This window comes from Schistocerca gregaria, chromosome 3 (assembly GCF_023897955.1).
Source record: "Schistocerca gregaria isolate iqSchGreg1 chromosome 3, iqSchGreg1.2, whole genome shotgun sequence".
In the NCBI taxonomy this organism is placed as follows: Eukaryota; Metazoa; Arthropoda; class Insecta; order Orthoptera; family Acrididae; genus Schistocerca; species Schistocerca gregaria.
In genome coordinates this window covers 590055368-590127456 of record NC_064922.1, presented here as the reverse complement: position 1 = coordinate 590127456, position 72089 = coordinate 590055368, and the positions used below count along the sequence as shown (strand labels likewise).

Sequence of the window (72089 nt, the reverse complement as noted above, 5' to 3'; positions counted from 1 at the left end):
CTGCCCAATTAAGGGATCTGACATTCCACGCTCCGATCCGTAGAACGCCAGTTTTCTTTCTCCTGATAACCACATCCTCTTGAGTAGTCCCCGTCCCTGAGATCCGAATGGGGGACTATTTCACCTCCGGAATATTTTACCCAAGAGGACGCCATCATCATTTAATCATACAGTAAAGCTGCATGCCCTCGGGAAAAATTGCGGCTGTAGTTTCCCCTTGCTTTCAGCTGTTCACAGTACCAGCACAGCAAGGCCGTTTTGGTTAGTGTTACAAGGCCAGATCAGTCAATCATCCAGACTGTTGCCCCTGCAACTACTGAAAAGGCTGCTGCTCCTCTTCAGGAACCACACGTTAGCCTGGCCTCTCAACAGATACCCCTCCGTTGTGGTTGCACCTACGGTACGGCTCATCCTCAGAAAAAAAATTAATGACTGTAGTATCCTCAGGAAAAAAATTAATGACTGTAGTAACCCCTTACTTTCAGCCATTCGCAGAACCAGCACAGCAAGACTATGTTGGATAACTGTTGCACAGTAGATCCAATTCCCCGGTGCACACATAAATTTTGTAGGATTATTACTTGGCTTAGACGGCAGAGAACCAGATCTGGCTCATACTTGTGTGTCTCAATCAGTATCTGGAGCAGGCAAAGAGGGCCAGTGTTACAGAAGGTAGGGTGCCTCTTACAACACATTGCCACACCACGAGAAGCTATAAGGGAAAAGTGGAAAGAGCGCAAAATGACAGCACCCAATACGTCACTCTGCGAAGCGCGAAATACGATGTAATAACATGCAACATGCGAGCTGAGCCACTCCACAGCGTCCTTGCACTGATGGAAAGTAGGAATGCAAGGGGAACTGACGTCATTGAGACACCACAGTGAGGACAAGACTGCTGGCAGTTCCAGATAATAATAATAATACTGCGTCACAAGTTGCTATGACCTTACGTCCAGCTTAAAACCCTTCTTTCAGAAGCCTCACTCTCAGCGTCTGGTCATTCTGTACGCATGTCTGATTCAGATGCGATGACAGTCTGATTAGTTACAGGATGACTTGTGTGGCGAATCGTGATCTACTGCCTGCTGACCGGCCGCTGTAGATGAGCTGTTGTAGGCGCTTCAGTCCGGAACCGCGCTGCTGCTACGGTTGCAGGTTCGAATCCTGCCTCGGGCTTGGATGTGTGTGATGTCCTTGGGTTAGCTAGCTTCAGGTAGTTCTAAGTCTAGGTGACTGATTACCTCAGATGTTAAGTCCCATAGTGCTTAGAGCCATTTGAACCATTACTGCCTGCTGCCTCAATGAAGACTTCACCTCTGGGACTGCAGCCAGCCATCTGTAGTGACTTAGCTATTGCAAAAAAGCTGCCACTGCTGTTTGGTCAGATCCGAGACTGATAGAAGTGGACGAGCCTGGGTCTTCCTCTGGTGAAAAACCGTACTAATGTGTTTGGTGAGCGCTTGAGTACCACCTCTGTGGCTGTACGCTGTGTTGCTGATATGGGTTTTGGGCTTCTGCCTTCACGACAGCAGCTTCCCGTGATGTGCTGTCACTAGACGCACGACATCTGTGATGGGTTCTGACCTGCGCAACGCCCAGAGCGCTGCCCCCACATTCCTTGTTGTGCACAGGTGAGCAACTTAGCGAACCTTTCGACACGCCGTAAAGCAACCCTTGTTGTAAAACCACGAGTAATAAATATGTTCCCAGACAATGCTGTTAGAGTGACACTTCTGGGTGCTTGAGAGCCATCCTTACCAACTACCTTCTGCACCTGTAGCGCCACCATCTCACCTGTTCAACCTCCAAGCCAACTAAAAATCTTGACCCGAGCGGTGACTGCTGCGTAATGTTACAAGATTAGACCACCCAGTCATCCAGACTTTGGCCATGTGACTACTAGAAAGGTTGTTGTTCTTTTTCAGGCTAGTCTAGTGTCTCCATAGATACCCCTCTGTTATGGTTGCACCTAAGGTAACGCTCTCTGTATTGTTGAGCTACACAAGCCACCCCACCTCAGGAAAATCTATAGCTCATAGGGGAGACGAAGTTACATTTGAATATCACCGCCTATGTCTTACGTTCGCAATATTATACTGCATATGGGTCACAACATACAAAAATATATTAATTAAAATCATTATGTCTTACTTAGATATTATTCGGCGCCATCATTTTTGAAGTAGTCTCATTGGGAGCGATTACACCGATCCTGATGTTTCCGTCGGTTTTTAAATGAATCCTGGAAGTCCCTTTCTTGTGGTGTTTAGTACCCTCTGCGATTCTGATTACATTCCCTCAACTGTATCAGATCTTCGACCCTTCAACTCAATTTTCGTCTTATCGAAGATATAGAAGTTACACGTAGCTAAGTCTGGTGAGGATGGCGGATGGAGCTACCCCAGGAAAACCATCAAAGTGCTTCTGTGAAGTTCTCTTTCAGTGCCGAGTGCAGTGTTTGTTTTGTGTGTTCAGTGCTACACCAATGCCCTCGCTGGGAATAGTGAAAGTGAAATCAAAAGCAAAAGGAAAATAACCCTTCTTACACCAAAGCAATAATAAGCAAATAATCAATTGCCAATTCTATGTCCTTGTGTTTTCTAATACATTAGAAATTATTGTCCACATTTATCGTTGCCAGAAAACTCATAAATTAGAAACCGTCAAGTACATTATCATGACACAGAAAGACACAATTTCGACAAAATTTTAATACAAACAGAAAAGGTTTATAGAAATGAAATAAACGAACTCAACACAGCAATGCAATAAAAACAATAACTATGAAAATGGAAAACTGAAAACGAAAATAATTAATTCTAAAACTTAACTCTACTATGTATATTTGAATTGAATAAAGTTTTACGTATTGTTAAAAAAAATGACAGGTGTGGAACTGCTGTCATCTTGTTTTAGTGGAAAATTCCTGAGTAACGTAGGCTATATATGGTCGTGCATTCTCACGGTTGAGTGATTCGCATGCCTCATCGGTGTGGGCTATGTTCCCATGTCCTCAAGTCTAACATCTTCGAAAATAGCTATAGAACTCTTTATTGACTGTCATCACAGGAGGGACAAACACCTTATACACAATCCCGTCGATTAAAAAAAAAATTGAAATAGAATCAACAAGGACTTGTCGACCTTCTTTTGGTCAAGGTGAAGAACGACTCTTCCACTGCGGCGATTGATTCTTTGCCTCAGGGTTACGGCCATTTGATTTGATTAGTACAAGGACACAAGAACAACTATGGCCTGAGCCGACTGTTTCCTGCACCGGAAATGAGTTTCTGTGTGGTTTCGCACCCTTTGAGCCTAATGAAGCCAACCGGTACCTTAAAGAGTAATACTAGTTCCTTATTAGATACGATTTCTTCAGAACTTACTGACCCACATGCTCTGTGTCTTTTGCCCTCCAACACTTCACGTTGGAAGATTAGGTGTTCCTCCATCCCCGTCTTGTTAAAGTTTCCATGGCCAGTCGTCATAAGTCCTACCGAGTTTTATCTTTCTCCTCTTCAAGTCCACGATTACAGGACTTCTCTTGAAACGTGGCTTCAGCATTATTAGTCTGCTATATTTTGTTTTTGAATCGTAGTCCAATATTCTACGTGCTGCATAATTTTAATTTGTCAATCGCCTTAGTAATGGTTAGCACTGGTTTCTATCCAGTAAATGGGAAGTAGCGCCTTTCCTGGCCAGTTTATCAGCTTCTTCAATGCCACTAATTCCTGAGTGACCAGGGATCCACATCAGGCTTGCCCTGTTGCTTTTCACTATTCATACAGGAGCTTCATGGCATTTTGCAACGATCTTTGATCTCCTTGAATGGTCTGATAAGGATTTCGTAATATTTAGACGCTAAAGAATTGGTTCAAAGAGAGAAACAGCAATTGCAATTTGATAATGGCACGAGGAACATGACCTGCTCTCATACGTTAAGGCGCAGCGTGCCAGCTCGCGAAATAACAGATGGAATCCACACGCAAGGTAACACTGTTGCTCTGGTACCCTGGCCAGCCCCTGAGTGACTTCAGAGGCATACTTAAACGTGGCAATTTCTGCGCTGGTTGTGTTCATTTCAACATAGCACAAAATGCCAACAAATCAGGTGTGAAAGAGAAGAAAACAACTATACACGATTGACGGAGAGATACAGTCCACGACTTTTCCTTCCATCTTCGAGTTAAGAACGATAAGGTGGCAGAGTAATAAAATAAAGTTACATTGTCAAAATTAGTTTCAGATGTACGAGTGTCATCCTGAAAAGGACGGTTTTCATGTCACATGGGAAGCAGAGGACGCAACGGATTAGTGGTTACACTGACTGTTGTAGCGAGAAACCCACACTGCTTCGCGTTCGAATACAGTAGCCGTTCAAAATGACCCTTGCGATTGGGAATACCGCCAAAAGTGAAATGCCGATTTTTAAGACAAAAATCTCAAAGCTGTCGATATTCACAGCTGAATTCGTGTTGTACACGTTCCGAATGTAATGAGTGAAGATACTGTGCATGAATAGTGTCACTTGTTTTAAGAGTGTTCATGATAACTATCTGCCGTCTGGTGATAAAATGACAAAGCGCGACGTGATGTCCTGCCGCCTCGCCCAACGCTATTACGAAAAAGTACGCCAAATCGAGACAGAAAGGTTGGCTCCGTGGACTCCCCGACCGCGCCGTTTCTGACGCATCTGTAGGTGCCGCAGGAACCGAGGCTCTTCCAACAAACTAGTTTTGCACCGATGAATTTCCGACGAGAGCCTCCCCCGGTGTTGCGACTACATTTGACACGGCAACGGAGAGGTGTATACTTATTGATGTTCGTTTCACTCGCAACAATTTGAGCTCTGCTCCTAGATTCTTGCCTAGCCATGCCCTCGGAAATCGCGACATATTCGGAAATGAACAGCCAAATATTTGTGACAAGAATACGAATGTCATTGCTGCTTGTTTCATTCGTAGCAATTTAACCTTCCATTTTTTACTAAGACTAAAAATAAAAAATAAGGAAAAACGTTTAAACACGCCGATGTACTGTCTGTCTTGCTAGTCCTGAATCTGGACAAAATATGAAGGGGTGTTTTTATTACAAAACGGACGGAAATGCCACTAACACCAACCAGTTTTGCATTGTGGTATTTTCGACAACAGCTACTCCCCTCCTCCCCCACGTCCCATACCTTCCAACCGTTACGGCCACTTGTGGTGTCAGAAAAGCCACGGCTAAAATACTTGTGGTCGGAAACACCACACTGATGTTACAGGTCGCGAACTCCACGGTCGGAAAGTCCACTACACCGAAAAGTTAAGGCTACCGACTGTTGGAATTCCAAAGGAATGCTGTTATGCATTACCTGCATTAAACGTACATTATTTCCGAATCAGAAAGTTCAGCATAGTTTAAAACACACAGATGCTTCAGTGAGAGCCTCTAATAGTGATAGCATGGAACCATTGAGGTCGGAATATGATACTGGAAAATGACATTTCAAAAGTTTTTTGTGCGAGACGTAAGTCCGTGAAGCATCAACAACGATTAGTTTGATGCGACGAACAAGTTGACGACGTATGTTGATACCAGTAGGTGGTGGACGGGATGATTTCTTACATCAATCATACGTGAGCAAAGTGATAAAAAGCGAATCTTTTTTTATTCTCCTTATTTTGCTCATTTTGCTCGTTTCGTTCATTTTTTCGTTTCTCACGGCGCCGAACACATATAGTTTGCTTACGTGATTTAATATGAGCACAGTACTGAATATCAGCCCTTGGTATTCCGAATTAGTAAGAGAAGCTGGAAGCAATCGTCGTGATTAAATCGGAATGTTTTCCATTTATCACGCATGTACTCCGTTGGATGACTGACGGCACAGCCATGGCATCACCAGTGTCTCCTGCAATCGCAAATTTCTACATGGAGCACTTTGAAGAGCAGGCTCTGCAAACTGCGACTTACGGGCATCTTGCTTTCTACGATACGTTGGTGACAACTTCCTGATATGCTCTCATGGTGAAGATACACTACAGCAGTTCGTCGATTATATGAATGGTGTCCATCCCAAGATTAAATTTACTGTCGAGATGGAGAAGCACGGCAAGTTACCATTCTTGGATGTTTTGGTTGAGCGGAAGGCAGGAGGCCAGCTTGGTCATTCAGTGTACCGGAAACCAACACACACTGATCGGTACTTGAACGCCAATAGTTTCCACCACCCTGTACACAAGAAAGCTGCCCTGAACACGTTGGTTCATAGAGTCAAGATTATCTCTGACGACCACCACCTACAGTCTGAATTGCAGAACTTAAAACGCGTTTTCGGGGGAAATGGATACAGCAAAAGAGACATCGCAAAGGCTTTCAAGGGTCACCGACGAAAGACACCTGGTGAATCAGAAGAAGAGGCCAAAAGGACTGTATTCCTGCCATACTGTGGAGCAACTAGCAGTAAGTTAGGACGTCTGCTGCAGAAACATGGGTTAAAATTAGTGTTCCGGCCCGCCCCCAAGATACGAGATATGTTGCGCCCTGTTGAGGACGACATTGCTCTTCGCGTGTCCGGTGTGTATGGGGTACCCTGTGAATGTGGCAGCATGTACATTGGACAGACAATTCGCGCGGTTGCGGAGCGTTGTACTGAGCACAAGCGCCATATAAAACAAAGGGAGCGTGACAAGTCGGCCATAGCGGAACATTCCCTAGAAAACGGACATAAAATACAGATCGAAAATACAAAAGTGTTGGCTCATGCGTCTACATGTTGGGACTTCGTTATAAATGAAGCGGTCCAGATTCGCTTAAACAACAAGAATTGCAACAGAGACCAGGGATACACACTCGGCAGGGCATGGGGACGGGCGTTGGACACCGAAAGAAAGCAAAGACAGATGCGCGACGCGGGAGCGGCAGTTTCAAACGTGGCGCCTGCCCCTGGCGCCGCCTGACGTCACCGGTGCTGCAACGGGCAATAGCTCCGCTAGCTGCCCGGGTCGACTTAGCGCGCGCGCCACATTGGATCGATCTGATTGGCTGATGATGATGATGTCATCATGTCTATATAAGCGAGAGACCGTAACAGCCCCGGCAGTCAGTGAACTCCTGACGACAATGGCGGAGATGGCCATCGAAAGCTCGAGCATTTTATTCGAATTGACGCGTCTGGGAAACCGTGAACGTTTTATTTCCCATTAACTGGTGTTCGAGATTGTTCTTTGACCTGGTAAAGGAAGCAAAAGATTGTCGTGTCTTACAACAATCTAGATCGCAATAATATTTTTAATGACCGTCTTCGACTTTGTGCAGAAGTCATCTTCAGAAAATGAGTACCATAAGAATAAGAACTGCAGAGTTACAGAAAATTGGACGAGAATGGCGTCAAAGGAAAGTATAATGAAGTAGCGGAGCAACACTTGCCTGGTGACCACTCGGATGCTCACGCGGTTACAAGATCGTAAACTGCTTAGTGGTGGCTGTAGAGCCGCGGCTTAAAAAATGAGTGCAAATTTCGCGCCGAAAACGGATTACGTCAGCCCCAGCAATGGTAAACGCTTCACAGATATTCATGTCGTATGGGATTTACAAAATAAGCTGTCGTAATATATATATATATATATATATATATATATATATATATATATATACAAATCGTCAGACAAGTTGTCTTTTTTTATGTTAAAATAAGTGAGCTTACGGCTTGAGAGAAGATGAAGTGCCTCTGGTACGAGTTACAAAGACGTCGTTCTCATTAGTTCCAAACCGACAAGCAAAACAACACTACAAAAATTGTTATTTTTTATATACGTGCTAGAATAACGTGATATAGAACTAGCAGTTAATTGCATTAAGTAATGAAAATATAAAGAAATATAGCTATCTATCTGTAATTGCTGAGTAATGGCCTCTGGTGTGTACTCGAAGTGATGTCGTTGTCAAGATAACGCAGAGACGAAGATGGCAGCTAATACTTCAGAGAAGTACACACAGGGACGCCGACTGTAGTCATGTTAACAGTACAAGTCGATATCTTGATAGATCTTTGCGTGGAGGACCCATGTGGCTGGTTGATGGAAGACTGAAAAACATCGTTACCACATGACGAAGTGTAGTTGGTAAATAGTCGGTGTCAGCAGAATATCTTTTTGTATTGGCGTTACACTATGCGTAATACAATGTTTTTGTCGTAAGCTAGTTGAATCACCAGATCGATGTTACTCCTCTGGACCATGTTGTCCAAATTTATGTCATATGTTTACCTCACAATAATTTAGGCTTTGATTATTTTAACATAGTGAAATGGTTGTCTTGACTGATTAGTTTTAATATTTTACCGCTTCACCTTCCTATTTCAATACTTCCTTACTTCTTTTTTCTTTTCCTCTGGGCATCTGGAACAACTTATTCTTGGGGGCATTGCCCCGGACACACAGCCGAGTTAAATCCTGCTGTTATCGATGAATGGTTACCGCATTTGTGCGGTTATCATTTACCGCATTTACTCTTACAATAAACAACATTCCGCGATGTGATGCAGCTCCCAACAACACAGGGGTCTCTGCTGCGGCCCACAGCCGTTGCTTAGCAACAGTTTGAGACGCGGTGACCAGCGAGCAACGTGAATGTATCCGTCCCAGTGAGCAAAATTTTAAGGAAACTGTGAAGTGCAGTAAAAGCAGCCAGAATGTAAGCCGCCAACAGCCAATCTTTTGCACCTAAAACGCAGGCGTCAAATTAATTACATTTTTCTGCTGACGTATAACATAAATTCTGACAGACATATATCGATAATGAATATGGAGATCTTCGACACTGTAGTTATATTCAAGGTAATCTGATTTTCCAAACCAGTCATCCCAATCTGTTATCAAGAATTTTTGCAGGCGACTGTCAACGAGACCGATATACTTGGAGAAATGCACGATTTTCTGCTTGCTTAAGCCTGTATTATGGCGCTAAACATCGTTTTACGATGCTTTCAACTCAGCAGTAGCGTATACTTCTCTTGTTAAAAAGGGTGTATGCCATGTGCAGTTGTCACAATTGATATTTTTCCACTGAAAAGATGGTCCTTGATCGAAACCGGTAGTGAATAAATGTATCGCAAGACAGGACAGTATGTATATGTTTATCAAGAATTGTCTGAAGTGCTTGAGTTGGACGACCATGAATTTATACAGGGTGGTCAGAGACATTCTGAAATACTTGTAAGGGTGTTGCACACTAGACTGTGCTGAGAAATAATTGATAAGAAATAAATTCGATACGGTGCTCCGAGTTAACTAGCATGAAGTTAGCCAATCACACCACAACGAGAGCGAATTCAAGAGTCCCTTCAGAGACGGTGACGCCAAACATATTGTTCGACTGGTTTCCTAAAAGCTAGCAAGCGAGCGATACAAAAATCTGGACATGGGGCGGTGGTAAGGATAGAAACCGAGCCAAAGACTGAGCTTACTGAGCTCCCATCTACGCTATGAGAACAGGTAACTACACTGAGGCGACAAAAGTCATGGAATAAGGACATGTGCATATACAGATGTTGGTAGTATCGCATACACAGTATATAAAAAGGCAGTGCATTGGTGGAGCTGTCAATTCTACTCGAGTGATTCATGTGAAAACGGTTCCGACGTGATTATAGCCGCACGACTGGAATTAATAGACTTTGAACGCGGTATGGTAGTTGGAGCTAGACACATGGCACATACCACATCGGAAATCGTTAGAGAATCCAGTATTCCGAAATCTACAGAGTCAAGAGCGTGCCGAGAATACCAAACTTCAGACTTTTCCTCTCGCCACGGACAACACAGTGGTCGACGGCCTTCATTTAAAGACCGAGAGCAGCGGCGTTTGAGTAGCGCTGTCAGTGCTGACAGACAAGCAACACTGCGTGAAACAACCGCACAAATCAATAGGCACCTACGACGAACGTATTTGTTAGGACAGTGCGGTGAACACTGGCGCTAATGGACTATGGCAGCGGATGATCAATGCGAGTGCCTTTGCTAACAGCACAACACCACCCGCAGCGCCTCTCCTGGGCTCGTGATTATAGGCGACTGAAAAACTGTGGCCTGGTGAGATGAATCCCGATTTCAGTTGGTAAGAGCTAATGACAGGGTTCGAGTGTGGCGCAGCACCCCCGAAGCCTTGGATCGAACTTGTAACGAGGCACTGTGCAAGCTGGTGATGGCTGTATAATGGTGTGGGCTGCTTTTACATGGAATGGATTGCGTTGTCTGGTCCACAGCTGCTCGGAGATCATTTGCAGCCATTAATAGACTTCATTTTCTCAAACAACGATGGAATTTTTATAGATGACAATACGCCATGGCCGGCCCCTGTAGCCGAGCGGTTCTAGGCGCTTCAGTCCGGAACCGCAGTGCTGCGACGGTCAACGCGCCATGACACCTGGCCATAATTGTTCGCGTTTGGTTTGAAGAACATTCTGGACAATTCGAGCGAATGATTTGGCAACCCAGATCACGCGACATGAATCTCATCGAACATTTATGGCACATAATCGAGAGGTCAGTTCGTGCACAGAATCCTGCACCGGAACAATTTCGCAATTATTGACGATTACGGAAGCAGCATGACTCAATATTTCTGCAGGGAACTTCCAACGACTTGTTGAGTCCATGCCACGTCGAACTGTTGCCGGCAAAACGAGGTGCGCCACAATATTAGGCGGCATCCCAGGACTTTTGTCACATCAGTGTATATCTGGCGGGCCCTTGAATTTGAGCGCGCAAAAGGCCTGTTTGACTGACTTCAATGTTAATTAACTAGGAAACGGCGCAACGTATAGAACTTTTTTTCTTAGCAATTATTTCTCAGCAGAACCTACTATGCAACATCCTTAAAAGCGTTTCAGACTGTTTCTGACCACGTTGTATATCTTATAATTACAAGGAAATTCTATACATTTTCTTCTTCAACGAAGTTCCCGTGCCAAGTAATCTCTGTATTGGCCGATACAGACATTGTCGAGAACATCACCGAGTTGTGTCGAAATGTTGTGTCAGATATAGTAAGAAATAATACATTTTTGTGTCCGTAGCTCGTGCCCTAGCGGTTAGCATCGCTGCCTCTGGATAGCTCGTCCCGGATTAGATTGCCGGACGGATCGGAGATTTTCTTCGCTCGGGTGATTGTGTTGCAATGGTTATTAGATATAACCTTCATAGAAAGACTTGTAGCAGGCGGCCGAACAGCCCCAGACGAGGTCTCCCGGCCAATTATGCCACACGGTCATTGCACTTCATACATTTCCATTACTAACGATAATCGACATATTTCAAAGACTAAGACGTATTTTTGCCAGAAAACTAACTTACATTTTAAAACATAGTGGCTTATAAAGAAAATGAAATGCGATATGAAACTGTTACTGCTTGCGACTAATTAAATAAGTTCGGTCGGTTTTTGTGTTTGCGCCAGTGCAGTTCGCGTTCTCAGCCCCAGTACAGTGCGCCCACATTTTCCTGGCTTCTCGACTCCTTGACGTTGAGTCGGTAGATGTTGACTGAATTCGAACAGCTACTGTATGTTGAAGTTTCTAACTGTCAACTATAACTATCAAACGATAGTGAGCGCTTTCGGCTTGACGGTATATTCGTCATTATTTAATGCTGTGTTTCATCCCGGTGATACGTAGTTTATAGCAGTGAGTATCAGTCGTACGTGGCCTCTTACACCATCGTGTATTCCATGGTCTGGCACAACAAGTATTTCTGTCGATTATTTCATTAAGCGCCCCAGACCCGAGCAATGTATCGCTAGCACTGGTGCTAGCAGTTACCATTTTCAATCGGTTACACTAGCGGTTTATCAGGCAGTTTCAACCAATATTTCGAACGCCACTGTGTCAGGAGGTTCTACTATTGAAAATTATCTGCATGTTTGGCTAATACTAGTAGAAAAAAATAACAAGAACTGAAGTGTATTAAATTTGTTTTAGAGGATTTTTGGTTGAAAACTGTAACATATTCATTAAGAAAGTGTTCAGTCTTAAATTAGCTGCTGCTTATGGAAAAACCTAGTTCCACAATTTTAGGATTATCTTTGCCCACTTGATACTTAGCTTTAAAAATTTCATTTTTCTGCTTTCACTTTCGTGCGTCATTTTTCATTCGCTTCTTGGAGAACGGCGGTTGAAATTCCCATCCGAACACCCAGATTTAGGTTTTCCGTCATTTCTGTAAATCACTAAAGGTGAAAGCCAGTATAGTTCCTTTGAAAGAGCACGAAAACGCCTACATTTTGATTTTGCGATGATTTTGGTTAGAATGTTACAATAAAATTTGTAACGTGGTTTACTCTCCTTATGTTCCAAGTCCCTTGGTGCTTATGCTGAGTGATTTGCTGTGTCTATTTGCATTTAACCTACGTGCGTTAATTTTTTAGAACAGCTCTTTTCAGAGTGGATAGCCTCTGTGTTACAGAGTATATTATATTTTTCATTCATGTCGAGTGTGTTGTGTAGATCCTTCCAATGTGAATTACGTAAACACATCTCGGAGTCCTCAATCCCGCTGTTGACTTAGCGGTAGTATTTACTGATATCTAGTCCCCATCGTTCTATAGATCTACGAGTCCTGTTATTTTAGCAGAAGGATGTGCTTCATTTGACTGATCGATTTTACAAAATTTTCCATTTTTTCTTCTCATTTTATTATTCCTTTTTCCAGTTTTTTTTCGGGCGCCAGGGGCTCCTTATTTCCAGGGCCGCAGGGCAATGCCCCGGCTGTCACAGCCTATTTACGCCGTGGCATGCCCTCCTACTGGTCCTAATACGAAGTGTAGATCGCCGTTGAATCAATTTCCGCACTGAGACACCGTAGCTCAGCGTGGTAGCACAGCTCGTTAGGTCAATGGACTAGCCACCCTCTGTAATAAAAAAACGTGCAGAAGTTTTCGTCTATGGAATTTTAAAGATATTATACGAAAAAATCACTGGCGACAGAACAATGAAGAAACAGATCGAACAAAAATTGTTCGTCGTATCTGGCTGCCCTTTAGGCGACCCAGGTTCGATTCCTGGTACTGCCAGGGATTTTCCCTTGGTGGGAGGACTGGAACTCGACCTAATGAAGCGAACTGAGGAGCTATTGTGTGGGAAGTAGCGGCGCCAAGATCAAGAACGCCGACTACGGGTGGGAGAGCGGTGAGTTGTCCCCACACCCCTCCATACAGCATCCGATGACGCCGTTGGCAAAGAATGACTCGGCGATCGGTCTGTGCCGATTGGCTCATTAGGACTCGAACCTGGAACTTTGCCTGCTTCTTTACATTTTTCAACAGCATATCCTGTGAGTGACATGAGCGAGTTTGTTTTCAATCAAGACACAATGTGAATACTGTCGACGTTCGCATTACCGTGCACATATTTTCAGTGCAGTACAGACACAAAGATAAAAAGAAGGCGAGAAATGATACGAAATGTAATCAGAATGCAACAAGTCACTGGAGACCATGAGTCGCTATTACCAAAATATTCAGAAAATCATCATCAACATCGTCATCAACATCATCTTCTTCTTCGCATCCTTCCAGTGAGCCGGGTAGGGTATTTATGAACAATTTGCTTGCCTTGATATTATTTTCCACTTTACTCTTCTAAGTCTTCAGATCCTCTTAATCTGATCCAGCCATCTTTTTTCTGTGTGGTCTTATTCGTCTTTTTTTTCCTGCTCATTTCTATCCATGTACAATTAGGGCCCCAAAAATAACCAGAATCAATCTGTTGCACAAGCACGCTTTGTAGTTGGAAGTTCCGCGTTGTGCCGCTATGTGGTGTTAGTTTGGGGTCTCCCAGGTCACTCACAAGGAGAAGTCCTCATCGCACTTCTCTCAGACTTAGACGTACGATGACCCAGTGGATAGCCCGTCAAAAACTGAACACAGATCAAGCATGAAACCGGAAAGAAGGTATACTGAACTGTGAAAAAAGAAGAAAAATAGAAACAGTGAACGGTGCAAGTTCAATATGCGTAGAGTTGAGCGTAATTACGTAACCATCGCGTCGTGGTTGTGTGGTTGCGGTGTTGGACTGCGACAGGGGAGATCTGTGTTCAAATCTCGCTCGTGCTCCCAATTTTTCTTCAGAAAATGATGAACTGTCCATCCGGTTATTGACGTGTATATTTGCTGTAGTCAGACTTGTGTCTGTCTCGTGGTGTAACGTCCGTTTGCAACAGCGAGGTCTAATTCAGGGACCTCCAGACGTACTGTACCCGCAGACAAAGCGGACACTCGCCATTGTTACAAATGGGAACGACCATGAAGCCATTTCCCATTTACAGTACCTCCTATTTGTTGTACACAAGTACCACATACTATGACTCTTGCGTCCCGTTTGGAAAGTTGTGAATTTTGAATTCCTTTGTTGTAACATAGTTCACACCCCCTTATTTGTTATTTTCATTTCTCTCTCTATTCATCACATTTACTTGTGATGGTAATATTCTCTTACCACATGACATATGCAATAACCAACGAACAGTATGACAGTTGCTAAGACTACAGAAGAAGAAAAGACACATCAATCGGAAGCAGAATTCATAATTTTGTGAACAAAAAAAATTTGGTGCACGAGCGAGAATTGAATACGGAGCTCCACATTTGCAATCCAACACCGTGCCCACATAACCACGCGCCGTTGCTACAGAACTTTGCTCGATGCTGCACATCTGGAGCTTGGACCACTCATTGTTTCTATTTTGCTTCTTTTTTCACAGTTCAGTATACCTTCTTTCCGGTTTCATGCTTGATCCGTGTTCAGTTTTTGACGGGCTATTCACCGGGCCATCTTAGAACTAAATATTACGAGTGTGCAATGGAGAGTTTGCCCTGTCAGGAAGCTGACGTCAGTCGGAGTTAAGTGGTTTGTTTGTGGTTCTCTGTTGTTTACGTTCCTACTTCAACCCTTCGGCGACTAACGACATGGTCGACACGAATGGGCAAAGAGTCTGCGTGAAAGTTTGTTTTTTATTAGGGAAAACTGGAGTCGGGACTACTGTGATGTTTCGGCAATCCTTTATTGATGATTCTTTATAGAAACCACAGATCTACGAGTGGTTTTCTCTTTTCAAATGTGGCAACATGTCAACTGAAGGCGTGCCCCGCCCCGATCTTCCTTCAACAGGAAGGAGTGACAAAAACAATCGCCACAATCAAACAAGCAATCGATGAAGATCGTCGAAAGATTATTTAGCAAATTTTTGAGGAAACGAAAGTGCCATGGAGCGCGGTACAGTTCATTTTAACGGAAGATTTGCACATGAAACTGGTGTCTACAAAATTTGTTCCTTCCTTGCTCACAGATGGGCAAAGAAAAACCGCGCGAAAGTTTCCTGCGATTTGAAGGGTGAAGTGCAGAACGGACAAAATGTTCTCGAAATAATTGTGACTGGGGATGAGAGAGGGTGCTATGGGTACGATCCAGAGTCAAAGCAAGCCTCGTGTCAGTGAAAACTCAAACGTCACCACGACCCAAGAAAGCACCTCAAGAGTAATCCAATATGAAAACATGCTGACTGGTTTTTCTCTTCAAGTCAGTTGCATTATCCACAAGGAGTTCATTCCTCCGGGACGAACAGTGAATCAACATTTTTAGGTGGGCGTGTTACGAAGATTACGAGAGAGTGTGCAACAGAATCGCCCAGAACAATGGAAAAATGGAAAGTGGTTGCTCCACAACGACATTGCTCCATCCCACACAGCTCTCATGGCAAGACAGTTCATGGGAAAAAACAACATGACGGTTGTGGCTCATCCAACCTACCCACCCAATCTGGCTTCATCTCACTTTCTTTTATTTTCCACGGATGAAGCAAACTCTGAAAGGAAAGCGATTCAGCGATTCAGTGGCAGAAGCGATGGGACAACTGCATTAATGCACAGGGGCAATATTTTCCACGGACTAAAGTACTGTGAATGTAGAGGTCAACAGTAATGCAAAATAACGAAAACTCCGATTATTTTTGGTCCTCCCCCCCCCCTCAAACTTTTTCGGCAAGTGGTCATCCTTCCTCCTTTTTACATGTGCAACTCACTTGAACTGTACAGCACTCATTCTCTCAGCCATTGACAGATCCATTTGCATCTCTCCTCTGATGTCTTCATTCATAATTTTATCTCTTCTAGTTTTCTGCAAGGCTGGTTGCAGCAACTTCGTTTCGCATGCTTGTAATTTGTTCAAATCTTCCTTGTTACTCAGACAGTACTCCAAGGTGTATGTCATAATCGGCAGGAGATACGTTTAAAACACGGTATGTTCGGCTCTCTTGTCCCGCAGAGGTACTCCACTACATTAAAAAAAAATTTGATCCTGAATAAATAGCGAAATTTTGTAGGTGAAGTTCGACTTCGTCGTGCATAAACATTTCATCTTCCTAATATTTAAAATGGGATCTGGATAAACTGAAAGAACCAGAGGTTGTACAGAGTTCCAAGGAGATCATAAGGCAACAATTCTAAGAAATGGGGGAAAGAAATACAGTAGAAGAAGAATGGGTAGCTTTGAGGGATGAAGTAGTGAAGGCAGCAGAGGATCAAATAGGTGAAAAGACGAGGGCTAGTAGAAACCCTTGGGTAACACAAGAAATATTGAATTTAATTGATGAAAGGAGAAAATATGAAAATGCAGTAAATGAAGCAGGCAAAAAGGATTACAAACGTCTCAAAACTGATATCGACAGGAAGTGCAAAGTGGCTAAGCAGGGATGGCTAGAGGACAAATGTAAGGATGTAGAGGCTTATCTCACTAGGGGTAAGATAGATACTTCCTACAGGAAAATTAAAGAGACCTTTGGAGAACAGAGAACCACTTGTATGAAAATCAAGAGCTCAGATGGAAACCCAGTTCTAAGCAAAGAAGGGAAAGCAGAAAGGTGGAAGGAGTATATAGATGGTCTATACAAGGGCGATGTACTTGAGGACAATGTTATGGAAATGGAAGAGGATGAAATGGGAGATATGATACTGCGTGAAGAGTTTGACAGAGCACTGGAAGACCTGAGTCGAAACAAGGCCCCCGGAGTAGACAACATTCCATTAGAACTACTGACAGCCTTGGGAGAGCCACTCCTGACAAAACTGTACCGTCTGGTGAGCAAGATGTATGAGGCAGGCGAAATACCCTCAGACTTCAAGAAGAATATAATAATTCCAATCCCAAAGAAAGCAGGTGTTCACAGATGCGAAACTTAACGAACTATCAGTTTAATAACTCACAGCTGCAAAATACTAACGCGAATTCTTCAGAGACGAATGGAAAAACTGGTAGAAGCCGACCTCGGGGAAGATCAGTTTGGATGCCGTAGAAATGTTGGAACACGAGAGGTAATACTGACCCTACTACTTACTTAGAAGAAAGATTAAGGAAATGCAAATCTACGTTTCTAGCATTTGTAGACTTAGAGAAAGGATTTGACAATGTTGATTGGAATACTCTCTTTTAAATTCTGAAGGCGGCTGGGGTAAAATACAGGGAGCGAAAGGCTATTTATAATTTGTACAGAAACCAGATGGCAGTCATAAGAGTCGAGGGACATGAAAGGGAAGCAGTGGTTGGTAAAGGAGTGAGACAGGGTTGTAGCCTCTCCCCGATGTTATTCAATCTTTATATTGAGCAGGCAATAAAAGAAACAAAAGAAAAGTTCGGAGTAGGTATTAAAATCCATGGAGAAAAAATAAAAACTTCGAGGTTTGTGGATCGTAATTCTGTCAGAGACAGCAGGGGACTTGGAAGAGCAGTTAAACGAAATTAACAGTGTCTTGAAAGGAGGGTATAAGATGAACATCACCAAAAGCAAAACGAAGATAATGAAATGTAGTCGAATTAAGTCGGGTGATGCTGAAGGAATTAGATTAGAAAATGAGACACTTGAAGTAGTAAAGTAGTTTTGCTATTTGGGGAGCAAAATAACTGATGATGGTCGAAGTAGAGAGGATATAAATTGTAGACTGGCAATGGCAAGGTAAGCGTTTCTGAAGAAGAAAAATTTGTTAACATCGAGTATAGATTTAAATGTCAGGAAGTCGTTGCTTAAAGTATTTGTATGGAGTGTAGCCATGTATGGAAGTGAAACGTGGACGATAAATAGTTTGGACAAGAAGAGAATAGAAGCTTTCGAAATGTGGTGCTACAGAAGAATGCTAAAGATTAGATGGGAAGAACACATAACTAATGAGGAGGTATTGAATAGAATTGGGGAGAAAAGGAGTTTGTGGCACATCTTGACTAGAAGAAGGGATCGGTTGGTAGGCATGTTCTGAGACATCAAGGGATCACAAATTTAGTATTGGAGGGCATCGTGGAGGGTAAAAATCGTAGAGGGAGGCTAAGAGATTAATACACTAAGCAGATTTATAAGGATGTAGGCTGCAGTTGGCACTGGGAGATGAAGAAGCTTGCACAGGATAGAGTAGCATGGAGAGCTGCATCAAACCCGTCTCAGGACTGAAGACCACAACAACAACATTCTTTTACGTTTTTATAACTGCTCGGCTCCAGAGCGACAATGTGCCGCTGGCAGTCTACCCTCGTCCTCATAGGTGACAGAATGAAACAACTTTTTTTATTAAAAAAAAAAGGATGAAATAGACGTAAGGAATTTTAGAGTTGATAGAATAGTGATATACGAGGACACTGACACGAATATAGACGATGAAATTCGCGAGGGATAGGAGAAATGAACAAAGGCTTCAGTCTAACTGAAAGAGTGATGGTTATTAAAAGTCAAAATAACGTAGCACGCCGCGCGGGATTAGCCGTCGGTCTCAGGCGCTGCTGTCATAGACTGTGCGGCTGGTCCCGGCGGAGGTTCGAGTCCCTCGGGCATGGGTGTGTGTGTTTGTCCTTAGGATAATTTAGGTTAAGTAGTGTGTAAGCTTAGGGACTCATGACCTTAGCAGTTAAGTCCTGTAAGATTTCACACACATTTGAACATTTTTAATGTAGCACACTGTCCGTCACTTTAAAAATCTTTATTATTGCTACCGGTTTCGATATTTTATAATAAGCATCAGACAGGACAAATTCTTCAGTAAAAACTTCTGTGAGGATACATTTGTGTCGTTCAATTCATTCTACATAACGTCAAAACCACGAAGTGGGCGGCCGAACTCACTCGTTGATCTTAAATGTTGCTCAGACGACTCGTGGTTCAGACATGTAGCACTGACAGTATTCTAACAGTCGTACAAATTTCCCAAAGTTCTATACAATTAATATTATGTTAATGACATACTGAATCGTTGAACAAAGTTTAATACCCATGTTTAGAATTCGATCGTTCGGTTCTCATTTTTGACGTTATGTAGAGAAGGTATGTAACGTCATCGACAGATGCAGAAAAAAATGGTTCAAATAGCTCTGAGCACTATGGGACTCAACTGCTGCGGTCATCAGTCCCCTAGAACTTAGAACTACTTAAACCTAACTAACCTAAGGACATCACACACATCCATGCCCGAGGCAGGATTCGGACCTGCGATCGTAGCAGTCATGCGGCTCCGGACTGAGCGCCTAGAACCGCTCGGTCACAGCGTCCGGCGACAGGTGCAGAAGTAACTTCTGGTAGCCACAATGTAAGTGTGTTCAGCGCCTTCTGTTCATGTTTATCACTGACTTTGCAGACAATATTAACAGTAAGTACCAGACTTTTCGCAGGAGATGCGGTTGTCTATAATGAAGTACAGATTGAAAAAAGCTACACAAATATTCCGTTGGACTTCCGTAAGATCTGAAAGTGTTACAAACTTGATAACGTACTTCAAATGTTCACAAAACGAAAAATCCAGGTAAGTGCGAGTTGGACTCGCGCGCTGAGGATTCCGTACAAACTTAATTATTTTTACAGACTGTTTGCCCATCCTGGGAATTGAGGATCTCTACGATTTTTGCCTGTTGTCGAACTCGTTACTGGAAAGCTATTCGTCTACCGGTTCCCGAGGAGAAGGGGCCTTGACAGACGGACAGACAGTCGGATACAAATGACAAAAAAATATTTTTATCAGGTGATATACTCTCACTAGAGACTGAAAATTTTGGATTTTTTTCTTTGCCTTTACTGTGAAATCTTGCTTCTTCCCAAATTTTACGATTCTAGGGCAATGGGAAGTTCGAGACTATCAAAATATATGACATAAATGGCTGTGTCTTTTGATGTGCACTGACCTTAAAAGCTTAAATTTTTTGCACGCCAATAGAATGTAGACCTTAGCACGTAAAATAAATGTCAACTAAAAATGTCTGCCCTATCCTGAGAAAAAAAATGGGTTTTTGACAGTCGGTCAGACAGACAGACCTACAGGCAGACAACAAACCAATCCTACAGGGCTTCCATTTCTAACGATTGAGGTACGGAACCCTAAAAAGGTAGTATCTGTCACTATAATATCAGTGAATCACAATTGGAGTTGGTCAAGTCATACAAATACATTAGTGAACAATTTGTTATGATGTGGAATGGAATGATCTGATTGGCTCAGTCGTAAGTAAATCATTTATAAGACTTTCATTGAATGGTAGGAAATTAGAGAGATGCAATCAGCCTTCAAAGGAGGTTGCTTACGGAACATCCATCCTGGAACACTGCTCAAGTGTGTGGGACGAGTACCAAATAGGACTAATAGGGGACACTGAAGGTATACAAAGAGGGGGAGCACGAATGGTCAGATATTCTTTTCATCCGTGGGAGAGCGCGACGGGGCTGCTCAGCAAACTGGTCAGGCAGGTGCTTGAAGACGGACGCAAACTACCTCGTGAAAGCGTCCTTACAAAGTTTAAAAACCTCCATTACTGAAGGCGACGATAACATGAAACTACTGAGCGCACACATGCGTTTAAGCAGTGTTTCTTGCCACGCTCCATACTTAAATGGAACGGGAAGAATCCCTAATAACTTCTACAGTGGAAAGTACGCTCTGACATGCACTTTACAGTGGCTTGCACAGTGCGTAAATGTAGATGTAGAGGTGTAGCGTCGTATACATTTCCCCGCATATGCTACAATTGAAAAATATTTTGCGCCTGATGATTATTAGTAAAATTCAAAACTGGTAAAATATTTCTGGCAGCTTACAGAGTGTAACACGATTTTCCCCATATACACCATTCAGTCACATTAACATGACCACCTGTTGAAGTCCTGAACAACCATCTTTTGCAGCACGGACCGCTGTGTGACGTGCAGGCAATAGGTCAATGAGGTTGTAGATGATATTGACAGTGATGTGGAACAACACCGACTCGAGCTGGTGTAGGTTTCTTGGTTTAGGACCCGTGCCGCGAACAGCCCGATCGCGGTGGTCCCACAGATTCTCCATTCCCGACACGCTTTTTGTACCCTCCACTGCTGGTGCTGCCACCTACCCTCTGTGAGTGGTTACTGCACGTTGACCGCGAACAGAGGCGGTGGTCACACTAATGTGACTAGACTTTGTATCTGCAAACTGTGCGCCGCCAACTACTGAAGAATATTAAATTATAATTCCTGAAGAGGATGTAATGAGCCAGTGCAGGAACCTCACCGTGGATTCGCCCAACAGCTTGGTGCCTGCGCTCTTTGCGCGCCTACAGTGGTGCTGCCGCGGAGAAGGTGATGTCATTTAAAGAGCCGGCCGGGCTTGTTTGTGGCAGGGGCAGGGGCAGGCTTTAAAAGGCCCACGCGCCGCCAGCTGAGGCCGCGCAGGCCGTATTTGGCGCGCCCGGCGCCGACCCACGGCCCGCCAGGCGGACGGGTCCCGCCCGCCGCGGCGCCCACGTGTTCCGTGTTCCGCGGCTTTGTTGCTCCTATTAGCGCTCGCGAGGCTTTCGACGCGAGGTATTTTACGGCCCACACTCGTGCGACACGCCAACTTTCCACGCAGCCCTGTCGAGCTACGTGCCTCAGGGGCGGACCCCTTGTGTAGCTCTCTTGTTTCCGACGTTGCTTCAACGCCCTGAAAACATTCACTTAAAGTTCCTTCCCTTCTGTACTCGTAGTTCTGTATCAGTGGCTCTCACACTGTAGATAATTACCCGCTCAGGGTTAAAATTAAATTTTCTGAGAGGTACAAAAGAAAAGCGTACGACTTTGTTTCAGTCAAGAAATTAAACTACCTTTTTAAGATTAATACTTTTATCGCTTACGTTTCTAGCATTTGTAGACTTACAGAAAGCTTTTGACAATGTTGACTGGAATACTCTCTTTCAAATTCTAAAGTTGACAGGGGTAAAATACAGGAAGCGAAAGGCTATTTACAATTTGTACAGAAACCAGATGGCAGTTATAAGATTCGAGGAGCATGAAAGGGAAGCAGTGGTTGTGAAGGGAGTGAGACAGGGTTGTAGCCTCTACCCGATGTTATTCAATGTCTATATTGAGCAAGCAGTGAGGGAAACAAAAGAAAAATTTGGAGTAGGTTTTAAAATCTATGGAGAAGAAATAAAAACTTTGAGGTTCGCCGATGACATTGTAATTCAGTCAGAGACAGCAAAGGACTTGGAAGAGCAGTTGAACGGAATGGACAGTGTCTTGAAAGGAGGGTATAAGAAGAACATCAACAAAAGCAAAACGAGGATAATAGAATGTAGTCGATTTAAGTCAGGTGATGCTGAAAGAATTAGATTAGGAAATGAGACGCTTAAAGTAGTAAAGGAATTATGCTATTTGGGGAGCAAAATAAGTGATGATGGTCGAAGTAGAGAGGATATAAAATGTAGACTGGCAATGGCAATGAAAGCATTTCTGAAGAAGAGAAATTTGTTAACATCGAGTATAGATTTAAATGTCAGGAAGTCGTTTCTGAAAGTATGTGTATGGAGTGTAGCCATGTATGGAAGTGAAACGTGGACGATAAATAGTTTGGACAAGAAGAGAATAGAAGCCTTCGAAATGTGGTGTTACAGAAGAATGCTTAAGATTAGACGGGTAGATCACAAAACTAATGAGGAAGCACTGAATAGTGTTGGGCCCGCATCTCGGTGGTCGTGCGGTAGCGTTCTCGCTTCCCACGCCCGGGTTCCCGGGTTCGATTCCCGGCGGGGTCAGGGATTTTCTCTGCCTCGTGATGGCTGGGTGTTTTGTGATGTCCTTAGATTAGTTAGGTTTAAGTAGGTCTAAGTTCTAGGGGACTGATGGCCATATATGTTAAGTCCCATAGTGCTCAGAGCCATTTGAACCATTTGAATAGTGTTGGGGAGAAGAGAAGTTTTTGGCACAACTTGTGGATGACATCGTAATTCTGTCAGAGACAGCAGGGGGCTTGGAAGAGCAGTAAACAAAATTAACAGTGTCTTGAAAGGCGGGTATAAGATGAACATCACCAAAAGCAAAACGAGGATAATGAAATGTAGTCGAATTAAGTCGGGTGATGCTGAGGGAATTAGATTAGAAAATGAGACGCTTAAAGTAGTAAAGGAGTTTAGCTATTTGGGGAGCAAAATAAGTGATGATGGTCGAAGTAGAGAGGATATAAATTGTAGACTGGCAATGGCAAGGAAAGCGTTTCTGAAGAAGAAAAATTTGTTAACATCGAATATAGATTTAAATGTCAGGAAGTCGTTGCTTAAAGTATTTGTATGGAGTGTAGCCATGTATGGAAGTGAAACGTGGACGATAAATAGTTTGGACAAGAAGAGAATAGAAGCTTTCGAAATGTGGTGCTACAGAAGAATGCTGAAGATTAGATGGGAAGAACACATAACTAATGAGGAGGTATTGAATAGAATTGGGGAGAAAAGGAGTTTGTGGCACATCTTGACTAGAAGAAGGAATCGGTCGATAGGACATGTTCTGAGGCATCAAGGGATCACCAATTTTGTATTGGAGGGCATCGTGGAGGGTAAAAATCGTAGAGGGAGACCAAGAGACGAATACACTAAGCAGATTCATAAGGATGTAGGCTGCAGTAGGTACTGCGAGATGAAAAAGCTTGCACAGGATAGAGTAGCATGCAGGGCTGCATCAAACCAGTCTCAGGACTGAAGACCACAACAACAACAACAACTTTTATCCCCATATCATAAAAGTTACTGGTTATCACTTTTCCTTCAAATATTATCATTAACACGTGACACAACTTGAGCACCGAATGTGTGTACATCCCCCTCACATTGTCTGAATTGGGACTTGATGTTTGTAATAAATTCATTTTTGTCAAAGGAGAGCGGGACTCCCGCCTTTCCTGATTGTGCCTTCAGTTCAGTTGTTCTGGAGCTGTGTCTATCGAAATACACTCCTGGAAATTGAAATAAGAACACCGCGAATTCATTGTCCCAGGAAGGGGAAACTTTATTGACACATTCCTGGGGTCGGATACATCACATGATCACACTGACAGAACCACAGGCACATAGATACAGGCAACAGAGCATGCACAATGTCGGCACTAGTACAGTGTATATCCACCTTTCGCAGCAATGCAGGCTGCTATTCTCCCATGGAGACGATCGTAGAGATGCTGGATGTAGTCCTGTGGAACGGCTTGCCATGCCATTTCCACCTGGCGCCTCAGTTGGACCAGCTTTCGTGCTGGACGTGCAGACTGCGTGAGACAACGCTTCATCCAGTCCCAAACATGCTCAATGGGGGACAGATCCGGAGATCTTGCTGGCCAGCGTAGTTGACTTACACCTTAGAGAGAACGTTGGGTGGCACGGGATACATGCAGACATGCATTGTCCTGTTGGAACAGCAAGTTCCCTTGCCAGTCTAGGAATGGTAGAACGATGGGTTCGATGACGGTTTGGATGTACCGTGCACTTTTCAGTGTCCCCTCGACGATCACCAGAGGTGTACGGCCAGTGTAGGAGATCGCTCCCCACACCATGATGCCGGATGTTGGCCCTGTGTGCTTCGGTCGTATGCAGTCCTGATTGTGGCGCTCACCTGCACGGCGCCAAACACGTATACGACCATCATTGGCACCAAGGCAGAAGCGACTCTCATCGCTGAAGACGACACGTCTCCATTCGTCCCTCCATTCACGCCTGTCGCGACACCACTGGAGGCGGGCTGCACGATTTTGGGGCGTGAGCGGAAGACGGCCTAACGGTGTGCGGGACCGTAGCCCAGCTTCATGGAGACGGTTGCGAATGGTCCTCGTCGATACCCCAGGAGCAACAGTGTCCCTAATTTGATGGGAAGTGGCGGTGCGGTCCTCTGCGGCACTGCGTAGGATCCTACGGTCTTCGCGTACATCTGTGCGTCGCTGCGGTCCGGTCCCAGGTCGACGGGCACGTGCACCTTCCGCCGACCACTGGCGACAGCATCGATGTACTGTGGAGACCTGACGCCCCACGTGTTGAGCAATTCGGCGGTACGTCCACCCGGCCTCCCGCATGCCCACTATACGCCCTCGCTCAAAGTCCGTCAACTGCACATACGGTTCACGTCCACGCTGTCGCGGCATGCTACCACAGTGTTAAAGACTGCGATGGAGCTCCGTATGCCACGGCAAACTGGCTGACACTGACGGCGGCGGTGCACAAATGTTGCGCAGCTAGCGCCATTCGACGGTCAACACCGCGGTTCCTGGTGTGTCCGCTGTGCCGTGCGTGTGATCATTGCTTGTACAGCCCTCTCGCAGTGTCCGGAGCAAGTATGGTGGGTCTGACACACCGGTGTCAATGTGTTCTTTTTTCCATTTCCAGGAGTGTAGATAAAAAACCTGCGAATTCATCTGCAAAGGCCAGGCACTCAACAGCCAAATTTTTGATTCCATATCAAACCTGACTCCTTTCAACACCTTTGTCAATCATACCTTTTCGCCACTCACGAACACTTCCTTGAGTACACATTTGCCTGCCTGACTGCTGACCTGATTTCAAAAGCATCTGAAATCTCTCCCATAAACTTTGGAGGCGGTGTCAGTAAGAATTTGTCGAGTAATAGCTCTTGTTTCGTTATATTGTATAAGCCATATTCTTTCAAGGTTTCGTGAAGTTATTCGGCCATTTGAATTATAAGACTTTTGAAATCTAGGAAGTTCGTAACTAATTTATTACTTCTACATTTCATGTAAGAGAGATCATATTTAAGATTTATGATTTGTTTGGCACATGAACCTCCTTTCCTGAACCCTCCTTGCTATACACAGCTACGAGTCAAACAGTTTTTTCTAGCCTAATCTGAAGCACTTTCGAAAGACTCTTGTAGATTATTAAGGGCCGCGCAGGATTAGCCGAGCGGTCTTAGGCGCTGCAGTTATGGACTGTGGGGCTGGTCCCGGCGGAGGTTCGAGTCCTCCCTCGGGCATGGGTGTGTGTGTTTGTCCTCAGGATACTTTAGGTTAAGTAGTGTGTAAGCTTAGGGACTGATGACCTTAGCAGTCAAATCCCATAAGATTTCACACACGTATGAACACAGATTATTAAGGGAACAGAGATGCCACCAAAATTGTTTACGTCCGTTCTGTTATCTTTCTAATGAAGTGAGAGAATCAGTGCAGAGGACAAACGATATGGAAGTTCCTCAGTTTCACAGATGTTGGAGATAATCGCAGTTTATCAGTAGTCTTGTTTCCTGCTTTCTTCCGCATTTCGACAGTTATCGAGTGTTCACCTGGTACCTTGTTATCTTCAGTGAATGTATGATCCGTCTATTTTTTGCTCTTTTGTGGGAGTTGATAAGACACGACAGGACGGATGGACTGTTCTTGAACTTGAAAGTATGCTCTCTATTATTAACCTAATTTTATTTTCATCATCATTGCATCTGTGTGGCGTAACCATAGTTGCCATCAAAAAAGTTGTTCTTAAAATCTCTCTTTAATTATAGCAGTGAAAAACTGAGCAATGCTGTCAGTTGTACGAGTGAAGATAAAAGTGGCGTTGTCGTCTGAAACTAGAACTGGGCACTTAACTGCAACTGGAAAACAGACAATGTGAGTGAAGTTCCATGACATCAGAGAATTGAATTTCGAAGAATACCATCTTCACGACTAACAATTACAAGAATCTGAGATAAGTCTGAAGTCGATGGAACGGTGCATGATGTGAAGAAGGGACGCAACGATAGGGACAGACATTCAATAGACAGCATATACCACCTTCAGTAATAATTACTGTACATGACACCAAAAATTCTTCATTTCTGCCTGCTTTAATTAAGAAGATAATCAATTTCAAAGCCTTTATACATTATTTTGGAACACACTGCATGTAGGCGTCTTTGTTCGAGAGTGTGACAGTTAAGTATCCTTATCAAACTCTCCCACGGGTGTAATAAACCTGTGAACGTTCGCGCTGCCTTTTTTTTTTCTTTTCGGTATTTCTTATTAGGCAACCTGATGTGAGCCGGCCGACTGGACACGTTGGTCCGTTACCAAGCGCTTTCTTCCCTTTTGATACTATTTTCTAAATTAATCACACATTCGCCTTGTTTAAAATAAAGTCCTTTCCAGATTTTCGCCGGCCGGTGTGACCGAGCGGTTCTAGGCACTATAGTCTGGAGCCGCGCGACCGCTACGGTCGCAGGTTCGAATCCTGCCTCGGGCATGGATGTGTGTGACATCCTTAGGTTAGTTAGATGTAAGTAGTTCTAAGTTCTAGGGGACTGATGACCTCAGCAGTTAGGTCCCATAGTGCTCAGAGTCATTTGGACCAGATTTTCGGCAATTTGATTTCAGTATTTTTTGCCCGATTTCATGCATTTTATAAGGCTTGACATGGTCACACATGTGGAGAAGCGGTATCAGTTTGAAATGCAAACGTTATTTGTCTAGTTCACGAGTTTGTAAAATGACATGACTGGTTCACACATGGCGACCGCAGCAGCAGCGCAGTTCCGGGCTGAAGCACCTAGAACCGCTCGGTCACAGGGGCCGGTGACATGACCGGTTTCAAACGAAACACCATTTTATAAACTCGCGATCCAGACAAATGAAGCTTATGTTTCACACATTGTCAGTATCTTTCCTTTGTTTAGCATAGTCCACCTCAAATTTCCAAGCGTTGCGGTGCTACAGGTATATAATTTAACAAATTTCTTCCCTAATACCATGCTACTTCCAACATAAACGGACTCTTATATTACACGTGTAAAAGTTTTTTGTATTTTGTTAAATAAATTTTGTTTCGATCGACGTATCTTCTGCACTTCACTGTTAGCAATCCTCGGTGTACAGGACATGCGTAGAGGTGTGACCAGCCACCATGAACCGTTACGAACGGCCGGAAGGCTGGCATTAATAATACCGTTGCTTCTTCCGGCTGTTGTCCCCTTTCGGGTTGTGACCTAGTGTTACGTGTTACAAGGTGCTGATGAAATATAATCTCTGTTGCCCAACTTCTGGAAAAATCAACAAGGTAGCAAACAGGATTAGGGCATGAAGTCGCGTCGGTAATGACATCAGGCACGAAGCAAAAGCTCGCATTTGAGAAAAATCCTGCTGGTACGGCCGTATCCTTTTCAAAGGAACAATCGGGAATTTATCTTAAGTGATTTGGGGAAACCACGGAAAACTTGAACCATTATGACTACACGGAGGTTTGAATCCAAATCCTCACAGGTGCGAGTCGAGTACGCAAAGCATTTAACCTCGGTAGAAGTCAACAAAATACGCTTTTTCTTTACCTCCTATATCGAAACCCCGTGTTACTGCATAAAGCTCACTGAGCTCTGATTCACGGACGCAGTAGAAATTTTACGATTGTGGCGTACGGCGTCTGCTTTGCTGCCAAGGGCACCACGTATCCGGCTAGATCGTTACGCTTATTGTGATTTGGTTCGATGCGGTACCTGTACGTTATGTAAGTGTTCTACTTCCTCTTGAACGGACCATAATTTAGCGCAGATCCTCCATCTAAGGTCAGTATTCAGAATCTGGACGAGAACCTGTGTCATACCAATTTCCATATAAGATGGACATAAGAGTAGAATCTCCATGACGTCTGATGCAGATTAGTAACAGCATAAATGGTATTAGCGATAAATTTAACATAAAAATTGGGGACCAAGATGTACATGAAGCGACGGAATTCTCCTACTTCAGAAGCAATTGGAATCATTCCTGGATAGACGTCTGTTAGTATTAAAATTGGTCTTAATTTTGGGGAAGAAATTTCAGAGAATGTACGTCTGGAGCACAGCATTGTGTGGAAGTAAACCACGGACTGTGGGAAAACCGGAAAAGAAGTGAAATGGAGCGTTTGCGATGTGGTGTTAAAAGGGATGTTGAAAATTAGATGGACTGATAAGAAATCAGGTTCTCCGCAGAATTCGTGAGGAAAAGAACGTATGGTAAACATTGGCAGGAAGAAGGGTCAGGATGATAGGGCATGTATCAAGACATTAAGAAATAACTTCGATGGTACGCGAGGGAGTCATAGAGCGTAAAAACTGTAGGGAAAGACCTTTATAACTGATGACGTTGGGTGCACTAAATGCTCAGTGATGAAGAGATTCTCACAGAAGAGGAATCGTGGCGAACTGCAGAAGACAGATGTCAATTTATCCATTTTACTGGTTGTTGACCTCCGTGGCCGTGGATTATTTTACTTTAAGAAATAGAGCAACCAGCCAGGTTTTATGTATTTTTATTTATATCAACACGCGTTTCGGGTTACGTGCATCTTCAGTTGGCTATATATATTTAAATCTTCAATCAGCATCTCGTTAAAAACATCAACTGCAATTCGGATGCTGCAGCTGCGCTGTGCAAAATAACAATTTTTTGTCTACTACACTTTGCGAGCCGTGTATTTACATTATATTACTTGTTAGATGATTTACTTTCTGTTCTACTTGTTGTTGCTCCTGTTTTCCGTATCTGTAGGCATGGCACAAACACGTTTTGTTTGTGCGATGCACAAATACAGCGCAGCATCCACCAACGTTGCTAACTGATACTTTTGTTTGTATCGGAACATTAGCGAGTACAGACGAAGTTACACTTTGCTTATAGGTTCTGAAAGTAATGCTGAGGTCAGTTGGGTGTATCCATTAAATATTTTTAATTTATGCTTCTGTGTGACAAAAAATTAAAATTTCTTAGCATGTAATGTACTGTGAAGTGGTGACTGGTTAATTAAACCATGATGAATATTACAAAAATGATACAGTACACTTTTATAAAGTAATTACAGTTATATATTTTATTCTCAGTAAATGAGTTTGATATATTGGAGCGATATATTGAAAGAATAAAGGCGGAGGCTGATGCAGAGCTACTCAGTGGATTTGCTCACACTGGATATGGCCACAGGAACATATGGTCTTTTTTTACCATAAAAAATTCAATTTAGTGACTCTTAACTGCTTGTTGCATGTAGATATTGAACAACATAGGCTGTAACTTTGTCTCTGACTGTCCTTAATTATTGCCTTACTTTCATGTTCCTTTCTCTTGTAACTGCAGGATGGTTTCTGTACAAGTTCTAGGCAAATATTCGCTTCCTGTATTTTAACCATGTTTTATTTAGTATTTGAAAGACTATATTCCAGTCAACACAGTCAAAAGGTTTCTCTAAATCTTTTTACAATTTATCTCCTGCGATAAGTCGTAGGGCCAGTATTGCCTCTCCTGTTGCGGCATTTGTCTGGAACGCAAGTTAATTTTCGCTAAGATCAGCTTCTACCACGTTTTCCATTCCTTTGCAAATAATTCACGTTAGCGAACGTGACTTACTGAACTTACGATTCGGTAACGCACCTATCAGTACCTGCCTTCCTCCTAAAGTGTGAGAGTATTTCACGTGTTTCATATATCATGGATACCAGGTGGAGTAGTTTCCTGATGGACTGTTTTCCAAAGCTATTACTCTACAAGTACCGAGAAATGTAGAAATTCTTTGGAAGATGCATCCGCAAATGCAGTGACAAGCATTCTTAGTAAGATGTTGCAATAGAAAATACTGAGATGCAGCGCACGTGTGAAGACGCAGGGGATTCGTGTCCCCCCCCCGCAGAGGCCTTTCAGACGGGGCACTCTACGTCGCTGCTGCTTCTCGCCTCCCGGCCTCTTGCTGCCTCGGTGCCGCCAGCAGAGCCGCGTGCTGCTGCTGCTTTCTAACCAGTGGCCTCTTTCCAGTTCGCTGCTGCTGCACCAGAATCTCAGCTCAAGGAAGAACTTCTTACGCTCGCTCTTACACACATCTGCCATCTAATCTTTCAATGAAACGCATATGAGACTACTTCTCCAACGTTGCACTTGACAGCAACACCGATCCGTTTATACACGTACATAAAAACACAACTGGTAATACTGTGTAACAAATACTGTAATTCCGCTTTTCGTTTAGTGTTGCTGCTGCTTTTCTCTGGTTCATCGTGCTACATATTGTTTATTCTTGTTTTTTTCTGTTGCTGGGTGTTTGTTCCACCTGACCCACTGAGCGTTAAAACTCTGCGCCGAATGGGACCTCTAACTGGGGTCCTGTTTCTTTCGGGGACAGTGTTCTACCAAATCAGCAATCCGGACACGCTTTACAGCTTGCCTCAAAGCTTCTCTTTCTTCCTCTGTATGCTTCATGCAGCTCTTCTTCCACTCCTCTGAAAGAACTAACAGTGTGCTTAACTGCTAAGTCTATGGTGTGGATAAAAATCGGCGTACACTCCGCATAGAACTGACGTGTCATTTTTTTATGCTCTTCCTATCTAGCCAACTTCGTATTATCCGAAATTTCGTAGGGTAGGTGGTGGGTAAGGTGGTTGGGTAGGGGGTGAGTCGTAGACGTGTGTACCTTCTGTTTGCGAATGGTGCGATTTCTCCGATGTACTCGTATTTTTGTGTTGTACTTGTTTGCACTTGCTTCTTGAACACATTTGTGCAGTTCTGGCGGCCTCCTCCTTGCTACGACTTTCGCAGTGAAAGCCAACAGGACTGCACAATTGTGCATATCTGCAGTGTAAGAAGTAGGTACGATACAGTTGGACAATATTTTAGTCTTAAATTCGAATGGTGACATTAATAAGCTTTCATGTTTTAAAAATGACACGGTGTATTTTCTGAGCCATACGAAGGAATACAACTAATATACAATGTAACACTGAGCCTGCCATAATAGATAGGTTCCGTAATGATGAAAGTAGTCTGCTGTTTTTCTTACAATAGTACAAAGACCCAAAACTTATTCCACAGCGCAGGACATGAAAATTGCAGAACTAGGAACAGCAGCAAGAATACACGATAATATTTACAGGTGATTTGGGGGCATGACAGTGTGGTATTTAGTACACTGAACTGCCACCACTGATAGCAACTAAGATTCTAACTTGGCTGAGCAGCGCGTCGAGCTGAGGATGGATGAGAGATTAGCGGACGTCATTCCGTGCTGCTTCAGCTCCGTGTCAGAACTTATTACCCGTAGTGGTTCTCGAGTTACTGTTGCCAAGATGGTTTTTAACGGATGAGATATCTTCAGAATCTCCAGCCGAGCACAACACCCTCTGCATCGAGGTAAGTCGGGGCACCGTGGACAGAAAATATCTTCACAGACATTTCGAAGACAGAATACAGCCCAGCTACAGCACGTCAGTAATTTAAGGGCTGTTTTCCAAATCACTGAGCGTAGTGACCCAGGGGTGATAGTGTTGTGTGCCCAGTGGCACCCAATATCATCATGACAAACGCTGGACCCATCCAACGACGATACCTGCATGTCAACGTTTGTTCTTCTCTAAGCTTCCAAACATCACACATGGGTGTGCCCACCATGATGTAGTACACAGAAATGAGACTCGTGTGAGAAGACGACGAAGTGCCACTCCTGTGTTCACTTTTGTTGTTAGGAGCACTGCCGTTTGCGCACTGTCTCTGCTGCCACACGAGGGAAACTGCAACGATGCTCACCATGCTGACGCTCGGTCAAGCATAAGAGTGCACCAGACGTCGTTGTTCTGTCCACGTGGATACTTGTCGCGTTGTGAACAAGCTTTTTCCGGACTCAAGGAACATAACGTGGCTCTACGATCCTGTAGGGTCAGTGAAAAATACAGTCATGTGACAGCGATGAGGACACATACAGACGGCGGTGGTGTCGCGTACACAAGCTATAAAACGGCAGCGCATTGGCGGAGCTGTCACCTGCACTCAAGTGATTCATGTAAAAGGTTCCGATGCGATTTTGACCGCACTGCGGGAATTAACAGACTTTGAACGTGTAGATGGAGCTAGAAGCATGGAACATTGCTTTTTGGAAATGGTTAGGAAATGCAATATTCCAAGATCCAGTGTCAAGAGTGCGCTGGGAATACCAATTTTCAGACAATATCCCTCAACACGGAAGATGCAATGGCTGACGGTCTTCATTTAACGATCGAGAGCAGCGGCATTCGAGTAGAGTTGTCAGCGCTAACAGACAAGCAACACTGCCTGAAACAACCGCAGAAATCAGTGTGGGAAGTACGAGGAACATATCCGTTAGGACTGAACGGCGAAATCTGGCGTTAATGGGCTGTGGTAGCGCGATATCGGCCACAGCGGTTCTCCTGGGCTCGTAACTATATCGGCTGGACCCTAGACTAGTGGAAACCCGTGGCCAGGTCAGATGAGCACCGATTTCAGATGGTAAGAGCTGATGGTAGGGTTCGAGAGTGACGCAGACCCCACTAAGCCATGGATACAAGTTGATAACAAGGCACTGTGCAAACCAGTGGTGACTCCATGATAGTGTGGGCTGTTTTTGCATAGAATGGACTGGGTCATCTGGTCAAACTGAGGCGAGATCATTGACTGTAAACAGTTATGTTCGGCTACTTGGAGACCATTTGCAAGCCATTCATGGGCTTCATGTTCCCAGACAACGGTGGCTACAATGGTAACTGGGCTTCTGCAAGGGACTTCCAACAACTTGTTGTGGTCTCGCGGTTCTAGGCGCGCAGTCCGGAACCGTGTGACTGCTACGGTCGCAGGTTCGAATCCTGCCTCGGGCATGGATGTGTGTGATGTCCTTAGGTTAGTTAGGTTTAAGTAGTTCTAAGTTCTAGGGGACTAATGACCACAGCAGTTGAGTCCCATAGTGCTCAGAGCCATTTGAACCAGAGCCAACAACTTGTTGAGTCCATGCCATGACGAGTTGCTGAACTATGCAGGGCAGAAGAAGGTCTCACACAGTATTAGGAGATATCCAAAAACTTTGGTCACCTAACTGTATATTCGTCCTCTCTGGTACCAGTCACAAGAGACCATCGAGATCCTGCATGGTGTTGAGTATGGTATTCCCTTGTCACATGAGGCGAATACAATCTTCTTACAAACAAACAACATTCATGTGCGATTTCCGAGGGGAAAACCTGCGGTGTAGTCTTTCCTTAGACACAGAATGAAGTTGGCGCTGTGTGGTTGCACTGAAATTCTGATCACCTACATATCGATGAATACCAGGATTAATATGGGCGTTCTGGCACGAATTGACATTTGACCATCGTGTTTCTATATTTAGGGAAAGGGTTAAATTACTTTTAACATATGACCTTAACCTTGACATTCAAATATATCACGTGACGAAGAACGTCATGCTTTAGGTCATCGATGACATTGAACTAATGACGTCATCGGTCAATCAGTCAATAACTGGAAATGAAAAGCACTATCTCTCTTCCCCCTTCCCTTTTCTCCTCCCATCTTATCTCCAGCCAATCATAGCGCAGTATTGAAAATCCAAGACGGCGGAATCAGCCTAACGGTGCCAATGGAAAATCTAAAATCATCTTCTCCTCCCCTCTCTTCTTATCCCCAGCCAGTGGTAGTGCAGTATTAAAAATGCAAATGGACGGAAACACAACGATTGAGTGTTTTATACCCTACACACCTCCTCTTTCCAAGCAACTGGAGCATACTGTTAAAACTTTGTTCAAGTTTCGTTATTTACATACAGACTAATTGTGTGCTTTATAACCTGTCCCCTTCTGTTTCCAACCAATCAGAGTTTAATGTAATCCACCTCTTTTTTTTTCAACCAATCATATGGTGCAATATTAAAAATTTCAGATGATGCAAATATACCAATGAAGTGCTTTATACAGCACAGCCCTCCTCTCTATCTCAACCAGTCAGACTGCTCTGTAAAAACGATGTCAAGTTACACCATTAGCACGTTTATATCCAGCTCTTACACTATGCAGCCCTGCTGAATTATAAAGTAAAAACGTGATTAGCAAGTGTTAACAAGTTTTTTCAATCTTATTTATAACACATTTCCCAAGGAAAGAGGACCCCTCCTTGAGATATTCCCAGAAAAAATAATCTTTTTCTCTCTTTGTCGATGTGTGTGTTGGAAACAAAAATCAATTTAACAGACAGACCTCAATTCTCTGCAACACAATTTCATGTTACAAAAGAATTGTTGTAAAAATAAAAAAGATTTTTAATGAGTGTGCCATGATAATTAAAGCGCGTTACTGCACAAGCACTGGGCACATTGGTAAGCATGCCCTCTCAGCACTCGCACAGCCTTGTGACGGATAAGGCTAGGCGCGCACAGGCGATTTTTCAGTCGGCGCGACTTAACAATCGCTGTCGCGGAAATACATTGTGGTGCGCACACAGCGGCAGGAAAATCGCAACTACTTTCAGTACCAGCATGGATTTCATCGAAACAGATTGTTTGGTGGCGCTTTTACTACGAAGAAGAGCGAGACAACAGCGCAAATGTCGTTACTGGGTGCATCCGATTGTAACTCAAAGACTAGTGAAAGGGCAGTTTTACAAATTACACGAAGAGTTACAAAATCACCCAAATAAATTCTTTCAATACCCTATCGAATGAGTAAGAATAGTTTTGATACACTGCTTCAGACAGTAGGACCGAATATAACAAAACAAGATACGACATGGAGGAAGTGTATACCACCTGAGGAGCGCTTATCAGTGACTTTGAGGTGAGCACACATTATTTCATTCAACAATTTTTATTGCCCTTGTACATTATTGATTAGATACATCAAGATAATCATTTCATTCAACACTGGTTGTTGCCATTTTACATTACTGATCAGATACATCAAGAAAATCACTACTGCAAGTCAAAACTGGCGAACTTGTTTCATGAGAAAACTGCAAAGCCATGTTGCACATAGATACCTTGCAACTGGAAATAGCTTTCGCTCATTACACTACGAATATCTACTGGGAGCCACTACAATCAGAGATCAGAGAAATTGTGAGCGATACATGCGAGCAGTTGTGGCAATGTCTACAGCCTATTCATATGGAAGAAAAAACTGAAGATGATTGGAAGATTATTGCCAAACAGTTTTTAGACAGAACTGACTTTCCAGATTGCATTGGTGCTGTGGACAGGAAACATATGAGACTGAAGAAGCCTGCTGACAGTGGCTCAGGGTTTTATAATTGCAAGAATTATTTTTGGACAATACTTTTGGCCATAGTGGACACTGACTATTGTTTCATTGTGATAGACGTGGGCTTGTACGGAGCCAATGGGGTTTCTAATGTGTTCAAGAAATCCAGCTTCTATCAAAAACTGAAATCTAATCAGTTAAACATTCCAAATCCTCAAAAATTACCACATGATGAGGAAGGAGAGCCTCACCCTTTTAATTTTGTAGGAGATGAAGCATTTGCGCTATCTAGACATATTCTGCTGCCGTACTTCAAGAAAAACCTCACAATGACACAGCGTGTTTTTAATTATAGACATTGTTGTGATCATAGAATGGTGGAATGTACTTTGAGAATTTTGGCTAACAAATGGAGACTATTTCATCGACCTATGGATGCAGATGTTGGTTTTTCAGACATAATCATAAAAGCATGTTGTATTTTGCATAATTTCATAACACGAAATGACGATGTACGAACTGAGGACGAGTCGCACGAATATCTTCTGCAACGCTATGAGCATGTAGGATAAGAGCTGATGCGTGTGGTATGCAGATAAGGGATTATTTTGCAAACCACTTTGTGACTACACAAGGATCAATATCTTGGCAATATAAAAAAATTTAAATTGTTGGTAACTGTGATGTCTATATGAATGAATGAAATAAGTGAACCATGAAATGCCTTTGTTAGTCTTTTCTGGTCCAGGCAGTTCAGTCCCGTTCCGAATTAGGCGGCAGCATACTTCTCCCCATAGTTTCTCTTTCAAATTGCGATCATTGCATTCTTTTAATTTCCTGTTGTAGAGAGATGGTCGCTTTTCTACTTCTGCAATTAGTCTTTCTGAATCGATAACACAACTTACAATGTCATCCGTAGCACAACTCCCATAATCAGACATGCTGCTAGCGCACTGAACTTGTGTGTATGCAACACAGAGTGAGAGCGACCGACTGGGAAATCGCGTCGCTAGTGCACGCAGGCCCATGACAGTGTCTGTGAATCATTCCTCACCTGCGACAATCGCGTCGCGCGTGAAATAGGGCCATTTGCGTCTTTTAAACGCTACGTTTTTGTCGCACGTGCGCACGCTCCTATTCGAGCCACTGTGTTTCATTCTTGCGACAAATAAATCGCGCGGCGGAAAATCGCTAGTGCGCTCCTAGCCTAAGGCTTATTTGTCGCGGCGATTTGTAGCGGCGATTTAAAAGACGCAACCGGCCCTATTTCACGCGCGACGCGATTGTCGCAGGTGAGGAATGATTCACAGACACTGTCATGGGCCTGCGTGCACTAGCGACGCGATTTCCCAGTCGGTCGCTCTCACTCTGTGTTGCATACACACAAGTTCAGTGCGCTAGCAGCATGTCTGATTATGGGAGTTGTGCTACGGATGACATTGTAAGTTGTGTTATCGATTCAGAAAGACTAATTGCAGAAGTAGAAAAGCGACCATCTCTCTACAACAGGAAATTAAAAGAATGCAATGATCGCAATTTGAAAGAGAAACTATGGGGAGAAGTATGCTGCCGCCTAATTCGGAACGGGACTGAACTGCCTGGACCAGAAAAGACTAACAAAGGCATTTCATGGTTCACTTATTTCATTCATTCATATAGACATCACAGTTACCAACAATTTAAATTTTTTTATATTGCCAAGATATTGATCCTTGTGTAGTCACAAAGTGGTTTGCAAAATAATCCCTTATCTGCATACCACACGCATCAGCTCTTATCCTACATGCTCATAGCGTTGCAGAAGATATTCATGCGACTCGTCCTCAGTTCGTACATCGTCATTTCATGTTATGAAATTATGCAGAATACAACATGCTTTTATGATTATGTCTGAAAAACCAACATCTGCATCCATAGGTCGATGAAATAGTCTCCATTTGTTAGCCAAAATTCTCAAAGTACATTCCACCATTCTATGATCACAACAATGTCTATAATTAAAAACACGCTGTGTCATTGTGAGGTTTTTCTTGAAGTACGGCAGCAGAATATGTCTAGATAGCGCAAATGCTTCATCTCCTACAAAATTAAAAGGGTGAGGCTCTCCTTCCTCATCATGTGGTAATTTTTGAGGATTTGGAATGTTTAACTGATTAGATTTCAGTTTTTGATAGAAGCTGGATTTCTTGAACACATTAGAAACCCCATTGGCTCCGTACAAGCCCACGTCTATCACAATGAAACAATAGTCAGTGTCCACTATGGCCAAAAGTATTGTCCAAAAATAATTCTTGCAATTATAAAACCCTGAGCCACTGTCAGCAGGCTTCTTCAGTCTCATATGTTTCCTGTCCACAGCACCAATGCAATCTGGAAAGTCAGTTCTGTCTAAAAACTGTTTGGCAATAATCTTCCAATCATCTTCAGTTTTTTCTTCCATATGAATAGGCTGTAGACATTGCCACAACTGCTCGCATGTATCGCTCACAATTTCTCTGATCTCTGATTGTAGTGGCTCCCAGTAGATATTCGTAGTGTAATGAGCGAAAGCTATTTCCAGTTGCAAGGTATCTATGTGCAACATGGCTTTGCAGTTTTCTCATGAAACAAGTTCGCCAGTTTTGACTTGCAGTAGTGATTTTCTTGATGTATCTGATCAGTAATGTAAAATGGCAACAACCAGTGTTGAATGAAATGATTATCTTGATGTATCTAATCAATAATGTACAAGGGCAATAAAAACTGTTGAATGAAATAATGTGTGCTCACCTCAAAGTCACTGATAAGCGCTCCTCAGGTGGTATACACTTCCTCCATGTCGTATCTTGTTTTGTTATATTCGGTCCTACTGTCTGAAACAGTGTATCAAAACTATTCTTACTCATTCGATAGGGTATTGAAAGAATTTATTTGGGTGATTTTGTAACTCTTCATGTAATTTGTAAAACTGCCCTTTCACTAGTCTTTGACTTACAATCGGATGCACCCCGTAACGACATTTGCGCTGTTTTCTCGCTCTTCTTCGTAGTAAAAACGCCACCAAACAAGCTGTTTCGATGAAATCCATGCTGGTACTGAAAGTAGTTGCGATTTTCCTGCCGCTGTGTGCGCACCACAATGTACTTCCGCGACAGCGATTGTTAAGTCGCGCTGACTGAAAAATCGCCTGTGCGCGCCTAGCCTAAGGCTGCAGCATTGCGTATGATTACCTGTGCTTGTTCGCTCGTCTCGTGCTATACGCTGTAGATGTAATAATGGCTCAATTATTTGAGTAATATTTTCAATTCTTCTGTGGAAGCAAATACAATATCTTGCCATCTGTTTCTATAAGCCAATGCGTGCTGTTTGATACAAATCAATACGTGGACCAAATCAATCAAATAAATATATGGTCTGTTTCCGAATTTGTGAAATGACCTTTTTGCAGATGCTATAAGATATTTTAAGAAATTCAGCTATCTTATTAATCGAAAAACCTGCAGCAGCAAAATTTATCGCCTTTTCCAACTCTTCTACAATCCATTTTTCACCCATCTGAAACATAAAAAAAGAAATGTTTAAGGTTAGTTTTTACAGGATGACTAACACAGTGTTTTATTCAACAATTATGGGATACAATCATGAAGGTTACCTTCAGGACCAATTCATTTCCACTCTTTAATCTGTATTGCAGTGTGCTATGAGATACTTTAAAAGTTTTAGCTGCCTTTTCAATCGATAATTTTCAGGAGTCCATTTTGTAGCTATCTGAAACACAAAGAAGTGGATAAGTTTTCACGCGATTTCATTTTACAACTATGTGATCTATGACTTGCCCTCGAGCCTGATTCATTGCTACTTTGTAATCCAACTGACAGTGTGTCAGCAAGTATTTTAAATTTCTCAACAACCTTTGTAATTAATAAAATCGCATCAAGTAGCCTGCTTTGCCTTTTGCAAATCTTTTCCAGTTCATTTGCTACCCATCTGAAATGTAAACAAAGTAGGGACAGTGCCTAGTAGCTCAATGTCCGAACAATAGCTGACGAGGATAACCACACTATGCCTCTGAAACACAGAATACCGCTGCACTCAACCATCACCGTTGTGAACGACAGGGTGGACAACATTATTTTCCCAAATTGCTAGTAGCATACAAAATGGACACTGCTGGGGCAATGATGTGAATGTAATTATTCAGAATGCAGTGTTATTCAAGAACTATGTGTTACAAAAGCGGGAGTTATCTTGATGCCGGTGTATAATCAACAGTAAGAGACAACGGATCTCTGCTAACGCTGTTACTTGCTCGATGTCCGAACAACAACAGACAAAGAAAGCTCACACTATGCGTCTTATATATTGTTGTGCTCACAATTATGACCAAAATATTATTTTTTTCCAAATATGCTCACTTAGATTTCACGCGGTTTGCAAATAAAAATTGACGGTTTCCTGTAATTATTATTATTAAAAAAAATATGAAAGCTCTGATTTTCAATAAAGTATGGGAAATACCCTTCAGACTTTTTCTGAGAATCCTGGCTCTGATTCACAAGAAACTTTTGATGGGAATCCCCCTCCACATTTTTTCTGAGTAAACCTCAACCATCTCGGAATACTGTGCCAGTGAACTCGACAATGTCGCGTAGCACAGTTCAGGCGTGGTCCTCCATTTTTTGCCTCGAAGTTTTGTATGAAGTCATAGTGTCGGATAACGGCCCTCAGTTCACGTGCCTCGCCGGGCAGCCGCTCTGTCTGAGGGGTCTTGCCACAGTATGTGCTGCTTCCCCCATTGGAGGTTCGAGTCCTCAAGCCTAGAGGCCGATGACCTCAGCAGTTTGGTCCCATAGGAACTTACCACAAATTTCAGCATTTGCCAAATGAATTTGAAACATTCAGTAAACATAATGGCATACAGCATCTAACTAGTGCATCGTTCCATCCACAGTAAAACGGCGAAGCGGAACGTTTTGTCAGAACCTTCAAGCAGCAGATGGCCAAATTACACACCGCACATGCCAGGGATCAAGCATTGCAACTGCTTCTCACCTCCTATCATTTGCATCCACAAGATGGACCTTCGCCGGCGGAATTGCTTCACGGACGCTGTCATCGGATACTGCTCCACCCTTCTTAGCATGCGGCGGCGCCACGTCCGACTGGTGGCAGCCCTGTTCAATAGCAGCTCCAAGAATAGCGACTTAGATAGCAGCGTCATCATTAGACAATTCAATAGCAGTTCAGGAGAGACTTTCGCCCGTTAGAGATCAGCAGTCAGTGCAAAGACTGATTGTTTCATATGTCGCCCTTTGCTTGTTACATATCTGTGTAATTTCGAGAGTTTAGTGTCGTAATTTTCTTATTATAATAAACCTCATTAATACTACGTGTTTTGATTGTTTGTCTAGCGAACCGATCGAGGAAGGTCAGGACTGCACGAACAGATATATGCAGTCTTGAGTCATGTTGATGAAATATAACGTCACTGAAAAGTAGAAGACAGGACACAGCCAGCGGCCTTAGCACGTCGAAGCTTGACATGTTTCCCCTTCTTGCACAAGGCGTAACTCGGTTGTCTCAGAATCAAACATTCAAATAAGATTCCAGAATGCGAAATCTGCAGCGTAATATTTCCTTACACAAAAAATGTGGTTAGCGTTCCTCGTACAATTAGGGCCGTCGTATTTCCCAACGAAAAAAACCGTGGAGGACTAGGGGGCGTTATTACGAACAATCTTTATATGGACTACAATGGCTTACTTTTTTACCAAGCATATTTCTCGCTTCGTCGCACCTTTTTTAGTAGCTCTTTCTCGGATCTGATGTTACTGTAGCATTGAAAACAAGTGAGATCTTTAGAACCGACAGTCAACAAATCGCACATTGCACATTCCCAAGTCTATTACCTTCATTAGTCCAGTGTACGTTTAATAAGGAAATTATCCTTTCCACAGCTGCATTGCGAGGAGGGATTGCAAAAAATCAAAAGTTATTAATATTCGTTTCCTTGAACGATTGTTCACAAAATCACACCATTTATCAGATTCAATTTTCTCTAAAAATGATGATCTGGTTTCCGATTTGAACTGTTCACTTAGATACATTTTAGGCAATTTTCTTCATCAGTCTTTAAGCATTTTCTAAACATGTACTGTAGTCACAACATTTAATGCCAATGAAGACGCCACGACCACAGCCTACGACGACGGCCTTCTCGACGCGCGGCACGCTACGTGGAGGAGCGAAGCTGAGACCTTGTTGCCGTGCCACGACAGTCGACGGCTGCCTCAAGTGTTGCCAACCTGCTTTCATTTCTCCCAATTGACATCACAGAACAAATACTTGACATGGACGTCCAAAAATCATTTTATTTTTACTGTTTTATAAATATGCAACAAGGGCTCGAAATAGACCTATAAATACCGGTGGAATCCGGATAAACCGAATTATTTGATAACCCTAGCTGCAATGCCGACTATTTGCATATCCACGGTACAGCAAGCTTCATGCCGGTTTGACATTCGTTGCATGCTGCAATTTTAGTGGCAAGCAGTGTAATATCATGGAGTGTATTGTAGGCGCTACATCCATCGTGTATCTCTAAAGTCAAGGTTTTTACTGTAGTTTGCCTCGCGGGATTAGCCGAGCGGTCTGGGGCGCTGCATTCAACGACTATGCGGCTGGTACCGGCGGAGGTTCGAGTCCTCTCTTAGGCATGAGTGTGTGTGTTGGTCAAAAAAAAAAAAAAAAAATTAAAAAAAAGATTCAAATGGCTCTGAGCACTATGAGACTTAACATCTATGTTCATCAGTCCCCTAGAACTTAGAACTACTTAAACCTAACTAACCTAAGGACATCACACACATCCATGCCCGAGGCAGGATTCGAACCTGTGACCGTAGCGGTCACGCGGTTCCAGACTGAAGCGCCTAGAACCGCACGGCCACACCGGCCGGCGTGTGTTGGTCCTTAGGATAATTTAGGTTAAGTAGTGTGTAAACGTAGGGCCTGATGACCTTAGCAGTTAAATCGCATGAGATTTCACACACACACACACACACACACACACACACAGATTTACTGTGGTTTGTTTAGGGAAATCATATGATATTAATGAAACAGACCTTGTTATGTGGTAGTTATTGTTACATACCCTGGCTGCAGGCCACGGCAAAGAAAGCTATATGTAGTCAAGTGACAGGGTGAACCTTCCGGTTCCCGGATTCCCTTGTGGCAGCAGAAGGCCAGCTGGCGGACAGGTGACTGGGCGCTCGTCCGCCGCCTGCCCATCTGGCAACTGCGGCACCGGCCGGCAAGCAGGCGGTGGCCTTGAGCGCTGGGCCCACGGCGCTGCCCCTGCTCGGGGTCCGCCGCGCGCTGTGGGCGGCCACAGCGTGGCACCTCCTGTTAACGGCCCACCAAGGCCTGCCGCCTTGCGTAGGTTAAGGAACTAGCCAGCCCAGTATGGGCACGCGTTCAGTTCCTGACCTGTCTGGCCCAGCTCTCATTCTCAAGTCGTTTCCACTAAACAGCGAAAGAGCTGTTAAACGGATGCAGGGCAGCTTCCATTGATAAGACATGATATCTCATTCTACGGACGCACCTTAATTTTTAAGCAATTTTTTAAAAAATAACATTTTTGCCATTTTTATTATTAGGTTGCAAAGCGAGATTAAAGAAAGGATTCCGAGCTTATAATACCGATTTGACCTTTAAAACCCCTGAAAATTGTCATCTGAACTCTCTTCTTCTTCTCCTTCTTCTTCTTCTACCTCTTCGCCGTACTATTCATATATAAGATGGTGTTTGCTGCCATCGAAAGCGTTACTGACGCATTAACAATTTAACAATAATGTCTTCTCTCAATCTAGACCACGGCTGTTTCATTCACTCACACACTTGAATAAAAATCTCTCGGTGTACATGCCGCGTCAATTCAGTCGAAAGCTTGGAGTTTTATCCTGAATTGACGAGGCATGTACACCGAGAGATCTTTATTCAAAAATACGTCGCGAAAGACTGCGTAGCCACTCACACACTTGCTTGATTGTACGTCGTCTTACAGCTCCCTCCAACGTCAATTCTTGTTCGGTGTCATCTATCATTCATTTGCTCCATTTCTCTCTCACATACACTTTAAATGGTTTATTTATCGAGTCATCTAAAGGTTACAATTGTGAAGTAAGTCCTCCCGGAATAACAGGAACATCTGTATTTCCACCTTTCAATTTCTGTTTCTGAACTAGCACAAGAAGAAAATTCTTCTTCAATAAATCATCTTCCCTTCTCTTCCACGCTCTGTTAACCCATAATTTCATACCAGCCTCGTCCATTCAATCCTGCCAGTATCTCAGAAGGTTTTGGCATTGTTTTGCGCTTGAAAATGGTCATTGGATTACATGTAGTACCGTCAGCACAACATGAAAGAACAACAGCGTAGTGCGTCTTTTCATGTCCACTTGTTTTAATAGTTAATGGTTTTATCACCTTTCTTGGCAACAGTATTGTTAGTCGGCGCATCAAATGTCAGAGAAGTTTCGTCCATATCCCCTATTTGGGTTAGTTCCACACTGGTTTTCTTCCGACGTTGAATAACAAAGAGGTGGAAAGATAAAATTATCTCTTCATACCCTTGTGACATTTTCTGAGATATTTTGGTTTAGGTTCGCGTGGTAAGTCCATGGCGCTTCATAAACATTTAGCACCAAGCAAATCCACGCTTAAAGTCTGCTAAGCTCCACTGTAGCGCTAGCTTGCGAGCGTGTGAAAAAATGTGTGTGAAATCTTATGGGACTTACGTGCTACGAGCGTGTATTTGAATCATATTTGTATTAATTCCAACACCATTTTGACGGTGTCCTTGAATTCATTTCAGTACGTCATCTTCTAGTTTTGGCAGTTTTGCATTTTCTTCTCTATTTGCACCTGCAGCCTTACTCATTTTAGCAGTTCTTGTTAACTTAGCTCGCCAGTCGCGAGTGGTTTTTTTCTGTTGGTGGAGAGCCGAAATGTCGTTCAGCTGCTTTGTTTCCAAGCTATTTTTCATATGTTATTACTTTCAATTTATAGCTCGCATCATATGAATACCTGTTATTTTTTCCATTACGAAATTAGCTACTAACAAAAATACTGTAGTGTTACCGATAACACAAACAACTTTAAATTCAAGTTCACTAGTGCTGTATACTGGAATGATGCAGGTTTCTGGGTTTGTGATGGCAGGGTGGGAAAGAGACAGTGTTAGCAAGCTTGTGAATCCCCCTAACACATGTTCGTCTCATCGGTGCACTGCTGCTGCCAGTTACATCGAATGTTGACGATAGAGTGTTTCCCGCGGCATCCCAATATATGGCTAATTTTAAGTCTGGCAGGAATTTTAAATCAAACACTATGCATTTTTATATTAATTTCGAGTTTAAGATACACCTGAATACTGGAGGAAGTTTTTCGATGGAAATAGTGCTGCTTATAGTCTGTCAAATACAGATAGAAATACGAGCCATCGCAGATGTATTAGTACTTTTTTATTATGTCACGACCAATTTCGTTCAAAATAACGTTAGGCTACGCCGCTAACAGTCTTCAAGAGCAATCCTCATAGAGATGTGCCAAAATCATGACTTAAGAAGTGTAGTTATCTTCCATAACGTAAAGGCAAATTCTGGAAACATGACGATCACATAAACAAACACTCCGACAGCCGTATGGCAGAAGAGCGACGATCACTGAGTCCAAGCAACATTGGTAGCTATGTATACTAGCTTAAGTAATGTTATTTTCAACAAAACCAGTCATGACATAATAAGTATGTAGCAACGAAACAGTCGTGATATTTCTTACTATTAACAATAATCAGCTAAAGAGCTCAAGGTGATAAAAAATAAGATGTGTGTTGCGAGGACTCTGACTGCTGTTATTTTTCCCATTTTAAAAAGGTATAACCGACTGAAAAGCTGGTATGTTATCATTTCAGGATCTACACCTAGACGTGTGCAACGCAGGCCACGTTATGGTGGGTAGCGGACGGTACTTCTGGAACGACTCCTTTGCTCTTCCATTCTCGAAGGGTCGCGTGGGAGGAACAACTATTCATAAACCTAGGTAAGAGTCTAATTCCTCCGATTTTCTCTCCGTGCTCATTTCACTAAATGAGAGGAAGTAATATTTTGTCCGACTTTTCCTGGAACGTGCGCTCTTGGAATTCCAACAGTAAATCTCTCCGCGAGGCACAATGCATGTCTCGTGACGCTTGCCTCAGTAGTTACAGCATGTCTATAACACTCTCTCGCCGACTAAAAGATTCCTTACAGGAACACGCCGCTCTTCGTTACATCTTCGCAATTCCTTCCATGAACCTAACTTGTAAGGGTCCCGGACTGATGTACAATACTCAAAAATCGGTCGAACAAATGTTTTCATGCCACTTCTTTCGTCGATGATTGTCATTTCCTTTCGATTCTCCCAATGAATCTCATCCTGACACCTGCTTTTCCTGCAGTTTTTTATATGTGGTCGTTCCACTTGAGGCAGCTCCTATTAATTGCTCCTAGTTACTGTTTCCAGTGTTTTGAATCAAAAATGTACTCGCTCGGTAGCGGATTTCTTTGCCTATCTAAGCCCGATAAGCTTCCAACATACAACAGCGTCCCACGTGAATACCTCAGGGAGCCTCCAATGCTGTCCACAAGATCAAGTGTAGCAAATAGCGACCCGCTAATGTTTTTTGTGGAGCCCGCAAAGACAGAAGTTTTCCTAAAATGTAGAGGTAGCTAATGCATGAAATCATTTTAAAAGGTACGGGCCTACGATAGCCTCTGCTTGCACAAAGTGGCCCAGAGACAAAACTATTGTCCACCCCAGCACAAGATCATTAACCATTTCGGCACCAGTGGTTTCTACCTGAAATGCCAATTTCATCAGTTTTTTTTTTTTTTTTTTTTTTTTCTTTTTTTTTTTTACCATTGCTATTGCAAGACAGAGATTTCTAGTGGCGCCCTGATTGCTGGTGGTTCTGACGCACGGTTTTTCTATAGTGATGATTATTGACACTAAAAGTAAGTATATCTAAGTTAACGTAACGTAAATTTAAAGTTATACTATTTCTTTTATATTATAGAAACGAAACCAGTAATTTTGATTCAAAATTTATTAAATTTTAGGCCCTTTTTTCCAGTTATTTAGGACTATACTTTGTTTTAGGCGTTATGAGTTCATGGAAGTTTCGAGTTGTGGGATTTTGTCAACGAAAAGTGCGAATTTGCTTTCAAATATACCACATGAAATGATGGGGTGATTGAAAACTATATGCCCCGGGGGATTGCACTGTGAAACCATCCCCTTAAAATAACTTATCGTTGACAATTTGATCTTATATTCCTTGCTCACCATGATACTAAAGATTAATTTTGTGAAAAATTTTACATTTAAATTTCAATGTGCAACCACTTCCTTAAAACAATTGATTATTTACATTTTGTCAATTTCTTATTGTAATAGTTGCTTTTGTGGTCATGAAAGCTAATTATGTGAAAATGGTCGAGATAATATTTTTTTGTATTGTTGGAACACCAAGGGTTAACGGAAACAGTAAGCAGTAATGGCCCTATAACACTCCATTGGGACATTTCCGACGTTACCTTTACATCTCTCAAATTTGTTGTTTTAAGAACGATGGCGATATACTCCGAAAGGTAAGAGACGCATAGGAAGACCTGCAGAACGATGGAAGGACCAGGTGTAGCAGCAACAGGCTGAGGGAAAGCCTAATGCATGACGAAAGAAGAAGAAGAAGAAGAACGATATTTTGAATCCTACGTGCAAGGAAACCTAAATCCAATCACAAATCTTGTATGATACTCAGCGAGCTCGAATTATGTTCACTAAATAGCGCGGAACTGTATCGAAAGCTTTCCATAAGTCAAGGAAACGGCAGCAACCAACGTTACTGTCAACGATCCGTGTGACGGTCCTCTAAATTCATTTACAAGTAATAGGCTGATTGAGGGTGGGAGAGCGGCCGAGCGGTTCTAGGTGCTACAGTCTGGAACCGCGCGAGCGCTACGGTCGCAGGTTCGAATCCTGCCTCGGGCATGGATTTGTGTGATGTTCTTAGGTTAGTTAGGTTTAAGTAGTTCTAAGTCTAGGGGACTGATGACCACAGCAGTCAAGTCCCATAGTGCTCAGAGCCATTTGAACCATTTTTTTATCATTCACCGGACGCACTGCCAGAGGCGGTGAGACGGTCAGACGTCGTTAGGTCTTCGACCTTCTATTTTTTCAGAGAGCTCCGACAATTCCTGACCAAAGGTCGAGCCGAGTACAACTGCGGGCATGCTCCGTTGTTAGACGCTCCTGGGGTGTAAGGACAATTAGGGGGTAACGCCCCGCCAGTGACCAGGTTATTAGAAATGGAGCAGAAGCTCGGAAATATAAGAATGAGAAAGACAATATCTCCCGAAATTGGCTTTAGGTGATCTGGGAGAACCATGGAAGACTTATATCTGAATGGCCGAAGAGAGATGAATGCAAGGAGTCCAGTGCTGTAATCACCACAATATCTCCGTAGGATAGAAGTGTGACTTCATCACAGCCACCAGAAACGTGATACCGTCGAGATCCGATCGAGAATGCCTTTCGGAGGACGACTCTGCAAGATGCAGAGTGGTCCGCTCCTCGCAGGCCGGAATGTTTGCAGTGGGTGCGTCAGCAGACGCACTGGAGTGCCAGCCAACGTACTCCTCATAGAAGAGACGACGTCCATGTACGTGATGACTTCATCGTGTAAAATAAAGACTGCAACACGGCACGCTGCTTGTCTTATAAATGACGAACAGCGAGCCTCGAGCTGAATCTCATAGGAAATGTTCGCGGTATTCCGGGAGGCCACGAAATCGTTGTTCAGATTAGTTTAATAAAACTATTGGCTAGGCAGACAGATACTTTTATTTGGAAGAATAATATTTATGTTTTTAGTTGAGAATACACAAAAGATAATTCCTATGTGATGGCAAACTGCGAATTTTATTCACTAGTTTGTATACGAAATTAGCTTTGCAGGAGTCGTTCCGGGCAGTCTTCCATGTCTACTCACTCACAAGTTTCCTTAAATCTGTCACTAGCGAGAAAGGTGATTCTACTAGTAATGTTAACCGCAGACTGTTCTTCGATAAATCTTGAGGCTGCAGCAGTGTTGCTGATAGTGTGTCTCCAAATACGCTTCTGTGATTCATTTCACTGAACTCAACATCAGCTTCAAATGTCGACTTCATCACTTCATGTAGGTTATTTCCCTTCCCTTCCAATTTACGGTGTTGTTTGTATGTGAATATCAATTATATTAGATGCATTTTTCATTTAATAGATTGATGGTGTCGACTGTGGTACTCAAGGGCGTGGAACATCTATAAAACTGATACTCAACTTCATGTAAGAATTAACACAGTAGCAGTCATAGACACATATTTATTTTATTAGCAAATACAATATTTAAAATAATTCCTGGACTATTGGAGCTAGAAATTATCAGATGAAAAAGTCCAGTATTTGCTTCTACTGATTAGATAATTAAGATTGCGATATGGAGGAGTCGAATACAGCATAAACTGGTTGTTACCGCTATACTTGTAAATTGCGTCCGAGAAGTAATTCATACGTGGAGTTAGAAGGACATTGCCTCAAAAAGAAATTCTTCTTAAGATTTATAAGCAGCAAAAATTTTTGCAGTGTAAATGTGTGTTCTTAAGGAATACACACCGTTTCGTACAAAGAAAATCTCTTCAAGTCTTTCTGCAGACAATAATTAATATTGACTTTTGTGAATAGAACTGCTGACTCATCACGACGATACAGATCGGGAGAGTGTAAATATAATTCAGGAAGCATAGGTTTTCTGTTCTGCTTCTACTGCTCGCTCCCTCTTACGTGCAGCCACAAATGACCATACGCAGCTGGTCCGCCTGGTCTCGCCGTGCTGCAACAGCTGCGCCCGCTTTGGCAGCTGCGGTCTGTGGGGCATCGACCTGTGCTGTAGGCTCCCTAGTGTGCGTATGGAGTGTGGACGCTTTGCATGCTGTGCACAGACGTAGGTGTCCGCAAGGGGGAGGAGGGGGGGGGCACTTGTGCCGTCCTGCAATTTGGGTACATACCTTTTTTGCGTTACAGCACTGAAACTCCTTGGCATATTAAAACTGTGTGACGGAGCGGGACTCTGAACTCAGGCCCTTAGCGTTCGCGGGCAAGTGCTCTACCGACTGAGTTATCCAAGCACGACTCACAACCCGCCCTCACACCTTTACTTCCCCTTGCACCTCATTTGAAGCCTTCCAAACATCGCAGAAGTTCTCTCCGCACTACCACGCCCACGACCCGGCGACGCGCGGTCTCCCTCAGCTCAGTCCTACGGTATTAACTCTCTTCTGCAAGTCAGTATGTGGCTGGTCTTGGGAGATACCCCTTGTTTATCTAATCATACAATGGCTCTATGCTGCACGTTACCTAACCAACCAAAAAATACAGCTTTTAGATCGCATTTTGTTGAGCTCTACTTATGCTAGTGAACATTAAAAAAATAGAAAGCACGAAAGCAATGCAATAAATCAATTAAGGCTATCAAACGCGATGTATTGGACAAAAATAGTGCGATGTCCGTGGTATCAGTGTTGACTAAGCATTTTTAAAAGATTATTTCCTGTTTCTTCACTTCGACGAGCATAATCTCGAATTTTTGTTGATAGGCAATAGAATTTTTTCAATCGTTCTTTTTTCTTTTCGAGTTTTTTAGTTATCAATTTCAACCGAAAGTAATAAAATGAATATATTTTTTGATATTTCCTAGCTTTATTTTCAAATTAGTTGGATATTCCAGATTTAATCTTATGAGAGTGTAATTTCAGACCAGTGAATCAAAAATTCTGCACCCACATTCATATAAATAGAGTAAAAGGATGAAATTTTCATTTATAACTGAAATATGGTTACTGTTTGGTTATCAAATTAATCAACCTTAAAAATGCTGAGTGGATAACTAGCGATCGTTTGAGGTATAATAACTTTCATGTACTTCTTAGGACACGGTACGTTTTAATACGAACGAATTATCAAAACTGTCAATTTCAGGATCTTGCCCACTTTTGGAAGAATTTCTGCGGATCCCTATGTGTAGAGCTCTCTCTGCACTGTCTCGTTTACTACCAAATGACAGAATGAATGCATCTAAGAACTACCTGCTTAATGTAGTATGTTAAGCGATTTCTCGATATATGTGAAACTGAAATACTCACGGAAAGAAAGTCATCTGGTCGACGTTTTTGTATGAATTACACTGCTGGCCAACTGCAACGCCAATAAGACAGAATGTAACAAACGTCAAATTACAGGCAGAAATAGTTCTTATGGATTATGCAGTGGAATGTTCCCATCCGTTCAGTAGCCGAGACAAAGGAGGATTCCCTGGCGGAATAGAGGGGCATTGCAGATTTTCTATCGATTCTAAATACTGCGTGTAAAATCGGCCTCAATCAAAACATAGTTAAATGTATGAGAAATGTGTTGTCACAAAAGGGAATGGATAACATACAAAGATAGCAGCGCAAATGCACGCAGGAAGACTAAAAAAAGCGTTTAACTAAAAGAAACACGTTTAATACCTCTCGTAAATTTACATAGGAAACTGGAAGATCCTGTTTTCAGAGTCCAGTCAACGAATATTCTCGACTCTCTTAGAATCTGCTTCCGTAAGGATATCGGGGCAAGATTTAACCAAGAATATTTCTCACTGTGACGTTTAAGTGTACATTCTTCCAGAGATCTGTTCTTGAATTAAACAGGAAGAAACGTTGATACGAATATATCGTACAACAAACGTGCTCTCTGTTACGTACCACACACTAACTTGCAGATAGTAAAAATTAGATCCATTACTGTTCGACTACGCTATTGGTGAAACTCACTGTAAACAGTAACAACCGTAGAGTACTTAGGAGCAACCATAAGGAGCGACCTAAAGTCGATTGACTACGTGAAACAAAATGTCCTAAAGCAGATGCCAGACTGAGATGAAATGGAAGAATCTTAAGAAAATGTAATTCATCCTTGAAAGAAGTGGCTTACAAAAAACTTGTTCGATTCGTTAGTATCGTTTATCACCTTTGGAACCCTTACCAAGCAGTATTAACGGAAGAGATAGATAAGATCCAACGAAAAGCAGGAAGTGGAGAAACGAAAAATCATAGTGGTGGCACACATCGTAAAGTTTGAATACGTAGTATAGATGTATGTACATACTAAATAGTTTTCCACGTGTTTAGCTGTGAACTAGGTTTGTGTTAAATCCGTGCGTACGTTTTGGAAAACGTAAGTCACGTTTGTCTACCTAAATCTGGAGCTGTTAATCGATATTGTGTACTCGGGTGCACGCAGAAATGGGTAATGTATGGCGGGGGGATTTAAAGCTGACGTGGGCGAGTTAAAGGCCCGATATCTGCCGGTCCGAGGGGCGTGGTCCCCCGTAACCTGCTGTTGCGGGGCGTGCCGGCCTTCTGGGTTCACGTGGGTCGATATGCCCGCGTGGGCCGCCCTATGCGTGGTCCACGCGCAGTTCGCCGCGCCACCCACTTTCCTTCGGCCTTGCTTACGAGGATGATCAGCCGTTCATCGTTCGGAAGATACTCAGGTTTCAGATTTTCAGATAACAGTTTTTCGGCTCGTTCCATCTTCTCTTACCATATATTTACATCAGTGTCTATACTCTGCAAACGACCGTGAAGTGCATTGTAGAGAGTTATTTCCTACTGTACCGTATATGAATGTTTATTCCCGTTCCAATCACGTACGGATCATGCCTGTGTGGACACTATAATTAGTCCAATCTTCTCTTTACGGTCCCTTTGGAGCGACACACGGAGAGCTGTAACATAGTCCGGGATTCCTCGCTTAATGCTGGTTCTTGAATTTTTATTAGTAGAATTCGTGGGATAGCTGGCATCCATCTTGAATCGTATATACCAGTTCAGTTTTTTCAGTATCTCAGTGACATTCTCCCACGGGCGAAACGAAGTTATATATTTAGTTTCAGCTCTAGTTGCACTTTTATTTTGCACACGACCGGATTTGGTCTCCGAGGTCATTATCAATTGTGGCTATCTCAAGCGTCATGAATCTATTCAGGCGCAAGATGAGTTTGCTTGGCAGAAAAGTGCTTGATCCGTCCAATGTTTGAGAAACACCCCCTGTAATGCACATCTAAGCCACTGTCTTGGTGGTCTATTTAGAGAACTACCTTGGCATTCTTGTGAAGGGTTATTGGAAAGACACGGAAGATCCGCATCATATGTCCAGATGGTATTCGAACACACTCGCTCCCAAGCAAAACAGCAATTTTCTGACAGCGTACGATGTTTACTCAGTGTCCTTAACAACATGCTTGAACATGAAAGGATCGAAAGGAAATTTAAGAAGAGAGCTGAATGCGAGAACATCGAAGCGTCTGACAGTTTCGATTGGGTAAATCATTAGAGTGCTTCTTGGAGTACGAGGGCGTGCTGAAAAGCGTTCCCTCTGAGTTTTGTGTGAAAACTGTTAAAGTTTTCAAATAAAACAAACTTTATTAAAATTTTGTTTATTTACTTTTTATACTACGTATTTATTTCTGAACAAAGTCACCCTTGTCTCAAAGAAAGATCACTTTGTTGATCCGCCACTGTAGAATATTTGAATTCGTTGACGGAGCCACAACCTCACCTCTACTTGCACCGCTTCATCACTATCAAAGTGGTCCTCGAAGGTGTTCTTTAAACTTTGTAAACACATGAAAATCTGATGGTACCAAGTTTGCACTGTTTGATAGAGATGGATGACAGAGAAAGAATGGCGTCGAATTCTTGCAGAAGTAGCAGCGCTCGTTTGTCGGCTGGCATTGTCACGCTGAAGCAGTGTGTGCTCCATGTGTGGGCTAATTCTTCGTTCGAAACTCGATTACAGCACGCTGTTTCTCAAGCACCGACATAGTTACGTTACACATCGCCGTTTTGGACGCTATTATTCGAAGTCCTTTAGCGGCAGAGGGCTGCAAATATACAGACATGAAGAATATAAATATAGAATGTTAAAGACGTTTGTTCTACTTGAAAAGATTTAAAGAGTTTTAACATAAACGATTTGGGGACATTAATTTTCAGCACGCCCTCATATTTGTATGGACAGAAAGCAGCCCGTTGAAAATAGCTCTCTTACGGTTTACTGTAACCGATTGGCATCAAGGACGTACAAGTAAAAAGGCAATCCCATTTATAGCTTTATAAGCAGATAGTTAGTGTCCTAGAAATACACAACCGTGGTCTAATCCAAGCACTCGCTGAGGGTGATTCACAGAAACCAAGTTAAGCTAAAGATCAGATGTATGCTAATCTAGATCGTACCAGATACGGAGTGGCTGAACCATTGGCACCAAATTTACTTCGTGTCGACAGGTGTTAAACAAGCACGTGCTTCCTTCCTGCAGATGCAATCTACAAGTGTGAATCGGGCCAATGAACGCCCTCGTTGCGCCAACTTGTTCCAGACGAAATGTAGGACTTGCGCGACGAGCCAGCGATGCGAGCGCGGCGACCGCTGGCGCTTGAACCGCGCGCGCTCCCTCATGCAGCTGCTTCGGCAGGAGCACGGTTCATCCGCAGATGTTCCACAAAACGGATCTGGCTTTGCAGGCCCTTTTCCATACTATGGCAGATGATGAAGCCATTGAAACACGGAATAATATTGGGAAGATAACGACTTCATATAGACGACGTAGAAAAACAACCTGGTGATAATGGCAGACATTGAATCGAGAAAAATTTCCCAGTTAACCATGGGACGAAAATGCACCGCTGTGGAGCTACGGCCGTAAACGATATGGAGTCAGCGACGAGCGCTCGGAAATTTATCCGGAAACGAAGGTGTTTGAGTGGGTCTAGCAGGCTGCCTTTGTTCACACTTACTGACTTACTACACTTAGTAGAATAGAAGATCACTCATACTCTCTGCACATGGCCAAACTTAAAGCATGTGATCTTTGGGTTTCATTATAAATAATATTACACCTTAGAATACTACACTTATCGAAGTTACAGCACTGTTGTTTCTGCAATACAGCTTATTATCTTAACAAATTAATGAAATTATGGTCCTTTTAGCGTAGTTGAATTAATAACAGAGCTTTACCCACTAAACACTGCAGTAAACTCGCACCTAACGTAGCCAGCCATGGAATGGACTTTAAAATTTGCCTGGATTTTTCTATTCGGCTGACACCATTATCTTCAGCTAACTTAATTATTGCCAGCGCTCTTTAGCATAACAAGTATAAGCTATGGAAAGTTAGTTTAAATGCTTAGACTGCTGCGCTTTCTGTGCTGATTGGCTGTCGTTTTGTGGCCGTAGCACTACATCGGAGCGTTTCCGACTACGGTTATTTTGAAAATTTCTTTCGATTTGACTTTATTATGGTGCAGCCTTGTAAGTGTACGGCGAGCACGTTCTTGTTTTCCAGAGAAGTGTGCGTCACTATAAAGTGACAATTTCAATACACATTTGCGATACTTGAAGCAGTTAGACAGAATTAACAGACTTAAAAAACAAATTAGGTGGAATCCGAACACTGAATCAAGTATTGTCGGAGATACTGAGACATCTAGTAAATAGGTAGAGCTGAAAGGTGTAAGCAAAATGTAGAAGTGCTACGTAAAATCGAGAAACTTGGAGCTAGTATTAAGGAAAAGATGAAGGGGTGAGATGAAATGTGTGATTCGACACTCTGAAAAGAACTTGATACAGCACTGAAAGACCTAAGTCATCAGAATTATTAAGATCCTTGTAAGAATCATTCAGGAAAAAATTGTTCCATCTGCTCTGCACAATACAGGATATAGGCGAAATATCCTCAGACTTAATTAAGAATCTTCATTGCGACAAGGTCTGCAACCGCGATGAATTTTTTAAAATGATTTTGTCATGCCTCCATCTGACATTTTCTTTATTCGATGTGCGAATGTACACTTGCGGCCTTAGGCCATTTTTAAATATCTAAAACGGAAGAACTATGCGTTGGACGCGTTAATATCACTTATGAATCTAACATGAGAAGAAGCCGTGTCTCAAGATATAGTAGAAGGACCATACCTTACTTTATAGAAGATCCGTTAATCATCTATTGCGAATTGTACACTTTTGCTCCAGTGACTGCAGATAACTGTCATATTTCCAAGTTATTTTATGAAAATTACAGGCAGTCATATTTACTCCAATGATGAATGATAATTAATCTATTTAGCTTCATTAACGAATTTCTGCAAAATAATTATAATCTTCCTAGTGTATGTACGTTCAAAGTATCGACCTTATATAGGGCTATGCAACAACTATTCAAAAGTAATGTGCTCCGAAAATTACGACAAACTTTTTCCAGTTCATTTCTTAACGATTATATGCAGTTATAGGAGCAAAGACGTACATGGCATGACATACCATTAATGGAACCTCGATAAAGTAAGTTATAATGATCCTACTATATCTCGGGGTTTAACTTGTTCCTTTGTTAACTTCTTAAGTGATAATAATGGATCCAATGTATAATGCTTCCGTTTTAGATACTCGAAAATGGCCTAAGGCCAAAACTGTGAAATCGTACATAAAATAAAGAAAATGTCAACTGAAAACATCAAAACATTATTTAATTAATATAAGAATTTTGATTTTGGAGGCATATAGGGACACAGGAAGCAATAATATCGTAGCGACTGATTTTGGAAATTAGGTTGAAGAAAGACAAAGTAATATTTACTGCATTTGTAAATTTATAGAAAGCTTTTCACAATGGTGACTGGAATTCTCTTACTGTAATTCTGAATTCACAAGGAGTAATATACATGTAACTAAAGATTATAACTTGTACAAAAACCAGACTTCTATCCCCCATTTAACTTAGTCTATTTACAGAACAAGCAGTAAAGGAAACTAATGAGAAATTTAAATAAGGAAATAAACTTGTGGAAGAAGAAACAAAAACAGCTTTAAACTCAATGTATTTATTTAAATGTATCTAATTTTGTGCATAGTCCTGAGATTTCTTCTATGATTAAGACAGAACCGTGAAACAAGACTGTTACTTCTAAAAGTTTGCTAGCGCAGCTTTAGGCTGCGTTTGTTTGACTGCGCGACATCGTGTTTGAGATCGATTAGATACGATTAGTGTTTAACGTTCAACAGACCACGAGATCATTAGAGACGAAGTTTCATGAGGATAGTCAGTTGTATTCTGATTTGAAACACGAAAATCGCTGAATAAAAAAAAAACAATACTTTAACATTCACCGATTACGTTTTCTTTCTTAAACATGTCATACTTTTGAAAAGCTCTAGGGAGGAACTTTCAAACGTTATTGAAGTCCCTAAGTTAGCAGCTGTTCTTCTGGAACATGGTTTGCATTGCAGAATGCACGTATTGCAGATCGAGGTTTAATAGACGTCTGCTACGGCTTGAGTCTTGCCGCTGCCGATCTGTTGATTGCCAACAGCGGCGTATTTGATCTGCCTCCTTGACCTCGTTCTGCGGTTCAGGTACAGCGGGCGCGAGAACTGGAGCGACGCGAAACCAGAGGACAGCCACCGCCATCAGCAGAAATATCTTTACTGAACAGAAGGCGAGATAATTCATCGAATTAACTGAGTGAAACCAGGAAGATAGCTTACAATGTACTTGGCGCCCCCCGTGACACTAGTGTAGTCAACATAACTCTCTACTATCTCTTGTTCACCAGTCCACTCAGTTCACAAGGACGATTTGCTGTGTATCGTCGGTGGCGACTTCCTGACCAACCACATAATGACACGGGTATCCACGTTAAGACTGTTAAACCGTCGAAAGCTGTCGTTAGTAATCCACAAGTCTTTGGCGGGTGCCCGTATTTCCACGTGTCCTATAGAAAGCAAGGGAGGTTGTTCATGAGCTCCGATCTCATCTCAATAAGATCACAGATGAGTTCTGCCGAATTTGAACTTTAGAGCAATCTGTAGTTCATCATCATGCATCTGAAGCCACTATAGCAGGATTATTGTCCTGTGATAGGAACCTTACGTTTTTCTAAAACGCCATGACCGATGGGAAAGACATCAAAGATGAAGGAATACAAGCAGGCAACAACAGCGATGACAGAATTCACAGAATTTAGGATGCTTTCAGCAACGATCTCAGGTTCCAGAGAGCCCTTACTCAGTGTCTCCCACGTCATTAAGCCACCACCACGGTTCCTTTGAATGTGTCGAACTGATGTTTACGTGGAATGCGACGTACCCTGTCGCTACTATGGCAACGATTTAATACAGTGTATGATTTAGCTGACGATTCATTTGTGTTACTTCTTGGCCAATGCCACTGTTTCTGTGTCCACAGTAATTCCGAATGACATTGTCCGCGGATCAACAGTGGCAGTTGTATTGGTCGCCAAATGCGATGCTCCACTTTCACCAATGTGCGACGAACGGTGTGCTCCGAAACTGTTTCACCTCCCCCCTCTGTTCAACTTAAATGCCACATTTTCTGATTCGCAGATTTACTTTTGGTTAAAGTAGCTTCAGACAGCACTTTTACCTTTACCTGTTTACATAACTCAACTTGTCTCAATCCTACACAGCTGTCGTGCACCTTTCATACCAGAGGACGTGCTCTCTACATGATCTATGTATACTCATTTTGCAGTAGCGCGACGTTATTTAACGTCAGAAACGGAATAAAAATTAAAAGAAACTAAAAATTAAATTGAAATGTATTCATTCTCAAGTAAGTGAATGAGTGAGCACTGAGCAAGTTTTCAAGTTGGAGCATAGCAATGCAAGGTCTTGCGCCAGTAACAAGACCGTGCCCAAAACAGTATTGTGTTTCTCAAACCAAACTTTCTGAGAAATCACTCGCTTCATAAGAACCACATCAAAAAAAAAAAAAAATGTACATACAACACTTGATGTAGATGCAATATTCAAGAGCCCACTCACGACCTGAGCTGCGGTTATAGAGAGGGAAAGAGAGAGCAACTCATGTTAGCTTGGTGGTAAATGACAAAATACTTTTTAAATTTCACGACTAATGGCTCTAGGAAGGCTTGCTGCTACTCACTACCCAATACATGCATTGGCTTTCTTCAGACTGACACTGAATCAATACGTCTGTCTGGCCGGACGAGAACCTAGTTTGGTTCGCGAAGATTTTTTTTCCTGGGGAAAAAGTAGCAGCCGTCCTCCCATATCCCTTGCCGGGTACTCTTCTTGCAGCCATCCGGTAGGACTTAATAGACATCTCTCACGTGCATCATATGGTGGGCTCTTAGATTCATACACATGAATCTAGTGTTGACTCAGTGGGAAATAGAGAATTCACACCAGATAAAAGTATAAAAGTATGCGTGACCCTACATAATTTCGGGGGCGGAGGGGGGGGGGGAGGGGTCGGGGGGGGGGGGGGGGCGTCGACTTGGATAAACAGCGAGGTAGAAGAACTAACTGTACCTATGGCAATTCACAAGGAGCCAGGAAGTCTTCCTGAAGAAGATAATCCAGTCTGTGAATGATATTTTGCAAGGGTCAATGAATGTTCCTGACTTCATCAGTTTATCGGGAGACTATTTCACTAAGAGATCAAAGATACATTACAGCCACGCAGTTGATGGATTGGCAGAAGCTATCGGTGATGAAGAAGTCGTAGCCACCTTTCTTCAAGGGTCTTTTGGGGTGACGCTTACTCCATGGAATAGCTTCCCTGCTATCTATGTTTTCTCTTATGAAAAGAAGGGAGGACTTCTTGCCGATTAGTCGTAGAAGAAGGAGGATGTATATGTATGTATTGTTGAGCTAGTCGCCATCTTGTTGAGATTCTGTATGAGAAGGAATTTAATACATGAACTAAACTAAAGTAAGTGTGTTCGCGTATTATTTAACTGATTATTATTGACAGTGTCTGCTTACTACGCTGTGTTGCACGGGATCAGCGGGGAACGTCTGATTTACACTGGACGAACCTGCCGTTTTGTATGCTCAAGATATCCAGTTACTTCAAATAAATAGGCTAACACGGTCTTACCAGCAGATCTCCGATCTTCCCCATCTGATCACCGAAAGTTAATAATTATTACAAATGTTCCCAGGAGATCGACTGACAATTTTCGACGCACCGAGACTTCGAAATTGCTGCACTGCCTTATGGAATTTAAGTTAAGCTCAATTTAATCAGGACAGAACAGTATTGAACTGTGTGAATGTGATAAGTCTGCTTTGTGAATGAAAATTTCCTTAAAATACGCATGTTTTTACTATCCTGATCATCGAAGCTAAATCAGGCCGGTGTGAGAGAGGTTTTTAAATTTTAGATTCCACATTCCACAAAAAAAAATCTCCATTAACTTCCTTCTCGTTTGTGAACCTTCTAATCATCTTCACAGAGCCCAAACCGATCAGTTACCACAGTCTCCTCACAGTCTACTTGAATTTAGCCCATAACGCCTCGATGGGATGTTTTGGCATCTGGATGGGCTTCATCAGTTTTTCATACCTTGGGATAAAATTCTGGAGAACAGATTCCTCCTTGAGTTCGTGATTATCCTCCTGTTGCATGTTCTGTCCGGTATAAATAATCGTGTCAAAGGGATTAGATACTGTATCGTGGTTCCCTCAGACCAGCGTTAGAGCTCATCGTTTTCTGGTCGAGTTTCTTGACTATATACGAAGATGCCTATGAGACGAGCTACATAGTGACTGCGTCAACAGGGGTATAGTGTGACATGTACGCGTGACCAGTACGCTGATTTTTATCATCCGTCCTTTACAACATGTCGGTGGATTCTGGTTAAACTTGCTTCTCCAACAGGCAGACTGTTAACGGTTAGAAGGTTGAACACAGTCGCTTTCACCGATGGTATTCTTTTATTTGCAACGATCCCTACAAACTTATCGACACAGCTGTTTACGTCCTTGACCATCTACGCTAGTGTGGACATAGAGAAGTATTTTCGATGTGTACAATATTACAACAGGAAGCCGTCAGATCGTCTGTCGTGGCAGCCATATCACCCCGTCAGTGATGTGTACAGAAGAGACCTTCAACTTTCCGAGTTTTCTGTTAAATCATAGATATTGTGTGGCATTACAAGTGGACATCTTAAAAGGGACGCCTCTCAAACCACAACAGCGGCTCTACGGTCGTGGGGTCTGTCCATAGCGGTGCGAACTATAGCTGCGGCATCGAGCTACATCGACTAGGAAGTTGTCGAGTGCCGTGCAGCTATCACACTTGGCTCGGCAGGGCAATCTCCTATCTCCCACCACTGTTTGTATCGGACAGGCAGAACACACAAGATTTTCTCACTGCTCTGGAAGGCCTCTTATCCCATGTACCTGCGGAAAAATATGTCTTACTATGTTGGCACGCTCTGTTAACTTTAGGATTCTGAAACACACACAAGAAAGGTAAACAATAGAATGTAAAGTTCTGCTGTGGCTGAGTAAGCACAAAGTAATGGTGATCATAGCAATTTCAGTAATATGTTAGTTCTAGTTCAACAGTGCTAACTGAATGTAAGTGTAAAATCCAGACTACAATACTGCGAAGGCAGTGCCTCAGTAATTTATTTTCTTATCGGTAACGGTATGAGTCGCAGTTTATTATTTACCATTAAGCTGCAACGCTTTTCTTGGAATGCGCACTCAGCCTGATGTGTCGCTAATACAGCAGTTGACATGCTGAACGTTAGTATAAATTTGTCTACAGTCCCTGTACAGCAGTGCTTGGGGATGGGGAGAGAATGCTATACAGCTGTCGATGTTGAGACCTGATACGATGTTATGTGCCTCCTACAGTGAGAAAATATTGCCCAGAGCGAGTAATAAAAATATTAAACCTACAATTAAATATACAGAAGATTTGGTTCCATTACAGCCTTTTCCCCAGAACTATGCTGTTAAATGTTGTAACAGACGAAAATATATTCGTTGGTAAAATGATGGGTTTCTGCATCTACATCTACATCCATACTCCGCAAGCCACCTGACGGTGTGTGGCGGAGGCTACTTTGAGTACCTATATCGGTTCTCCCTTCTATTCTAGTCTCTTATTGTTCGTGGAAAGAAAGATTGTTGATATGCTTGTGTGTGGGCTCTAATCTCTCTGATTTTATCCTCATGGCCTCTTCGCGAGATATACGTATGAGGGAGCAATATACTGCTTGACTCTTCGGTGAAGGTATGTTCTCGGAACTTCAACAAAAGCCAGTACCGAGCTACTGAGCGTCTCTCCTGCAGAGTCTTCCACTGGAGTTTATCTATCATCTCCGTAACGCTTTCGCGATTACTAAATGATGCTGTAATTAAGCGCGCTGCTGTCCGTTGGATATTCTCTATCTCTTCTATCAACCGTATCTGGTACGGATCCCACACTGGTGAACAATATTCAAGCAGTGGCCGAACAAGTGTACTGTAACCTACTTCCTTTGTTTTCGGATTGCATTTCCTTAGGATTCTTTCAACGAATCTCAGTCTGGCATCTGCTTTACCGACAATCAACTTTATATGATCATTCCATTTTAAATCACTGCTAATGCTCCTCCCAGGTTTATCTTTGATAATGCTAAAAACTGATGCCAGTCAAATATTATGCAATTGAAAATACACACATTGGCCTAAAAACTCGAAACATTATCTATGGATAACAGTTCTCATGGTGTCGCTTCACCGCCTGAAGAAATGTGTCCTGATGAGAGCTAAGCCATTTGTATGTCCTAAAGCGTTTTTCTCCATCAGACAAAAAGATAATCTGCTGTGACAAACACAGACTTGAGCGTGTCCCCCACATCCGCCCTGCTCACCAGACAGTTTTAGAAAAGTGGCAGCATTGTGATTTGTGCGCACAACAAATAACAGTTAAAAAATGGCCTTCATTTGGCAATTCCTCGTTTTTCTTTCACACAGCTTCACATAGTAGAGCCGGTAAGTATTAACTAGCAACTGGTCTGTTTAAACGGTATCTGAGAAAAACCCGTTATAAAGAGGGGAATATTAAGTAACCCACTTATTTAGTTCGACGTAAGTTGCAAGAAAAACGCTAACGTATTAATCAGATATGTGTAGAGTACATATCACAGTTCACGAAGTCTAATAAATGAGAGAACAGGAAATGTCTAATCAAGTGAAATAACGATTTTCCACAATAATTGTAACAGTAAGAACCACAATTGCCTCCTACGGAGTAGTGCAAATAGCATTACAACAATGAAACAGTGAGCTAATTGGCATACACTAATAGTGGCGTCATACTACATGTATGGCTTATGATTGTCAGACACTTCTTGATAGATCCTTGCTCTATTGTTTTCCATGCATTTCGCTTTTCAGCATGCGCTTCGCTGTCGCTCCAGCATGTTTTCTATTCACGTTCCGTTACCTTGTCATCAAAGTCTTTTCTTGTCTCCTGGAATTCAACAAAGAAATTCCTTGATCAATCTCCCATCCAAGCGACTAACTTCACATCCGGTGTCAGTGTGTTCACCCTTCACCTTTGTGATAGCTTGAACTCTGTTGTGGACACTTTCAGTGAGGTGTCTGAATGTCTGTGGAGGAATGGCAGCCCATTCTTCCTCAACAGCCGAAACTGGAGAAAGTAGTGGTGTTGTGCGTTGAGGTCTGGAGCGAAGTCAACATCCTAACTCATTTCAAAGGCGTTCCATTGGAGGAGAAGGGCAGTCCACTTTACGAATGTTACTGTCCATAAATAATAGAAGATAAACATGTTTCCTATAAGGTAGCATTAACCCCAAGTATCAGGTTATACATCCAGTATCATGAAATTCCTGAGACAACTGAACTAATTATTTCCGACGTAACCCCCCCCCCCCCGTTCCCCTCCCCCAGGAGACCAGGGTTCGACCCATACACAGGCACCCCTGCCTCCTCCCCTCCTCCCTGGACCAATAGGAACGCTGGAAACCGCCGAACCAATAGCAATCGTATTCTTACCTCCCCCTTTATCATATTATCAACTCAGTTTTCTGAGACACCCTCATTTGAGGTCTGTGCATCATATTGAAAGCATCATCGTGAAATGTTCCCAGAGCCCAGCCAGTACCCTGAGGCACAGCAAGAAGAATAGGACTGTCTGCAAGTATCTGTCCCTCAATTATTATTAATAATATTAATCATTTATAAATATATTCGTTTATGCTTACGTTTTGCAATTCTTTTTATTCCAGCAGTGCAAGGGGGCCTGATGCTGTAGTAGTAGAACTGCTGGACGAGGACACTCATGTACTATTGTCTGCTCTGCCAGAGCAGCAGCCCGTAAGTGGTCTTCCCGATTTATTAAACCTGGCCTCTGACTGTTCTGTACTACAGCTACAGCGGCAACAGCCACCCCAGGGACTTCCTCAGGTTATCTAGTCTCAGCTAAGTCCCGCTAGAGTACTGATATTCGCGCACACATACAATTCGATTGCTAGTGGTTCTAAAAGTGTGAATATAGGCCTAGCACCAGACAATGGCTTTGAAGTAGTTATAGAAGTACAGTGTATCCATAATTGAAGATCCAGTTTTAAAACGCTGTAAAAAGAGAACCTCCGCTCAGAATAACGTCAGATTTGAGCAGCATATTATTGAAAGATGAGAAGACGTCAGGGGGGAAAAGAACTAACGAAATTTTTAGCAGTACACGGCCCCGTAAGCGTCATAATTTGCACGCTGACAGACGCGCAGCACACGTCTGTTCCACAGTTTGCGTGTGACATGCTCAACATGATTGCCACCATGAAGAATCACGCGCCGCTAGCAAAGCTATTTTACGAGAGTGGTGACTGTGCGTGCACCAGAAGCGCTGCAGAAGCTCCGTACACTCAGGGATATGAAAAAAGGCATTGGTCTGATGTCTGCTAAGGGTCTGGAGAAAATGATTAAAAGATGAGAATGATTAAAGATTCGGAAAGACGGAGAAAATGGTTACGAAACTGGGAAAGGCAGGTTCTTCTGAAGTGCAGAGGGTGGAAAGCATTGATCCGACGTCTGTCGAAGATGTGGCCACTACATTGCAGGAGGAATCGAGCGGTGGTGTGGAAAGACGCGTTGCAAAGATAGCCGCCCGAGCTTTAGACATGTCTGCGAGCATGATGCATAAATTTCTATGAAACATCCTGCATTGCTATCCATAAAAAATCATCCAAGTTAAGGAGTTGCTTCCTGCTGGTCTGCCAGCAAGACAAACGTTGGCTCAGGAATTTCTTGCTCGCATGGAAGTGGGCTATGAATGGCCATGGAACATTACATGGACAAACGACGCTCATTTCCGTCTCCAAGGACATGTCAATACGCAGAATTTCTGATAATGGGCAACGGAAATTTACACTCACATTAATCGGTGACACTTCATTCTGCAAGGTGACGCTGAGATGCAGGTTGGCGGAATCGTTTATCATGAGGTCGTATTTTTTCGACGTGATGAGTCCTGCGGGTTCTGTTACCTGTACCATCATTGGTAAACGCTATGACAGTCTTTCGCGCACCAATGTCATTGTAATTCTTCACCAGCATAGATGTGTGGGTGGTATCATTTTTATGCAAGTCGGCGTTCCTCCGTCGCACACCGCACAGCTAGTGAATCGGCTGCTGCAGAGGAATTTCGGAAACTGTAGAATTATCAGACGTCATTTCCCTACCGCCTGGCAGCCCAGATCATCTGATCTTAATCCGCGAGACTTCTGGCTGTGGGGACATCTGAAAGATTGGTCCAGTGCTTCAATCAAGAACGTAACTGAATCTAAGGTACGCCTTGCGCAACACATTCTCAGCGAGGCCCCCGAGACACTCCGATCTGTTGTGGAACATCCCGTGTCTCGATTTCAAGTTGTGGCAGGAAACTGTGAACAGCATATAGAAATTGTCTTGCGCCAGTCTCACAACATTTAGAAACCGATGTCATTTTGCTTTAATTCGGTGTTTGGCCCTGGGGCAATCAAGACCTGATTTTTCCCATCCGATGTGATACGACCTTGCTTTGGTGGGTGAGTTTAGCTAACTAACAGTGCCACAGCTATTAGCTGCCGAACTCGTGTAGTCATGCACATTGAACAGTATGAATGGTGTAATGTGCAACTCGAACTATAGCCGTCCTATTGTGATTCATCTGTTGTTTGTAGCCGACCCCATTTACTTTAATGAGCGTACAGTTCTATCTATTGGTAAAATTTTCGTTGAAATGTTTTGTTCCACAACATTTCCCCCTGCATCAAAAACATTTTGTTCAAATTTGACGTCACCCGTTCTGAGTAATGGTTCTTTATCTACAGAATTTTGAGAATTGAAGTTTAATTACGGTCGCCCTGTAGAAAATGTGCAACTTGTTGCTGCTAAAATGCTATTTTCGTGGTATGAGTGGGACTGTCTTTGTAGCATGACGCATGAGAAAAGAATATGGCGACCAAACTTGATCCATCACATGTCCTATTGACATTCCTGTTTTTGGACACAAGGTGCCCACAGTTGATACGTATGAATGAACCTTCTTTTGGTTGTCCTTATGATGGATGTCAAGTATATGGTGGGTTCAAAGATAGAGAGCAAAATAACGAGATGCACACATTGTGTTTAATAACTTCTTTTTCTTTACTTGAATAACAGCAAGTTATAGTGGTTCATTTTTTGTATCGTCTTCATGAAACACAGGTACTACAAATAAAACAATGCATAAAGAAAAGAATCTGTACTGACAAGTCACTGTCTGGCAAAGAATTGATACTATAAACTGACAACCAAAGATGCTATTTATGCATGTCACTTTGGTTAAATCGTATGTCTTCCCTTGTTTCATTACTTGTTCAGTCACCCTTCTCTCTCTTGGCGCTCGACTGTTTGGATGTGCCATGTATGGAACTTTATGTCAATGATAAGTGCTTCTTAATTCAAATGTGGTTAAAAACATTTATTTAAAAATCACTTGTTTGTTCCATTAAAGACATCTATTTAATGTATTTGAAAATTTCGTCCATATAAAAAGTTTGAATCAGATTGTTTAGTGCTTAAAACGATCATGTATCATCTGCCCACTATCATTATACCATTTCTTATTTTCAGGAAGAACCTGCTTGCATACAAAACGAAGTCTGATTATATTTAAGTTAGTTTTTTATTGCATGAGAATTCAATAAGTTACGCAGTAAATGTCAATAAACGATGATGGAAGTCAACAGTCCACACTGGCCTGATTTGAATGACAATTTGCAATGGAAAAATTTCTAAGAGCTATTTTAAAGTAATTCGTACCTATTGGCATTAATTTCAGTTCGATCATTTTTTAAGTGTACCTACTTGATGTGACGACTTATAGGCGTGATACCTGTAACTTTTTATCCTTCCCCCTCACATAATTTAGAGACCAGTGCTAGGGTTACTATAGAATATAGGCGAGAAGGTACATTTCAGCTGGCAACGTTGACAGGACATATTCGTGTAATAGTTTAAATTTTATGTTTGAACTTACAATATATGTCTTCTGTTTTCCATGTTCAGATTCATAAAATAAACTGGAGAGATTTATAATGCCTGGAGGAAAAGAAAATGAAATGTATGATTGTTAAATATACTGTAAAGGAACAGTAAAAACTCTGAAGATGATTTCAAATAGCAAAAAATTCTTCAATAAAAATTCCATTGCTACAACAGAGGTAAGGACAACGTTGTGTCATGCAAATCTTAGGGCATTGCAGTACATGGGACATGACCCATAGTTTACAAGTATCAAAATTTCAAATGAATTAATTACGTTGTACTTAAGAATCACGTCCACAATATGGCTGACTTCATGTGGCATGAAGCTGAGATGACGTTTTGTTATTAGCTTGTTTTATAATGTCGCACATTCTATTTTCGAAATTCATACCTTGAACTATTATTACTGACTACATTCTTGTTGCATTGGTATAGGGAAAGTTAAGTTTTATAAATATAAATTTTAATTATTGTCTATAGCACGGCAAAATCTGGAATATTCGTAAAAATGGATCCTATAAATAACAATGGGATGGGCTCCTATGTCGACAGCAGCAGTATAACTGATCCGACAATTGAGAATATAGGCCCCACCTCAACACAAACTGAAACAGAAGCACAATCAGAGACCAAAGTAGATGTTGCAGAGATTGGTGAAATATCTGATCCGTTTATTGGACTGTGTCAAAAACTTGCAGCTATGCTAAATGCGCACAGTAAGGAATGGGCTGCACAAATGAAGGATTGCAATAAAAATTTGGCTGTGTGAACGGAGGTACATGACAAAGAACTTTCTACTCAAATAAAATTAGTTTTATGACCATTTCAACCGAGATTTCAGAACTGAAGGAATCTAATAAAGGTGTACCCAAAGCTATCACAAAATTCATAATCTTCCTGCAGCTTGGGCCACAGTCATGTAGCACTGTTTAAATGAAAGTTCCGCCATTTGACTGTGTAGATTGTTTATACTAATGTTCACTCATGATTTCAGGTTTTGACCATTTTCGAGTACCACAATGTTAAACATGGCCAGACTTCTATAAACGAAGTCAATTTCGAAATATGTTAAACTTATATCATGCAGGTGACATGACATATGAATGAGAACATATTCACAACGTATGTGGCAGAAATAGAGCAAACATGTCTGACATAGATTTAGTAACTGTACCATAGAATGATTATCGAAATGAGGCATTACCTGTGCAGGCACCACTATCTAAAGCCACACTGACAGTGATCCTAGACGTAGCATAACAGCTTGAACAGAAGACAAGACTTCCTCCAGAAATTGCCACAGCCTACAGTGTTGCCAGTTAATGCAGACAACCAGACTTAGGGAATTAGCAGAAAGGTCATGTTATTTGTCCTATGTCATGATCGGCACAGGCTTAGACTCTGTGGCGACCATGTTTTGTGTCAAAGAGTGTAAATACTGAACTACAGCTAAGAGAAGGGCTGTCACGTCATGATGACAAATGGTTCATCTGTGGGGATCGTATTTTGCCCTGCCAAGGTCACACTATTGACTTGATGATCGAGTGTGTGGCTATGTATTTATTTATTTGTAAATAGTGGTTGTGTTCAAATGGCTCTGAGCACTATGGGACTTAACTTCTGACGTCATCAGTCCTCTAGAACTTAGAACTACTTAAACCTAACTAACCTAGCGACATCACACACATCCTTGCCCGAGGCAGGATTCGAACCTGCGACCGTAGCGGTCGCGCGGTTCCAGACTGTAGCGCCTAGAATAGCTCGGCCACTCCGGCTGGCAGTGGTTGTGTATGCGAGGGTATGAGGAATACTTGAATGAGCTGCTCGTCATAGTTTTATGTATCAGTATGCTTGAATGGCTGCACACTATATGTGTATGCAAATTATGCACACTATGTGTGTGTGTGTGTGTGTGTGTGTGTGTGTGTGTGTGTGTGTGTGTGGTTTTCTTCATCTGCTGCTGCTAGTCCCCGTTTCCCGTATATTGTATGCAAAAAATGAATAATGCTTTCCCAGGGGGCAGGGAAGCTGGGGTGACCTTGGCCAACTGCCTCTGGTGTTACCTGACACCAGAAGTCCTTATCAGTGGTGTTGAGCTAAGACTGTTATCTTGGCTAGTTCCCTTTTCCCATATGTTGCCTATGAAAAATGTATAATGCTTCCCCAGGGGGGGGGGGGGGGGGGGAGTTGGGGTGGCCTGGGCCAATTGCTTCTGGTGTAAAATGACACCAGTAGTTCTTATCAGTGGTCTTGAGGTAAGATCGTTATCTTGGATTGAACTGATATTGCATATCTTTTAATAACTGCCCCGCAGATGTTGTTTTATGAGAGGCTGCATTGTCTTTCTGATACAAGCATTCATCGTGTGGTAACTGTCTGTCTACTGGAGCAGTTACAATGCTGTGAAATGTATTCATACCCTACCAGGTTCTGAGTTTTCTTAAGTTCACAACCAAATCACTTAAAACAGCCCTTTGGCATAAATCCACATCCTCCATACTTCCGTTGTTGACACTGTGAAACTACACCTGATGGCAGGTAATTTCCGCAGATATTCGGTAAATGTAAACCCGTCCATTGGATTGCCACAGCGTATAGTGTGACTATCAATCCAAACAACTCCTTGCCAGTCATTCACTGTCCAGTGACATAACTCTTTACACTAGCTCGAGCGTCGCTTAGCATTGACTAGAGAGGTGTTGGCTTATGAGGATTTCCTCGAGCACAGTTATCTCTTATGTTTAACTCCCTACGCACATTGTGGTAGCTGAACTACTGGTACCGCTCTGGACTTGACGCTATTGTTTTACAACCGCCCGCCGCAGTGCTCGTCGTCCCCTGTTTGTGAGTACGTGAGGTCTGCCTGGTCCAGTTCGAAGCCTCTGAGCTCTCCGGACCGACCCATTCTGGTGCCAATGCTTCTCTACTGACAGCACAGTACTTCGCGCGACCCTTTATACTCGTGAGTCCGCGCCTCCTCACACCTAGTGGCCAATCTCGCTTTACACAGAGGGGTCCGGATACTTTTCATCAAATCGTGTATAGCCTGCAGCCAATGGCGGAATAAATATTTTCGTTCCTTTGTGGGTAACTATCTTTCTGCGTCAGATAAAATCATGCAACACGTTATTAATTAAGTAGTACAAACCAAAGTATTCTTAAACTCATCATTTATTTAAGCAAACCAGTCAGAGAAGTGTGAGTGCGCCCTATTAGCGTCCGCTCAGTTCACCGTCCCCATGCAGGAAACATTGTATTCGATTTCGTACTTGTCATTTACACTCATTTTCATAAATTAAGGATAACTGCAGAATGTGGTGCCACACAATGTGCAACCACACAAAACTGGTGCTAACGGCATAGGCACATAGGGAACACACACGACACCGATCTGTAAGTCCACAGTATTAGTGATAAGTTGAGAAAACCGTCCCGAAACACATATGCTACAAAACGCCATACCATTAAGTTCTCAATGCTTCCTTGGAATTTATCTGCACTTTAGTCTAACAATCCAATGTCACAAGCAAAACCAACTACACTCCTGGAAATTGAAATAAGAACACCGTGAATTCATTGTCCCAGGAAGGGGAAACTTCATTGACACATTCCTGGGTTCAGACACATCACATGATCACACTGACAGAACCACAGGCACATAGACACAGGCAACAGAGCATGCACAATGTCGGCACTAGTACAGTGTATATCCACCTTTCGCAGCAATGCAGGCTGCTATTCTCCCATGGAGACGATCGTACAGATGCTGGATGTAGTCCTGTGGAACGGCTTGCCATGCCATTTCCACCTGGCGCCTCAGTTGGACCAGCGTTCGTGCTGGACGTGCAGACCGCGTGAGACGACGCTTCATCCAGTCCCAAACATGCTCAATGGGGGACAGATCCGGAGATCTTGCTGGCCAGGGTAGTTGACTTACACCTTCTAGAGCACGTTGGGTGGCACGGGATACATGCGGACGTGCATTGTCCTGTTGGAACAGCAAGTTCCCTTGCCGGTCTAGGAATGGTAGAACGATGGGTTCGATGACGGTTTGGATGTACCGTGCACTATTCAGTGTCCCCTCGACGATCACCAGAGGTGTACGGCCAGTGTAGGAGATCGCTCCCCACACCAGGATGCCGGGTGTTGGCCCTGTGTGCCTTGGTCGTATGCAGTCCTGATTGTGGCGCTCACCTGCACGGCGCCAAACACGCATACGACCATCATTGGCACCAAGCCAGAAGCGACTCTCATCGCTGAAGACGACACGTCCCTCCATTCACGCCTGTCGCGACACCACTGGAGGCGGGCTGCACGATGTTGGGGCGT

At 42.7% G+C, this 72089-nt stretch overlaps 1 long non-coding RNA gene across 2 annotated transcripts; it reads right to left on the bottom strand.

Moving 5' to 3' along the window:
- Positions 1-39508: 39508 nt before the first annotated feature.
- LOC126356021 (uncharacterized) lies at positions 39509-43503 on the bottom strand. 2 transcript variants are annotated; one of them, XR_007565564.1, is made up of 3 exons: positions 43375-43503; positions 39871-39986; positions 39509-39773 (listed from the first exon to the last, which is right to left on the bottom strand). It is a non-coding gene; the product is annotated as an uncharacterized LOC126356021 (long non-coding RNA). The 2 variants fall into 2 exon arrangements; XR_007565565.1 differs by lacking the exon at positions 43375-43503 and adding an exon at positions 42128-42171.
- Between the last annotated feature and the right edge of the window lie 28586 nt (positions 43504-72089).